Consider the following 72089-nt stretch of genomic DNA (forward strand, 5'->3'; position numbering starts at 1 on the left):
ATACACTGAATTATGTCAATGTAAAGCCTCGATAAAACATGGACATTTGACATGTCCGGGACATGTCGGTGGCCCCCCGAATAGCCCTTATTGTTTGGCCTGTTAAAATCTATATTTTTTCCCGTTCCTGGTAAAATGTACAACATTTTTATATTTTTAGTGATGACAAAAACTAGCGTAAATATTTTTGCTTTGATTTATATCATGTGCGATAACATAATGTAATTATTTATTTTCATTTAAAATAAGAGATTAAGACTCAGGGCGACTAAATGTGCATGCATGCATGAAAGAGACAGAGAGAGAGAGAGGGTGAGAGAGGGAGGAGAAAGAGAGCGTTTCCAACTTAAACATTTCATTTGAAGAATCATCCTACCTGTGTTGGTCAGGATCCTGCCCTACCAGTCTTGTTTGTACTGTCTTTGTTCAATGTGTCTTTTGTTTTGTGCCTGAGCACATGGTTGTGTCTCTTGTGTCTGCCACGTGCTCCTCTTGTCCCACCTCCTTGTTTCCTCGGGTCACGCCCCCTTGTTTAGTCCTCATTAGTCAGAGTGTTGTCACCTGTTCCTCATGTCGCTGTACCCTTCTTTTTGTGCTCTCTTTTCCTCTTGTAGTGTCAGTTCGTTTTGGCTGTGTGTTTGCCTAAACGTGTGTTTTGCAGTTTCGAGTTTTTCTAGTCGAGTCTAGTTTTTTGCTTTTTCCTTTTGGATTTTGCTGTTGAGTCAAGCTACTTGTTTCTTTGATTGTTGTTGTTTTTTTTCTAGGTATTCCCTTTTAGTTTCGTTTTAGTTTTATTTTTTTTTCTCCTATTATCCAAGAGTTGTTGTTTTTTTTCTCTAGTCTTTTGCTAGGTTCAAACCTCTAGTCAAGTTTAGTTTTTTCCCTTTAGCATTTACCCGTATGGGTCTAGCTCTTTATTTCTTTGATAGTTTTTTTCTCTTAGTTTTTTTTCTTGGTTTCAATTTATTTTTTTTCTGGTTTTATTTTTCTCCAGTTCCGGGAGTTTGTTTTTTCGCTGTTCTCCAAACAGAACTAGGACTGGTTCTACTTCTGTTTTTTTTTTTTTTTTTACCTCTCTCTTATTTGCTTAGATTTTATATTTCTTGATTTTCTTTTCTGTTTTTTGGGGAAGGGTTTTTCTTGTTCCCCTGTCTTGTTTGTGTTGTCTAGAGTGCTAGTTGTATTGTCCTGTCTTGTCCTGTCCCCCACCAGCCCTGCCCGGCCATCTGTGGTTCCCTTCCCGTTGGTTCCCTCACCCTTGCAGCTGTATTGGTTCTGGGCAGGTGATCTTCAAGCTGCAGTCCTCTGCATCTTTGTGCCTTGCCTGGTCATCTGCATTCTACCTGGTCCTGCCATCTCCTCAACAGAAGTCCAAGCTGCTGTCACCCCATGCTGGTTCCAGTGGTCAACCCCTGCTATCCCATCATAACCTTAGTATCCCCTCCTGTTTTGGACTTTCACTGCATGTGTGCCCTTCTGTTCCCTGTCTGTGTCAACAAACCCTTGTACTTTGTCATTCTGCAATTGGGTCTTTACTTCCAGTGACTGACAGTGTTTATGTGTATGAAAATGTAAGGGTAATTTTATTTATTTATTTTTTATCCCCGATTTATTATTAGTCAAGTTACATATTTTATTTAAATTCTTTTATACAGCCAACAAATTATATATGCGAGCGCACACACATATTATGATCTCATGATCTGATAGAATTGTCTACTTATTATCAACCTTTAAAACCAATATCTTTCTCACATCACCATAGAGTGAGAGAGTGAGAGTGATCAAAAATGCAACCGGACAACCAATATCTTTATGACATAACCATAGGGTTGTTGGAACAGACCATAAAATCTTCAAAAACATTCCTCAGCAATTCATTCGTCTCCTGTCACTGCTTGGACATGGACAAACATGGTATGTCATCCCAGGAGGTCAAAGGTTGACGTCGGAATTTCACATATGCAGGTTTTCACATCTGGATATCATTAACAGGTCACAGGGTCACATCTGGATAGGTCATGGGGTCAACACTACATAGGGGGGAGGGGAAAGGTCACAAAGGTCAAAGCCATAAATCAAGGGTCATAAATCATTTTTGTCATAAGTTGCATCATATAGACTACTCACAACCCAACTGATGTGTGTGTTTATGGTGTGTGTCAGCTATGCTGTCTCTGGCCAAGGCGGGTGTGGTAGGGGCGGGGCGGGGTGGACTTGAATAGACGATATTATCGGATATCACAATATTTATTAAGGCGATTATCGATAAAATATTTTTTACACATCGCCAAGCCCTAGTGTACAAACTAAGAACTCACTAAATTGTTGCTTCATAAAATGTAGGTTAATTTTTATTTTCTCAAGAAAAAAAAAAAAAAAAAAATATATATATATATATATATATATATATATATATATATATATATATATATATATATATATATATATATATATATAATAGTAATAATAAAATAAATAAAACAACAACTAGACCACGACCTAGGGCCCTATTGAGTCCATTACTGCATCCCGGGATATTGGGAAATTTGGAGCTTGTTGACATGTTTTACATTCTCTGCAATCTGAGAGTCCAAAAGGACAGTTCCTCAAAATCTGCTTCTCAGCTTTATCAGTGTGTTAACTTGTTCTGATTATAGAGCTTTTCTCAGTATGTTTTAAAATGCATTCAGCAAAATTTGGAAATCACATTACTATACTTGTTATACTTGAACTCCATTTCAGAGTACTGCTTATCTGAGCACTTTCTATTCTCCTGGGAAATTCTCTCAGTTAAACCATTTGTTTTCACTTCTGTTGCAGAGATCATTTGAGGTTTTTCATATGGGGTAGTTCCATTTTTCTTTATTTTGCATATTTTAAACATACATAAACACTAACATTTTATAGGAATCATTTGGTTTATATCAATTTGCTGTCAATTAAGAAATCATTTTACCACCATAACATTGGTGTTACAGCACCAGCAGAGGGTTGATAAGACAATTCAAACAGACAATTCCTGACCCCAGATGAAAACTTTGAGGATAAGGCACTCTTTCAAAAAGCCACAATTTTGGGCTATTCTTTTAGAAACCGATACAGACTGTTTACTGTACAAGGGCAGCATGAACGTTCTTCCACAGCTCAGGAAGACTATCAACAAATATGTACCCGCAAAAATATTATCAATTAAAACAAACAAAAAACATAATGATTATTTGTTTTAATCAAACGCCACAAACACAATAACACAATTCGTGTGGTAAAGTGCCTTGTTTAATTTTTCATAAAGCACCATTTTCTGAAACAGATATATCCTGAAATGTTTGTGCCATCCTTATTTTTCTATTCATTCTTTTGTGTGTGTGTGTGTGTGCGTGTGTGTGTGTGTGTACTACTCTTTGTTTTGAAATCAGATCTGATTAACATCTTATTTTATATTTTTTATAAAACTGTTATTATTATTATTTGATATAAATACAAATAAATAAGACAGTGAGTGATGTGTGAGTTCTTAAACTTTCTTGGACAGCTGAATGTCTGACAAATTTCAAGAAACAGCAGAAAACGTCTAAGGTTACGTATGTAACCCTGGTTCCTCGAAGGAACGAGACGCTGCGTCGGTGACGCTTTGGGGAAACGCCCTCATCGTGAACCGCTCTGAATCACGTGTGTAATCAGTCCAATGGATGGGCGAGACGTCATAGGCGGGTGACGTCAGAGACCAGGAAGCTTAAAAGCAAAAAAAGTGGATGAAGCAAGCGCTGGCAGAGATGCCGGAAGTGTGGCACTGTGACGCAGCGTCTCGTTTCTTCGAGGAACCAGGGTTACATACGTAACCTTAGATTGCTTCGAGGAGGAAGTGTAGCTGCGTCGGTGACGCTTTGGGGAACGAGAATGCCCACGACGACAGACAGGTCCCACGTACCCTAGTGTGGGAAATTGCACAGCTAAAGCAAGAGAAGGAGTCAGGACCCTGACAGTAATCGGGACCAACCCGTCCAATGGCCAAACTTCAGAGGAGTGAGACTTGACCCCCAAGAGAGGGGAGATCAGAGGACTCGAGGCTTCAGGATAACATCCTAATCTACCGCTAGCATAAGCTTCTTCTGGCCGGAGGCCTTAGCCTCAGCACACCGCAGAGGAAACGTGTAACCAGAGGGTGTCTGCCCACTGACTGGCCACCGAGAGGGGTGCGGTAGGCCGCAATGGCCGCCACGTAGACCTTCAGGGTGGAGTGGATCAACCCTGCGGAGAGAAGGGCCTGCAGGAACTCCAGCACTGTACCAACCGGGCAGTTAACTGGGTCGAGCTGGCGGTCTCCGCACCAAGAAGTAAAAAAAAACTTCCACTTCAAGACATACAGTTTCCTCACTGAGGGAGCTCTGGATTGGAGAATGGTCTCACCAACCTCAGTTGAGAGACCGGAAGCTATGAGTTGTGCCTCCTCAGAGACCACACCTCCAGCCTCTAAGCTCCATGCGGGGGCGCAAACAGATCCACCTGTTTGGCCAACCTCTCCAACTGTGCTTCATCACCTCAATGTGAAGCCGTCATTCCCCGGGCCTCAGCCCCTGCCTCGACAGGATGTCTGTTCCCAAGTTAGATGCCCAGGAATGTGGGACTGCTCTCAGCAAGAGGAGTTCGTCCTGAGACCACACAAGGATCTGGTACACTAGTTTGTACAAACGGGTGTGAGCGCAGACCTCCTTGGTGGTTGATGTAAGAGACCACCGCTGTGTTGTCAGTGCGCACCAACACATGATGATCTCTCAGGTCCAGGAGTTGGTAGTGCTGGTAGCATCTCCAGACAATTGATATGCCATGTCAGATGGTGACCACTCAACAGACCACGGGGAGGGTGGCCACTCATGACCGCACCCCAGCCGGTGAGGGATGCGTCCCGTCGCTAGCATCACGCGGCGACAAGGAGCTCCCAGCACCGGGCCCTGAGACCAGAACCAAGGCTTTCTCCACATGTCCAAGGCACGTAGGCACCGCCGCGTGACCTTTAGCATGCGAAGTGGGTTTTTCCCCTCGGGGAGAACCCCTTGGTCTTGAGCCACCTCTGTAGGGATCTCATGTACAGCAGGCCAATAGTATTCACGTTGGACGCAGCTGCCATCAGACCCAGCAATCTCCGAGACTGCTTGACAGAGAGTGACCGGCCTTCTCTCACTCACACGACTGGAGTGAGGATCGACTCGATCCGAGCAGGTGACATACGTGCCTGCATCGGGGTCCAATCCCACACCACGCCCAGATAAGTGGTTCTCTGTACTGGAGAATGCACACTTTTCTTGGCGTCAAGTCTTAACCCAGCTCTTTCATGTGAGCGAGAATGACATTTCGATGCTGAACCGCCAACCGCTCTGATCGAGCTAATATCAACCAATCTTCGATGTGGTTGAGTTGTGAAAGCGTAGGGTGAGAGTGCAAGGCCAGAGGAAGAAGCGTATTGGTAGGCTTTTGCCCCCCAAAAGCAAACCTCAGGAACTTCCAATGAGGAAGGATGGAGAAGTGCAACTTATGATAGATCGGTGACACACCAGTCCTCGGACTTGGTCTGTGCAAGCGTGCTGAACTTCAGTCCCCTGACTGAGCGGTTCCCAAAAATGCAGATCTAAAATAAGACGCAACACCTCATCCTTTCTCGGAACAGTGAAGTACCGGCTGTAGGACCTGGGACTCTGCAACGGGGAGGAGGGACCACCTCAATGGCCTCCGTCCTCGGAGAGTGTCTACTTCTGTTCCATTACCAGAGCCTGCTCGGGGCCCACCAAGGTGGAAAGGTCCCCATTGGAATGAGGCGGAAGAGAACCGAACTGGATTCTGTGGCCTCTCACTACAGTGTGCAGGACCCACTGAGACACATTTGGCAGTAGTTTTCACGCAGCCAAATAATCTACTAAGGGAATCAGCTTTCTCGAGACTGATCTCTGGTGTCATCAGAGCAGTTAGCTCGGTGCCCTGAAGCAGCGCACCGGCAGGAGACGGCCGAACTAGCTGCTCTGGAAACTTCCCAGGAGGACGCAAGCCTCTTAGCACCACTACATTTCCAGGCGGTAACTGAGAGAAGCGCTTGCTGGAGACCGCTGCACCCTGGAACACCGGCAGGGTTGGCAGATCGATCTCCTGAGGGCTCTGAGGAGAGACGGGCACCGTGTAATGCGGTGTATACCGCTCTTTCCCCAGAGGGGCCTGCCCTCTGAGGTCCTGAGCCACAGCATCAGGACTCTCTCATAGCTGAAGTTTTCTAAAACGACGGTCCTCAGACCCACGTCGTCTGCTAGGAAGACCTAGACCAGATCCTGCTCGGGGCAGGACCCCATGAAGTACACTTGGCAGGGACTCCCATACTGCCATGTGACCTCGTAGGAGAACCAGTCTCGCGAGACTGGCCTCTGGTGCTCCTAGAGCCACTAGCTCGGTGCCCTGAAGCGGCGGACCGGCAGGGGACGACCGTACTAGCTGCTCTAGGGACCTCCGCTCTTCCCCAGAGGGAGCTGGCCCTCAAAAAGTCCTAAGCCTTATGCGTCAGGACATTATGACGAAGGCTCTCCAGCGAAAATGACGGTCCGCAGAGCCGCTTTCCACTAGAAGCCTTCAGACTGAGAGCGCCACTCTGACTCTAGCATCAGCGGAGTACAAGAAGTGACACCCCCGGCGCGAGGGGGCTGGAAGACAGTAGGGTTGGGACTGCTCCGCCCAGCAGCCCCTGACCGCCTCAACCTCCTCAGAGGAAGAGAGGTAAACACGTGTTCTCACTCGAGAAATTACAACCCCAGGGGCCCCTGTACATCTAACTGTCATAGTCAGATAAATATTTCAATTTATTCCTCAGAATTAAATGTAGTCAATAAACAGACGAGAAAACACGGTCTGGAAAGATTCACATCAAACGAAACCAAGAAATATACACGTTGCCTCGGCAGCGCGCTCCTGGTTTTTAATTATTAAAATTGTTTTTTTTTTTTTTTTGCACTCAGTCACACAAACAACATCAATCTCCTCAGAGAAAGATGAATGCTGCAGCGAGCTCCGCATCAGAGGGGGAAGAAACCGCAGCACGGGTTTCCAAACCTCGAGAACGAGGTCTAGATCTAGTGAACATGGGTGGAGATAGGACACAAGCCGTCTCCAACCCGTTCGCCAGATCATGTGCGATTCCCGTGATCTCGGTCCCGCCGCCGTGCCTCAGCAGCAGCGGGACCGCAACCGCGAGATCGCACGCACGGACACACTCCTCGGAGCATGCCCGGCGAGAGCAGCGAGAAAAGCATGGAGCAGCGAGCTCTGCCTCAGAGGGGGGGAAGAAACCACAGCGCGGGCTTCCAAACCTCGAGAACGAGCTCTAGATCTAGTGAACACGGGTGGAGATAGGACGAGCCGTCTCCAACCCGTTCGCAAGATCATGTGCAATTCCCGCGAACTCGGTCGCAGCCGTGCCTCAGCAGCAGCGGGACCGCAAACCGCGAGATCGCACGCACGGACACACTCCTCGGAGCGTGCCCGGCGAAAGCGGAGCACTTAAACAGCGAGAAAACCACAATCAGCCCCCCGAGAGCCGACTGCGCGAGCTCCACTCCTCATTAAAGCTGCTCATTATAATATCAGAATAATATGCTGCTTGTGTAACTCATGCTTGTGCAACTGGTGAGCTCATCGACGCCTTCCACATCAATCTTCTCAGAGAAAGACAGGAAGAGCGTTGCGCCCTCTCACCGGGGAGAAGTACTGCAAACGCGGGCTTCCTAAACTCTGAGAGCGGGCGCCGGATCTGGTGGTTAAGGAAGAAGATAGGGACTTGCCCGTCTACATTCCTTCCAGCGGATCCGAAAGCGAAACCCGCGAGCGCAACCACTGCTCCGCCTTGGCGAAAGCTGGGCTGGCACCGCGAGAAACGCCAGTGAAGGCTCCCTCCTCAAAGAGAGCCTTCTGAGAGTGAAGCAAAATGCTCGCATCGCAGCCGTCAACTCCCTCGAGAGCTGATTCTGCGCGCTTCACTCTCAAGCAGACAACACACAAACTGCGTGTGTCCCTACCCCTTTTTCTTTGCGGGCAGGGAAAACACACAGCCTGAACACTGCCTGCTCTCGCCCAAGACTTCTCTTGAGTGAATCTTTGACAAATGGAGCGTATCAGTGGACAAACAACACTAAATAAGACTCACAAACAGATAGCAACTGACACACACAGAGAGCGCTTGCTGAAAGACATAAGGCTGATGCCGGCTTCGCCGCACGTGCTTTTAAGCTTCCTGGTCTCTGACGTCACCTGCCTATGACGTCTCGCTCTTCCATTCGACTGATTACACATGCGATTCAGAGCGGGTTTACGCTGAGGGCGTTTCCCCAAAGACGTCACCGACGCAGCTCGAGTTCCTGAAGAGGAACCTCATCTCTTCCATGAGCGCTTAACTGCATTCTGCTAATTATTTAAAAATAAATAAAAATAATAATAGGTTTCGATTTTTAATGTTCCTTTTTTGGAAATTCATTAACATTAATTAATTACTTAATTTATTATTTTAGACCAGGGCTATTCAATTGGCGCTGCCCGCGTGCCAAAATTTGGCCCGCCATTCATTTTTATCCGGCCCAAGGGGAAGAGTATGCAGGTCACACATTATACCTTAAATTGTTTTTGAACTCAGTAGTTTGTCCACAAGGGTGGCAACACTGGCCACAAAAGAAAAGGATGAGAGACACAACAACAACAATCGCAAATCAAACATCAATAAATGGCAGCACTGACAAGCACTTGTGTGAGGGGGTTATGACATATCCACAACTCTAGTTTAAAGGAGTAGAAAAGCAGTTGTGTTGTCAGTCATAACTTCTGTCGAGGTATAGTGCAGACACTGGACGAAGATGATTATCGAATGGAGTCTGAAAGGCTGCGCATTCGGCTGATTAATTCATGCATATACATATTCTGGTCCACTTAAAAGTTAAAAATTATATTTTTCAAAACCTACTAAATATTAAAAAATAATGGCTTTTCAATCATACTGTAATGTTGAATTGCTATAATTAATGGCTAAACTTGAGGGAAAAATGCATTTAATAGTGACATAAGTAGCAGTATTGCATTGTTATCAAAAATACAGGCCATTGTTAACAATAGGCTACTTAGTTAAAAGATGCCATTAAACACACATTTAAAATATACCATCTTTATATTGTTTCTACATGAATTTGGAAGTTCAATGTGAAATTATGACAATACAAATATATTAATATGCAGTTAATTACAATTTTTTATATATATAATTAGTTTTCGATTCACAGACAGCATTCATTTTAACCTTTTATAGATGTTGGTGTGATAATATTAGTTAATTTTACTGCTGAATATGCATTTCAGTTTATTTTCTAATTTTAAAGGCCCCTCGAAAGAGATCGGGTAATGCCCCCCAGCCAGCCCCTTGCCCCCCTTCAAATTTCAATTCGATAATTCGTCCTCAAATGAAACTAATTGAATAGCCTGTTTTAGACAGTATTTGAAACTTTTATTTGTTAGCACTTCTTTATTGCCTCCTTAAGATAAATGTTCTTTGTTGTATTCCTCATCATACTGCTGTGAATAAATGTATCTGGTAAATGTATGTAAATATAAGAAGTTTAAGTAATCTTAAGTAAAAGAATTAGATACTGCTTTAGATTATATCATTGTGGAATATAAAATTATTGTCTTACAAGAAAATGTGTTTGTGAAGACATTTTCATGGAGAACAAAGGAAATAAATAAGCTGGGTTAAAAAAAAGAGAGAAAAAAAGGATGTTGCAATTTATTGTCTCAATGCATTTTTTTTTTTATTGGTTTAAAAGAGGAAGTGAATGAGTATGTTCTGCAGTTTTGGTTGTATATGTCTAGAAAAGAACAAGATATATACATCTTAAGTGCGATACTGAAACAACACACAGATCACAATGCCAAGACCTCTTCTCACTTTGATATTGGGTAAAGTTCACTTTTTAATACTTTTTAAATTCACTTTTTTTTCACTTGCTATTTTAAACACAGACAGAAATGAAAGGGTATATCTTCTTAAATGATTAGGAACTGTAGTTGTTTGGTTTTGCCATCTTACTATACTCTTACATACTATTTGAATTATGTCTCCGGTATTTAGTGAGCTGAAACTAGTGGCTTATATTTTCTGGTAACTTTAAACTGAGACACATTAATCATTGGGATGTTTGAGTGGGCATGATTGATTTTTGAAAAAAGACATTCTATATAATTTGAATATTATATAACATTTGACATTTAACAATAATTTGACTTTTGACTGTTCTAAATAACTTTTAGCTGCTTTATAAATGTCCTCATCAGTATGCATTTTTTGTTAAGTTAGCCATGTATATATACACTCTTGAGATGAAGGTGTCATGTTTATTTTCTTTTTATTTTATTAATATAATAAGATAATGATAAACTGTCCATAATGTTAACCACTGGGAGAAAAAACAGACGGGTTGACAAAATAAGATGACTCTAGTCTTGAAGCCTCATTTTAGCACTTTTTTTTTTTTTGCACTTAATTGCTTTGTGTTTTTTTTTTGGATTATATGAATGACTATAAAAAGTAACCTATTATGTCCTGGCAGAAAATGACTCCCTTTGTTTGTTTATTTATTTATTTATTTATACAGTGTAGGTTTAGCTAGTGACTTTTGTCATGGGTGTTTAGAAATATGAAAAAAAAAAATATATATACTACATATATATTTCATATAAAAATACATGAAATCAGTCCTGGAGCAATCCAGAAAAGTAATGGGGTAGAAAGTCACATGTCTTATGAGTTTCTATTTCAAATCTGAAGATTTTGATCTGAGACTATGTCTACCGTCTCTAGCATATATTTAGGCCGAACAATTAGGACCCCCCCCCATACAACCTGAAAGAAAGATAATTGGAATAAGGTTGGCTGAAAGGATGAGAAAGGGATGGACGAGGGTGGGTTCGAGAGAACGAGACTAGCAGTACAGTATAAGGTGACCCGATATATATGGAGGTTTCAGGAAGTCAGGTGATTGTTTGGGGCATGCCCCTGCTCCTGAACATCTGTTAACCAATTAACTCCATTTTCACTATCTAGGGACCACGCCACAAACAAGCTATGAAAACTGTTAGTTGAACAGGGAGTTGGGGGGAGAGTAGAAAGAGGATGAAGGGGTCGAGGGAATGGGATGATGGTCAGGTTGATCAGGGCATCTAGAATTGATGGCTCAGGGAGACTCAGGGTGGGCGGTAGGGGGGGGTACCGTCTCTAGCATATATTTAGGCCAGACAATTAGGACCACCAAAGTTGGGAAGAGCTGATTTAAGCGTGACCTCGGAATGCCTGATCATACAGAGAGGATGCGGAGGCTAAATAGTTCAGGCGTTCGATGGTTAATGCAGGTTCTTGTTTTCGTAAGCGTTTGTTAGTACGAATGTGTGAGAATGAGAGAAAGCTGGGGCAATCGTAGCCAGTGGTTATTCATAGGAGTATTTGATTCCCTGACAAGTAGGTTTAGAAACACACGTGTTGGGATATATTTTCATAATGCTGTGGAGACTGCTCTTGACTTCGGAATCAACCCAGCAGCCACCATATTAACTGGTGAAGTCATTTGAAATTTCTATTTAGGGTGATGCATCAGTGTGTAGTTGGATGCAGCCGGGATGAGAGGTATAGATATTATGTAACAAAATGTTGTTCCATGATGAGAGGTGTTGTTGCGTGGAGGCACATTTCCATTGCGACGGCTGCTGCTTTTGACAGAATGTCTGACGCGAAGGATTTCCTTGAGGTATTATCTGGATGGCATTGTTAAGGTGGCCTAGAAGTCCTGGTAGCTGACGCTTAATACATCTGTTGAGGTTGTTGCGTGCCATTCTGCCTCTCGGTTGCAGGATTGGCCGGCCTCTATGTCAATGATTTAAGGAAAGGTAAATGTTTATTGAGGGGCATTTCTATCAGCATTGGAATAACTGGAGGGGATGGAGCTGCAGCAGAATTGCATGGAGAAGTGCTGAGGTTTAAGGGGGGGGGGGGCTGTAATTGAGCATGCTGAAGCTGTATTTGAGGGGGCTCCACAAGTTCACGTAAAAGAAAATGTTTTTTAAAATGTGAATATACAGCAGTAGAGCAGTAGGGCTCCTGAATGACCTTGGTTGGAATGCTGTAGACGACCTGCTGCTGAATTATTTGTGAGCATAGAGCTACTGAGACAGAAGGTGATGGACTGCTGAAGCGGCCGAGTAGGTGGGGTCGCTATGGCCAAGTATGTACCTGTTGCTAGATGCAGGATGTGCAGGTATTGATGGAGGGATGAAAGGGGAAATGGAATTGGAGGTTGGAGGAGTCCTGGCTGGCCCACGTGAGGTAGGGTCCCTTGGGCACTGGATGAGGCACCTGGAGCTGTTTGAATCATTAGAAAACTGGGAGCCGTATGCTGTAAGCGGCTGAAGGAAGGGTGGAAGAATGATGATGTTGCGATGAAAGGGTGTTTGTGAGTGGGTTTTAAGCCAACTTGTTGATAGATGGCAGGATGAGAGGGTATTGATGAGGGAGAAATGGGACAGACCATTTGGAATAGAATTGTAGGTTGAAAGAGTCCAGACTGCACCTCGTGAGGTAGTGGCGCTGGACGAGGCTTCTGGACTGTAAGGGGTAGCTATTGAGAATTATTAGGATGCATGAGAGTCGTATTGCTGAAAAAAAACGGCTGAAGGAAGGGTGGAAGAATGGATGCTAGGATGAAAGGATGTTTTTGAGTGGGGGAGTTTTGAGGATGAGAGGGTGTTGGTGGAGGGAGGAGGTAAAGTTAGGGAGGGAAAGAGGGAGGGAGAGAGAGTGAGATTGGGAGGTATAGAGAGGGGGAAGAATAAGAAGCTAATAATAGTAGTATATTTTAATTTAATGCCAGGTCAGCATCTTACGCTATTTTCATGGCAAACAATTAAAATATGTATAAGTATAATAAGTATAACAAATACAATAAAACTTCATAAAATTCTAAAACTTTCTAAGTAGAGGTTAGAGATTATTAGAGACACAGGGCCATATTCCTGTAAACAGCTGAAGTCAGGGTGGAAAAAAATGAATGTTGGGATCAAAGGATGTTTGTGACTGGGGTGTGTTGCAAGATGCAGGGAGGGAGGGCAGGAGGGGGAGAATGAATAGAAGATTTGGAAATAGAATTGGAGGTTGAAGGAGACCGACTGGTCTGCATGAGCAAAGACTGTAGAATACCCAAGACGTGTCACTCCTTTAGTTTTTGAATGGGGAAAAAATGCAAGGCTCAATATGGCCGCTCAATTGCAGGAAGCCCCACCTTCTGAATGAAGGAGCTAATCGCTAATCTGAAAGTGAGCATGTCACTTCAGCTGCTGTTAGAAGCGCCCCGCTTGCTATAGAAAACAGTCAGTGGTCTGAGACGTGCGCTTAGGACTGCGCATACGCATTGACAGATCCAGCCTGAATAATTGCGCTTTTAATAAGACTATTTGAGCAAAAAGTAACAACATTTATGACACAGTTGTTGTCAGATTTTTTTTTTTTGTTTTTTTTTTTGGTGATTTCAAATATGAAATTTCTGGCATGAGGGACAGTGAATGGGCATCTGGAATTTAAAAGTAGCTATAGATAATTATTAGAAAACGTGGAGCCATATTGCTGATTGTTTGTTTATTTACTTATTAAGCCATGCCAGCATATGTGGCTATATTTCATGGTGAAAATCAGTTAATACATAAACCAATCCGTACACAAGTCAAGGGGGAACAATTTAGAATGTTCAATTTAACCAGCCTGCGTGTCTTTGGGCTGTGAGCCGTATTGAGTAACCAGCTGAAGGAAAGGGTATAGGAATGGATGTTGGGATGAAAGGATGTTTGTGAGTGGAGTTTTATGAGCAAACTGTGAGCATAGAGAAGAAGAAGAATTTTGGGAGAGCTCAGATTGAGCAAGTCCAGGTGTAATTACTTCTTGCCTGCAGCTAGAGGGAGCTGCTGTCTGATGCTTTGGAGGAGAATTTTCGTGAAGTCACATGTGACGAAAAGTGACTCCCTAGTAGTTGCCGGAAGTGCTGAGGGCTCAAAGTTTGTCATGACAGAAGTTTTATTGATACTGAATATAGTTGAAATAACTATTTATTATCTGTACGATTGAATTGGATACCTTGGATTTAAGTGTGTGTTGAAGGCGACCCATGGTTCAGTTGTCCTCGGCTCTGAACCCTAAAAGATGTGCATTGGGAACGCTGAGGAAGCGTCAGAGAAGCGGCTCACAAGGGGAGCGAGAATTCCATTTCTGCGTCCACCACGCAAACGATGATGGCGATCTCAGCCCGCGGATCCCACTGACAGAGAGGATGGAGACCGGGGAACAGCTCAGAGTCCTTGCGAGATGAGCCTGGGGAGTAGACACTCGTGGTCCGGAATGTGCGCAAACCGAACGCGCGATCTCGCGCTCGGGAAAGGAGAGACTGCAATCGGGGACGATGAGAGGTGATCCTCAAAGTGTCGCCAATGACATTGAATCGAACAGAGCGCACCATCCAGGCCAGGCGAGTCCATCTGTCCTTCGAGAGAACGACACTAGCAGTACGGTATAAGGTGACCCGATATATATGGAGGTGTTAGGAAGTCAGGTGATTGTTGGGGCATGCCCCTGCTCCTGAACATCTGTTAACCAATTAACTCCATATGTATTAAATTGTTCTACAAACTATTTTAGACATTAAACATACCACTGCATAGTTTTTCAAACGATTAGAAAACAATAGAATCTTAGACATCGTATAAGTGATTTATTTGAGCACTAGAAAAATAAAATAATAATAATTTGAGTAATTAAAGACATCGTATAAGTGATTTATTTGATCCATGCCCAATTACAGCACATCCTGAGATTGCTAGAAATACAGCATTCACACCTGATAGATGCTCATATAGTCAATAATTACATGCTGAGTGGCCGGTTATACAGATGGTTATCATACAGATCTATTCATACAGACCGCATTCACACTGATAGCTGAGATGGTAATGGGGGACATGCAGATACAGCCAACATTCCCCACAAAACACACCCACACATATATGAAAAACAGTTTGAATATGAAGAGAAAAAAAAAAGAAAGAATTATTTGTGCCAAAAGCCGTTTCGAAATCCGATAAGTTATATGCCCCCACGCAGATGAACAGCACGCGTCCACGAGCCATCACGAGAGACAGTCAGAATTCAAAATAAACAATCTTCCATGTATCTTTGACTTTTTTTTTAGTGGATGGATGGACTCATTCTGTTTGCTACAAAAACCATGCTGTTTCAGACCTGCCAACCTCTGAACATTTTTTTTGAAGTACCATCAGCATGGCAGGCGGGGGGGTTAGAGTGGGGGGTAAACAGTTTTCTGTTTTACTGTTATTAGCGTTTTACCAGTCCCTCCAGGATTTTTGTGATATTTTGCAAATCGCTGGATTTTATCCCAAAATCAAAGCAGAACTCCGCAAAAATTTTGCAAGATCTCGTATTTTTTTCAGAAATGCCACTGATTTTTCTGCAAAAATTTGGGGCCCTAGAAACTTTATATGATGTCATTCAGAAGAACATTCACCCAAAGAAAAGCCTGCGTCGAAGCAGACCTCGCGTGCTGTGACATGAGTAAAATTAAAAAAGTCGCATTTACCTACAAACAATTAATCCGAAAGACCGTGTAAAACAATATCCGAATGTTTTACATGAAAGTGGAGGCAAGTTGGTTTGCACACCATGTAAACCAATTGTCTTGGAACAACAAAAGAAATAATCTGTGCTCAGTCATTTCTCTTCAGCAAAAACAGAGAAAAATGACTGCTGTGCCTCCAAATACCAAGAAAAATCACCATGACTGAAGCTACTGCATCGAGATCTGTGGTGACTTCTGAAAGAATTGAGGTGAGTAAATTAGTTAAATGTAGACTTGTTGCGGGGCAACCCGATTGAGCCGCACAGCATAGACACGGTGTTATGGTACGTGTCCTAACAAGATTGTGAGTAAATTCCACTCAGTGCTGTTAGCTGTTTGGGTTGTCGGCTTACTGTGCTGGGAAACGAGTGTTGCATGTGATGTTTTTAAATGCTGTAATCATCATGCATACACACCATTACAGTTAGAACCATGTGATCTGTATTGTATTTTATTTATGTTTACTTTACCCATAATGGTGTCAGTTAAAAAAACTTTGTAAACCCAACCCTTAGTCATAATGAAAGCATTCAAACTGAATTTAAAACACATGAATAAAAGAGTAATATTATATAAACTATATGATTTGACCACTTAGATATTATTAAACACCAAAATGGGGGGGGTTGTTAAGTAATTGCATGATTTAAATTTGAAAACTACATGATTTTTATTGACACAAATGAATTTATTTTATTTATTTTGTTTGTTTTCAAAATAACAGATTTGTGTAGAAGACTGGGTCGCCACCATGCACGGCACTTAACATTCACTCAAGCAAAAGTGACCATCCTATAACGAGGAAATCGATAACAAATGGATCAATGGAGGAGCCGTTCCAGGTTTTCACCAGCTCCAGAGAGAGGTATGGTTGGAGCATTATATCACAAGGAGAAAGAAGAACTTGAAGCTGCCTCTTGCTGGAAAACCTGTTTTGATGAGACGCCAGATATAGAGGGAGATGCGTGCTGAACATTCTATTGGCATACATTGGAAAAGGATGAATTTGGTAGAATTTTGTTCTACCTTGCAGACACTGTACTTTCTTGAGAAGTGTGATCATTACACTGTATCCATGGCTGTCGTGAAACTGCCTTCAAGAATACAGCATTTCCAATCAAGACGTCATTGTGTTTGACCATGTGATAATGCTGCCTACATGAAGAAGGCTTTTGTTGCTGCACTTCAGTCCACGATTCCTGAACCTTGCACATAGCGTGGCATGGAGTCTACATCATGAACCTCATAGGGAAAGATTGCTTTTTCGTAAACCATTTCAACAGCAAGCTGAACAATATTCATGTTTAGTTGGTCCCAGATGTTTTAACCAGGCTGGAGCACGTAAACGAGAGATATCTTTCATTCCTCTCCAAAAAAGCTGCGCAGCAGGAAAGAAAGCCACCATGACTACAAATCCAGGTGGGACACTCTTGAAACGCATGCTTTTTAAGCAGTACAGTATTCATCAGAGCACTTTGGGTCTTTACAAGGGTTCATAGAGTTGGAACTGGAGGTAGGTCTAAATCAAATAAAAGTTATTGTACAAGATAAAATTACAAGTAAAATTATTCCTTTATTGACCCACATTAATAGATGTATATAATTAATATATAATTTACATAGATAAAACACCTACTTTTTATCTACACTCAACTAAAGGGATTATTAGGAACACCTGTTCAATTTCTCATTAATGCAATTATCTATTCAACCAATCACATGGCAGTTGCTTCAATGCATTTATAGAGGTGTGGTCCTGGTTAAGACAATCTCTGGGAACTCCAAACTGAACCAAAACGAATGTCAGAAATGGGGGGAAAGAAAGGTGATTTAAGCAATTTTGAGCGGGGCATGGTTGTTGCGTGCCAGACGGGCTGGTCTGAGTATTTCACAATCTGCTCAGTTACTGGAATTTTCATGCACAACCATTTCTAGGGTTTACAAAGAATGGTCTTGAAAAGGGAAACAACCATCCAGTATGCGGCAGGTCCTATGGAAATCATGGACGGACTGGTTTAACCATAACTGTTTAGTTAATTTTTGCTATTTAGTTAATTTTTTTAAAATTTTTATGCTATTTAAAAAAGAAAAAAAATCCAGTACACTTTAATTAAAATTCCAGTACACTTCTGTATAGGGCTGGGCGATATGAGCAAAATTATTCATTACAGTCATGGCCAAAAATTCGGGGGGCACGGGCCATCGTTTGGTAAATATGATCAAAGAAAGGCTGTGAAAATTATTCTGCATTAATCCTTTTGATCTTTTTTTTTTTTTAAATCACAAACAATCTAACCTTTCATTGGATAATAAAATTTAAAATGGGGGGAAAATCTCATTATGTTTTTCTCAAAATACAGGTTGGACGCAATTATGGCAACCCCTAGAAATTCTTATGAATATTAAATATATCTCAGAAGTATATTCCCATTCATATTCACAATTATGAGGCACTCCAGGGTGATTATGAACATGAAATTATCCATCCAGGCTTTCCTGTTTCACAGAAATATAAAACTGAGGGAAGGGAAAACAAAGCCCAGTTCCCTTAATCATCCAATCACAATGAGAAAAAACAAAGAATTATTCTTGATGTGCAGCAAAAAGAAAATTGAGCTTCACAAATTAGTGAAGTGGCTTTAAGAAAAGAGCTAGAGCAGTGAAAATCCCATTTCCACCATCAGGGCAATAATTAAGAATTTCCAATTAACAGAAAAAGTTATAAAATCTGCGTGGAAGAGGATAGTGTCTCTATATCGTGTCTAATGCACAGTGCGAAGGAGAGTTTGAGTGACTTAAGACTCTCCAAGTACCACAGCTGGAGAATTGCAGAAAAAAGTTGAGTCTCGGGGGTCAGAAAAACCTAAAAAAAAATGTCAAACAGAACCTACATCAACACATGTTGTTTTGTGGGAGGGTTTCAAGAAAAAACTCTCCTAGCTCATCCAAAAACAAAATCCATCAGCATTCAGGTATTCAGATACGGGACTGGAACTTCAAATGGGACTGGCTTCTATGGTCAAAAAAAACCCCTCTCATTCAAAACCAAACTCCAGCATATTCATTTGCTAGACATGACTGGGACTTCATATGGCACTGGCACTTACAAATGAAATATATGCTGTATTTTTGATGTTGTGTGGTCCTACATTTCTAATGGAGGTCCTGGACATCTTGTTTCAGACCACATGGCAATCATGGATTCTATTAAATACCATGTAAGGAAATATTAGCTCATTATTTTTGAGAAATCTTAAAGATCTTCGAATCGCTTTAATTGAACTGATTCCAAATTGAATTAGTTTATACTTCATCAACGGTCGTCCAGCGAACGTAAAATTCAGGTAAATCCTTTAAATTCTGTGTTTATATTACTTCATGGCTTAATGAGAATACAAACAGAATGCTTAATTTATAAACTACGAGCTAGGTAGCATAGGATCTGGGCAAAGTTTAATCTTAAAATACACCACACAAGACAATACTTCTTTATAAATGAAACAAGAATTTATTGAGCTACTCTATTACATGGATCTAAAACCTAATGAAACACACACATACATACACACATACATACAAACACAGTTACGTGAAGAGGATTGATAACGGAATTTGAATGAAGTCCCAGGAGTAAGTTATTCGTTGGATCGGCACCAAGAAAAATCAAAAGCAGAGATGTGTCTTATCTTTACTGCTCAAGATCAATCTGCACTTATTTTCAGCAAGGAATGAAATTTGTTTGTTTTACCTTGCATGGTTTGCGCTGAAAAGCGGAGTTGGAGATTTCACTTGTTGCCTCGTCTCAGGGGAATCCCCGCGCCGTTGGATTGGTTGCAGATCTGTCGATTGGATGAGACGTCTTTTGGGGAAAACCCTCCTGGTGATTGGTTGGTTGCCTGGTTACGTAGAAGCTTCGATTTCTTTTGAGAGTTTCGCTGCTTGCAAGACTTCGAAGATTCTTGGCACGTCACGAAGTTTTCAACAGAGTGGTGTTTTTGAGCTCTGGATGACCAAAACGCTAGCAGCGTTGGAGTAGGTAGTTCAAGGCCATGGCGAAGAAGGAAGTGTGCGCTGAATTAGTTCAGGCATTGGGGTTTTTATCCAAGAGGATTTGGTCCATCCCACGTCGCGATCTTTCATTGGGATTTTTTCAATTGGATCTGTTGCAGAACTTAGACATGCCCCGTACTGTTCTCTTTGTGCATTGATTAATAGCATCCTGTGACATTGTCATGTGAGATGAACTCTGGTTTAAATACCTTATAAAGTGTCATAATATGCACCCAATACAGAATTTGGGACATTTCTTTAGCTCTCCAAGTTTAAGCAAACTATAAAAACGTGAGCTTTCGTTCAACACTAAACTTTCTCATGTATCTTACAGACATTTAATAGCACTATCTGCACTAAAACCAGCAAAACATTGATTAATTTGCACCGATTATTACATTATGAACAGCATCAAACATATATAAGACATAAAACATTTATTGTGAATATACTTAAACCTTCAGATTTTCGTCAATGGTGTCCTTTTGAGATCATTTAGTTGAAAAGATCAGTTTGTTGAGGGTCCATTAATTATTTAATGATTCCTGTGGGGCCGCAGCGGTTTCCATTTTACGTTGTGATCATGAGATGCTTCTTGATACACAGGGTCCTTGTCTCTTGTGACAAGAGTTTAATAGTCGTCAACTCTGTTTTAATTGGAAAACAACAAGGCTGACAGGAAGCTTACACGGGATGTCGACGTCACATGATTAGCTCCTGATTAGTTTTCTGATGAGCGGGGTATTTTGGAACAAAAGTCCTCTCTGTGCGGTAATCACGTTGTCACTACTTCTATTAAATGCAGACATACAACGGAGCATTGTTACTCTTAGTTAATAATTAATGGAGTTCTAGATGTGGCAGATGGGAGGAAATAAGGCTCTTTTAAATACTTTGGCAGAAGTAGCCGATTCTGTCAGTTATTGGTGTGACTGTTCACGTTCGATGTCCTACAACCACCCGACGATAAAAAATCCCTAAGTGACTTGACTCTTATAATGGGCCATGTTTGGATCTTCCAACCAACCGTACAATTAATTCAAACACAAACTCTCAAAAACACACACAAAATGGGTTATAGCTGAGCACAAACCAACCGCTTCTGCTAATCTGCCATTCACAGTCCTCTGACCTGAAACCCTATAAGAAAATGAGAAGGAGTGAACTGAGTAAAGGAGAATGCACCATAATTGGAGCTGGGTAAATTCTAAAGGGTCTGAAGTGATTCTGGCATATAACGGAGTATGGTCTCTGATCTCTTGTCAGTGGTTCTCTAACCTCGTCAGGCATTATAGAAGAAAGTTTAGAGCTGTTAAACTGGCAAATGGAGGTTTCAAAAAGTATGGAATAAAAGGGTGGCCATTAATTGTCTGGCCAATGTGTATTAGAGAAAAACATATATTTCATAATGGATTTTCCTTCCCCCATTTTAAATGTCTTATTATCCGAAATGAAAGGTTAGATTTTTGGTGAATTTTTTAAAATCAAAAGATGCAAAAGGATTAAAACAATTGCAGATTAAATTTCACCGCCTTCTTTGATCATGTTTTACCAAGGGTTGCCGATATTTTTGGCCATCACTGAATCTGTATTTTTTGGCTGATTTGCTGTATACGGTGGCCTCCTATATATCAGATTTTGTATTTGCATTAAACAATAAAGTGATGTAAAGCATGTAGGCATATATTATGTGCAAAAAAGGATTAAAAATCACATTACACCTGGTTACATTTGTAACATGGTGCCAATCTACAAACAAAAAATATATATTTTTTTTAAAGCAGGAAGTTCTACTAAACCTAGAAAATGAAAATAATAAAAAGTACAGACTAATTGAGTAAAAAAGGTATTTGATACCCCATTACACTTTACAGTTAGGCTATCATTACAAATACACGTCACTATTGTAGGTTTAAAATTGCTACATATGCCACATTTATTGTCCAACTACAAATGTTCAATAAAATGTATATTTTTAGTCAGTTATTGCGCTCCCCCCATTTTATGCGACTCTGTCTGTTTTGGTGTTGCATGTGTGTGGCAGTGCCCATTCTAAAAATTTAGCGTAGATATCTCTTAAGCAGAAGCTCAGCACTTCTGACAGCAAAATGGAAAATATTTCCATGGGTTTTTAACATTTACAGATGGAGAATACACCTGTGAAAATGTTAGTTATGGCAATAAGGAAAAACAGCACATCTCAAACACATTAAAAGAGCGTGTCTCTGTCAGCCTCAACATTCAGACGCTTTCTGTTAGAGCATTGACGGGGTGAGCATGAAAGCCGCTTTTAAACTGAAAACTCATATAAACTATAGGGATACTAGGAGAAAAATAAAACACAGAACTTATTTACAAGCAAAAAAAAACAACAACAAAAAAAATGCTCTGATTGGTTTTGAAACTACTTCATGTCTTTTCCGGTTTGGCCTTTTGGGAATTGACTGCGCTTGGGACAGGGGCGTCACTCGATTTTTGCGTAGTTTAGAGCACAAATGTACCAGTGTACTTAAATGGGTCAGAATGTGTGAGTCGCTATGCAAACAGCCGTACAGGTTGGAAGTGTCTGCTGTTTTTTATACCAAGATGCAGTTTTTGAGCGTGTACGTTATTCCATAAGGCTAAAACATATTGTCCATGAAGAAAATGAAAAGTAAACAAAGGATATCATCCATATAATCATTATTGCTTCGTGGACTAAAGTGCTCGATGAGGATGTCGTTCAGTGGGACCCTACCTTCTAACTAAATGGGATTTACAGCTGTGGATGTGTTTGTTGCCTCGTTATTACAAGGCAATTGATACTACTGCGTTTTGTTTTGCTGTTTTGTGTGTACTCTTTCCAAATTTAAAAATACATTTTATAAGTTCCTTGAAAAACAGCGATTTCTTTGATTTTGAGGTTTAGACTTATAATGAATATTTTTTGTAAAGTTTAAATTTTTGTCCCTTTTCATTAATTATTTGAAAAACATTGACACGTCAAAAAAAGAAGTTCGTATGCGGGCGCCCATGGGGGTTAAAATAAAGACTTTTTTTAAATTTTAATATAATTTTAAGCTTGCACTGAGTGAGTCTTTCATCTGTAAAAAAGGGACATGTTTCTCAGTTTCAGGAAAAAGCAGAAGCCAAAGAAAAATAAATTGTTTTTTGGGGGGGAGACGGGATTAATCTCGCCAAAAGTTTATGAAAAAATTTCTTTAATCGGCAAAAGTCAGGCCGGGTTCCCCAACTACAGAAAAAGCACCATGCTGTCAAGGGTGAGAAAACAAAAAAAACCCTCTTTTCGTTTTATAAAAAGGAATTTCTAGTCGTGATGGGCTACAAAGTCCCGTATTTAAAATTTATTTTTTGAATAAGGAAAAAAGAAGCTCTGAGAAAAAGAAGCCTTTAAAAAAAAAAAAGGTACAAACCCAAAGAAGTGCAACCAATTTTTCCTTAGAAGAAGTACCGGAGTACTGCACTAGAGCAAAATTTTGGCTTTGTGTATTCCAGGGGAAAGGGAATTTGAGGAAATTTTAAAATGAAAATATTGAAATTTCCAGTTCGATATCTTTAAAAGGAACTATTTGCAAAATTCACTTTACATGTTATTTGGACTAAATGGAAAGTAAAGTCGGTCACTTTTTTTATAAGCGCTTTAAAAAAAAGATTGGAAAAGCAACGAAAAACTTTAAATTAAAAAAACAGTGTGTCAATATGCAAAATGAATTTAAAGGCAGTTCTTTTAAATTCGTGATGTAATATTCAGCTCATTTCATTTTAAAGGGTATTGTGCAATAATTTTGAAATAAGTCAACGAATCACTGAAATAAGTGTCCCCAAAAAGCGCCAGAGGCGACAGGGGGAAAGGGAAAACCAAAACCCATCATGACAGAATGGGAAAAAACCTGGGGTTTTGGCTGGGGTTCCCAAAACCCCACCCTATAATAAAAAAAATCCCCTTGTTTTTTTTGTTTTTTCCCTAATTAAAGCAGTGTCCCCCAAACATTTTTTTCAGCTCTGGTAATGTTACGTCACATTACCACGCCCCGCCCCAAATTGACAGCCCACTCCCTTTTAACTTAGAACCGCACGAGGGGTTTCACAGCGAGGAACAGTCGCAATTGCTGCACTGTGGAAGTTCCCAACGCTTTGGGTTCTGTGTGGATTTTTGAATCCAATGCTCTCCCCTTACCCAAAAATCTAAACGCTAAAGACAAGGGAAAATTTTGTTTTGAAAAAATGCATCCCCCCTATACCGAAACTTTTTGTCTCCCGGGGACATTCCCCTTTTTTTGCTTTAGCAAAATTGCTCCTGAGGAGGAGCAAGCCCCAACTTGTAATCCAGACTCTCCAAAAAAGTAAATATCCTGCGTTGTTTTCCAATTTGCCTTTCTAAAAGAGCTTTTTGGCACCTGTAGGCTAATTTTGTTAAAAGCTACCATCTTTTTTTTCCTGATCTCCTTTCCGTGCTATAAAATGATCTTGAAAGGAATGGGGGTTAAAATAATTAAAAAGAAATGTAAGTGCCCCGGGTCAGTCGAGCCATTTCACAAGTGGGGAAAAATTTTGTATGGCCCCAGAGTTATTTTTTATTGCCCAGCCCCCGTCTTTTTTCATAAAGTGCATTTTTTGCCCATTTGAAATCGTGATACTTTTAAGCAGGCATTTTCTGAAAAGAAAACGGGCTTTACTTATAGTGGGTGTTTATTTGAAAAAAGGCAACCCAATTGCCAAGGTTTGATTTGAAGCTCCACCCCTTCCCTGGCCCCTTTTAAAGGGAAGACGAAAAGGGCCATTTGGCTCATACCCAAAATGGAAATTTTTAACAAGAAATAAAAAATTATCTTAAGGTTTTGATTTAAATTTCCTACCCCTCGGGGACATCGAGATTTTTTTTAATTGTGAAAGGGGTATGGCCCCTTTTTAAAAGGAACACTCCACCGTTTTTTGAAATAGGGCTTTTTCACTTATTTCCTATTAGATAGGTGGGCAAATGCATTTTTGTGTCATGAGCTTTTGTTTTAGTTGAGGGGTCGGCTTAGCTTGTTAGCACAAAAGGGAACCCTTTTGTTGCCAGCTAGCATGGCCGAGTAAAAGTGAAAAAAAAAATTTAAAAAACCCACCAAATTTTATTTCTTGTGGCCTGCGATTCACACGAGTAAAAATAGCGATCCAGATTAACCAGGCATTTCCCTAGGCAGATTTTGACTTGGGACATATTAGGGGGAAGAAAAAGGGCGAACCCCTGCCTTAGGCAAAAGCACTGCACCCTTTTTCGCGCAGAGAAAAAATCACGAAAAACCACATAAAAATCCCAGATTTCCGTAAAAACATTAAACCGGGGGGAATAGTAGCTGCCGGGCTATTTTCCTTACGTACACGAAGGTTCAGGGCTGATTTTGAAAAACGGGGGTTTTTTTCCAAGTAAGAAAACCCACCAGAACCAGAGTTACAAAAGAGGGGTTTTAAAAAACAAAGGGGGAGATTTCGACCCAAACCAAAACCTGAGGGAGGCCAAAACAGAATTGGGGTGGGGGGGAAACTTTCCGGGGAAAAAGGGGCCTGAAGGGGGCATGGCAGAGACCAACCACGCAGTAAAGTGGTGGAATTGGGTAAAAAAATTTCCCCCATCATTCTGGATACTAATTTTTTTTCGGGGGCAAATAAAGGGAAAAAACGAGGAAGGGAAAATGAAGCTTCCAATTGTATTTTTTTACGATTTATAACCCTAATTCCTTACAAAAAGTTTTTCCCCTATGGGTTTCATCGGTTGTGGGGGGCCCTAAAGGGAAACAGGGGCAAAAAAGAAAACCTTTTGTAGGTTTGGGGTCTTTTATTTAAAAATTTTCCAAAGTCCAAAATATTGTTTGGGAAGGGAGGAAAAAAAAATTTCTTAAAAAATAAGTTTTGAACCCTGTTTTGTTTTTTGTTTAAAAACCAATTTTTCCCATCTTTTAATAAAGAATATTTGCGCAGCAAAACGGAAAAAACGAAGGAGAAATAGTTTTTTTTTATTTAAATTGATAAAAAAAATTTTAAAAAATTTTTTAAAAATTTTTTTTTTTTTTTTTTTTTTTTTTTTTATAAAAAATTTTAGGAATTTTAATAATTATCTTTTTTTTTTTGGGTTAGTTTTTTTAACACATCTCCATAAGGTATCTCGGAAATTTTGGGTTTCTTTGTGAAAAAGGGGTTTGAAAATCCACTGTTTTATGTTTTTGGAACAATTTTGGGTTTTGGGAGGCCTAAAATTAAAGCGGTCGGGGAAAGGTTATAATAATTTGGTAAGTCGGATATCTTACCAAAAAAGTTTTTTTAAATTTTAAAACATTTTTTGGGAGATAAAAGTAAAGGCCCAGATTTTAGGTATTTTAAAATCAATAGACATTTTTTGCTAAAATGAAAATGGTTTAGGTTTAGTTTTCAGAGGGGAACAAATTATTCTCCATTTTAGATTAAAAAATAAACATTTTAAATTGGTCATAGGAAAATTTATAAGGGGTATTTTGGTATTCCCCTTTGTTTCTTGGGTTTGTGGTGGTCATGTTTTTCATTGGGGTCCTAAATGGCCAAAAGTGCGTGGCTGCGGGATTGGGTTAAAAATGCAGGGTTCGGCGTACTTAAAACAGGGCGTTGGGAAAACCTGAGTTTTTCCTGTAAAAAAAATTAAAAAATTTCATAGAGTTGAAATGTATACAAGTTACTGAAATGTTCTTGATTGTACAAAAATGGAAAATCAAATTTTGACTATGTAAATGTAGGCCTGGGAAAAAACAGGGCATGGCCCCTCACGTTAGACATACCGTGGGCTTGAAAAGCGCATTTTCTCCCGATCTTTCGAGACGGTGTTTAACACACTTCATAGAGAGCTTTGTAGGCAGGGGATCCCGAGGAAAACCCTTTTTTTCGTTTTTATCTGTGAAGGTCAGCGGGTAGACTTGTATTCATTCCGTTTTCCCCCCATCGATGGCACCAATATGGATGGGGATGGGCCCTGTCTAAGCAAATCCGTAATTACATTAAACAAAAGAATTTTTTTAGACTTAATTAATTCCTTTCAAAAAGAATCTGAAAAAAGCATGCTAAAGTTTTTTTTGCAACTGTCTGTGTAAAAGCAGTTGTACTGTGGGATTTAATTTTCAATAACTTTTACCTTTCATCTCCTTTGAGGAGCGCAGCCCCCACAATGGTTTCTCCGCTTTACCCAGGAGCAAGGTCCTTGCAATGTTTTCGGGGAGAGGCCTAAAAAATTTTTTTTTATTCCTGAATTTTAAAAGAAAAAAGTAGAAGAAATGGCCCTCAGACAATCCCAATAGATTTTTTTTCTCCAAGGACCCGTCAAACACGGTGTCACAGAGAACAAAAAGAAAAAGTATTAGGGGTTTTGCTGTCATTAAAATTTGACTTTCCTTTTTCACTGCTGGGTAAACTGGTGTGCGTGCCCGGGTAGTCCTCTCGCATACTTCCCGATGGAGGGGGTCTGTCGGGTCACCACTTTCACATTAAACCCTTCCTAAAAGTTTCCCCAAATTTTTTTAAAACCCATTGGGTTCCCTGGGGAAGAATTTTTTCTTGGGCACCTAAGGGGGGCAGGGTTTCACATGATACTTTTAGCCCAAAATTTAAAAGGGTTTGGTCCTTATTTATATTTTTTTTTGTTTGTTTAGAATCAAAACAAAAAAAACAATTTGGTTGGTGATCATCCCTGAATGAAATGGGGGTTTTTGCAGAAAGGCCTGGGCTGTCGCTCCCCCCTCCCCCAAAACATGCCACTTACCAAACCAGGCTGGAGATGATCTGGCTTTGTGATGTTTCCGTTTTTGTAGGCTTCGTGATGAAAAGGGGTGGTAGCTTTTATTATGGGTAAAATGGGATTTTGTGGTAGCTGAAGTTCAATAGCCCAGCCCAGTCGCCTGCTGGTTAGTTGCACCTGTGAAAGTGTGGCTGCTCGAAAAGGGGTTATTTTAGCCATTCCCCGGTATTGGGGGCAGACTCCCCTTTCCCCCGTGTTCCTTTTTGCTTCCAGTGATTTTGATTTGCTGGCAAAAGTTTTATGTTTTTGGTTGAGGGGCACATTATACTCCGCAATTGTACATTTTTAAAGAGTTCCCTTTGTTTGGACTCGTTTTTAAAATTCCTTCTTTCCCCTCGTTGGTCCCGACAGGGAGGGTTTTCCGTGGTGGGGTGGGGGGGCGATAAGGGGAAAAAATGAGTCCGCTGGGTCAGTAGCGGCTCGGAGGTCAGTGACATCAAAGGCAGTTTGAGCGGCCCTTTCACCCGACAATTGGGTCTTCCTTTTGTTTACAAATCCCCATTTAATTTTTTTATTTCTAATTTGCTTCTGTTTTTTAGTACAAGTGTTGGGCAACCTAAAAAAACTTTTGATTAAACTGGCAATCATTTTATGCTCTACCCGCATTTTAAACCCCTTTTACGTAAATGCCCGCGAATGAAATAAACAATAACTGAACCTTTTTATAATTCCATCATGAAACAAAGATAAACGCAAATTGGCCACCACACAAAGGTAACTATTCTTGGACCGCACACAGCCGCATGGTGGACAAAGACGCAATGTCCTGCAAAAAAAATATTTTCATGTTATTTATTTGTTTTTGCTTATAAGTATATTTTAAATAAACCTTAAAAATTTTTAACCTACCGATTTTTGTGTCCATGTGGGGCAAGGGCAATCCATGGCTTAGACATGTGCATTTGCGAAGTGCACTGCAAGGCAATGGAACCTTTAAATGGCAGTTTGTGATTTCTGGGGTTGATTGTGGTAAACCCCAAATGGTGAAAGGATTTTCCTTTAGGGTTTTGATAGCTTTGCAGTACACACTCGCTCACCTGATGGATGATTGCACAATAAATGAAAAGTGTTATCCCCAAATTTAAAAAATACAGGAACTGATTTAAAATCACATAAGCAAGTCTATTTGGTTTCTTGCCAAATTTATTGGCAAAGGGGAAGGAATCAAGGATGATTGGCATAATGAAAATTTGAGACTGGGCATACATGTTTCAGTGGAAGAAAAGGCTCCCGCCTAATTCTCAGATACTACCCGGCTTATGTATACTAGTAAACTCACTTTTTGACAGACAGGATCTAATAATAAAAATTTATTAATTTTAATTTTTATAATAATTTTATTGTGTGTGTGTGGGGTGGTGTGTTGTGTGGTGTTACAAAACAATAAAATTTGCTCCTCCTTTTGGTCAAAAAAGCTATACCTTCCCTCTCTGTTTTCTAAAAACCCCCAGTTTAAATCGGGGAGAGAAATATATAGAACTTTCCCCTCAGTCATTTTTTTTTACCCCCGGTCTAGAATAGTCTAGTCAGTAGCTGGCGCATCATTTTTAATCGAATAAAAACACGATAAATAAAGGGGAAAAGGGAAAAAAGACAACTTACATTGCATTTGGGTCTTTCCCGTGCTTTTAGGAGGGACTGCCGTATCTTTCGCGTAGTACCGTCTTTCTGGACCCTATTTCCCTTTTTTCAAAATAGTCCCCTGGGGCAAATGTTCTTCGCAAACACGAACTGCTTTTTTTGTTGAAGGGGGTTTTAACACAGATTCCAGGTGCTAGCCATTTATTTTCCCCTTCCACATTGAGGAATTCTGTGAAAAAATTCATTGTGTATGTCCTTTTCTTTTTCTCAAACCTTTGCTATGCGGTAAAACCATGGGCTGAACTTTCAAATAAATCACCCCAAAACGAAACACTCGGTGCAGGTACGCCGGTATTTTTCTTTTCTGTTTTTTTTTAGCGTTGCACGCCCGGAGTTTACGGAAGTGGGGATTTTTGTTTTCGTGATATTCTGCGCCCAAGGCGTGCTTCGCCTAACAGCAGTGCTTTGCCTGTGCTTCCCCAAATAGTCCCCAAATAAATTGCCCAGGAAACGCCCCGTGTTAAATTTGGTGCTATTTTTTATCGTTGGAATCCCGGCCCCAAGAATAATTTGGTGGGTTTTTTTTTTTTTTGATCCTTTACTCGGGCCCTGCACTGGAACAAAGGATTCCATATTGCTAAGCTAAACTAACGCCGACCCCGCAAAAAAAACAATCTGCCGACACAAAAAAGCTTTTTCCCCCCCTACTAAAGGGGGAAATAATGTGAATAAGCCCTATTTTAAAAAACGGGGAGTGTTTCCTTTTTGGACCAAAATTACAGAAGAGTCTGCCAATGTGCTTCTGTTATACCCATTTGGGTTTGCAGTGCTCTTTACCTTTTTGTAAAAAAATCTGCAAAGATGTGTCAACAAATTGGGTCGAGAAGCTGAAGGATGACATGCACCTTGGGGAAAATTTGTTTAGTCTACAAAAACATGCAAAGATTTAGCAAGTTTTTTCCATTAACTTTAAGGAGTTTAGCGTTACAAACTCCATCATTTTTTCGAACTAGTGCATTTCATAATTTTGGCCAATGTAATTTACGGATTAAAGAAATACAGGCCAAACAAAGCCCTGTGACCCCTGAGAGAACCCCCCCATCACCAAGGCCCCCAGCAGAAGAGCTCATATCCCTATGTTTACAGGATCAGCCAAAACATTTTAAGGCAGGGGAGGCGGAGTCAAACTTCAAAAGACAGGTTCATATACCCAAACAAAAGGGAAAAAAAAATATTATTGATTTGGGTCAGGATTTTGATGGACAAGAGAATGAAAGGCAAGTCTTAAACGAATGTTAAGGAAATCAGGTCTCAATAAAAAGGGCAAGAAGCCTCTAGATTTAAAAAAAAGGGGGCAGATCTCACTATTTTAAAAAAGGTTAACAATACACTTTGCAGTGTGAAAAACTTAAACATCATTTAAAACCACAAAAATTGCACGTATATATTTTCTGTTATCAGGGTGGGGGGTTGGTTTTTCACATGTGCATTACTCCCGTTGAGAAAAATTTTGCGTTCTCCCAAAGGGAATGACCTTGCCTATTATGGATTTTTTACTTGTATGGTTTGAGCTGGCTGAAAAATGTCAGACGATTTACTATGATGCCTATTAAAGCTTTAAAGCTGTCTTGCCTCTGGCCTTTCATACCTGTCCAACCAAGGATAATTGTATTGGGGGCAAGAAAGAATTCTGTCACTAAAAAAAAATGATCAAGAATGTCTTTAAAGGGTGGAATTTTTTAGAACACCCCTTTCCAGTCATATGGGTGGCATTTATATTGGTGAGGACCTTTTCTAACAGTTTTATTACGCAGGCGGCGTTAGAGATCATATAAACAAAGGCGGGACGGAAGCGCGGAGGTCTAAGAGATAATGCTAAAGCCTAACACCGCTCTGGCTCTCTTACCCAGCATTTTTTCCTCACTAATGGGGCGGTCACTGGTGAACAAAATGAACGAGTTACGACTTTGCATCACCCACAGTAGAGAGACTTTTGGATTGCAATGTCATGGTTTTCACAGAAACATGGCTACACAGCGACATACCCAATAATGCTATTGAGCTAGCCGGACGCTACATGCTCCGGGCAGATAGAACAGCAGATGACTACGGCAAAACAAGAGGTGGTGGATGGTGTATTTATGTTAACAAAGCTTAGTGTACAAACACTGTCAATGTTGGGAGACACTGCTCACACTTTCCTAGAGATTCTCATGGATAAATGTAGACCTTTTTATCTGCCGCGGGAGTTTACTTCCACCATTATAACTGCAGTCGTATATTCCATCAGATGCTAATGTCAAGCTTGCTTTGAACGAACTTCACGTGGCCATTAGTAAACAACAGACTGCTCACCCGGAGGATGCTTTTATTGTTGCGGGTGATTTTAATCTCTCCAAATTAAAGACAGTGCTCCCCAAATTCCATCAGCATGTTTCCTGCCACACCAGAGGAGACAAAACTTTGGATCATGTTTACACAAACATTGATGGAGACTACATTGCGACCCCCCTCCCCCACCTCGGACAGTCTGATCACCTTTCTTTGTTTCTCACCCCTAAGTATCCACCCCTCATCAACCGTGTGAAGGCATCAGTGAGGACCCATCAAAGTATGGCCAAACTGGAGCAGACTCTTTACTTTAGGACAGATTTCAATACACAGACTGGAGTATGTTTGCCTCTCAGGCTGCCTGTGGCTCTCACACAGACATTGATATCTATACCTCCTCTGTACTGGATTACATCAACACCATGATTGACAGTGTTACAACAGAAAAACAGATCACAACGTACCCTAATCAGAAGCCATGGATGAACAAGGAAGGGGGGACTCCTGCTGAAAGCCCACAAAACTGCCTTCTGATCAGATGACGCTCAGGCCTACAGCAAATCCAGGGCTAACCTGAGGAGAGGCATTAAAAAGGCCAAGTACTGCTACAAGCTGAAGGTAGAGGAACACTTTTCCAACTCTGACCACCTACGCATGTTGCAGGGGATCCAGGTCATCAGCAACTACAAGTCATGCAACTCCACTCCAATGGTCACAGACGTCTCCTTCCTTAACGAGCTAAATGACTTTTATGCTCACTTCAACAGTGACAGCAAGGGAGACGGCCACCAAGATCACACACTTAGCAGACCACCAAACCCTCAAACCTCACCTCCACAGATGTCCACACTGCATTGAGCCGGATCAAGTAATAACAGCCAGTTTGAAGGTTTTGGGGACATACCCTAATAACAATGAGGAATTAATAATAGTCAAGAGGATCTATGACTTCTGGAAGCACCTCTTTTAGGAGCTTAGATGGAATAGGGTCTAACATACATGTTGTTGGTTTAGATGATTTAACAAGTTTATACAATTCTTCCTCTCCTATAGTAGAGAATGAGTGGAAACTGTTCCTCAGGGGATCTATAGTGCACTGTCTGATGTGATACTGTAGCTGATGGCTGCATGGTTACAATTTTATCTCTAATAGTATCGACTTTAGAAGTAAAGTAGTTCATAAAGTCATTACTGCTGTGATGTTGAGAAATGTCAACACTTGTTGATGCTTTATTTTTCATTAATTTTGCCACTGTTTTGAATAAATACCTGGGGTTATGTTTGTTTTCTTCTAAAAGGGACGAAAAGTAATCAGATTTAGCAGTTTTTAATGCTTTTCTGTAAGATAGGTTACTTTACCTCCAAGCAATACGAAATACCTCTAGTTTTGTTTTTCCTCCAGCTGCGCTCCATTTTCCGGGCTGCTCTCTTTAGGGTGTGAGTGTGCTCATTATACCACGGTGTCAGACTGTTTTCCTTAACCTTCCTTAAGCGTAAAGGACCAACTGTATTTAAAATGCTAGAAAAGTGAGAGTCCATAGTTTCTGTTACATCAAGTTGTTCTGAGGTTTTGGATATGCTAAGGAATTGGGATAAATCAGGAAGATTACTTACAAAGCAGTCTTTTGTGGTAGAAGTGATGGTTTCTACTATACTTGTAACAAGAAGTAGAATTTACAGTTTTAGCTATGTGAAGTTTGCACAAAACTAAATAATGATCTGAGATATCATCGCTTGGCTGCATAATTTCAACACCATCAACATCAATTCCATGTGACAGTATTAAATCTAGAGTATGATTTCGACAATGAGTAGGTCCTGAGACGTGTTGTCTAACCCCAATAGAGTTCAGAATGTCTATAAATGCTGATCCCAATGCATCTTTTTCATTATCAACATGGATATTAAAATCACCAACAATTAAAACTTTATCTGCAGCCAGCACTAACTCGGATGTAAAATCAGCAAACTCTTTAATAAAGTCTGTATGGTGCCCTGGTGGCCTGTATACATTAGCCAGTACAAACATCACATAGGATTTATCATTAACACTTGTTTCTCTGGATAATGTTATATTAAGCACCAATACTTCCAAATGAGTTATACTTGAAGCCTGCCCTCTGAGAAATCCTGAAAACATTGTTATAAATTGAAGCAACACCTCCCCCTTTAGCTTTTGGACGTGGCTCATGTTTATAACAGTAATCTTGGGGTGTAGACTCATTTAAAATAATGTAATCGTCAGGTTTTAGCCAGGTTTCTGTCAAAAAGAGTGCATCTAGATTATGATCAGTGATCATATTATTTACAAAAAGTGCTTTCGTAGAAAGGGACCTGATATTCAATAAGCCAAGCTTTATCATTTGTTTATCCGTATTGCATCTGTTTTTTATTTGTTTAACCTCAATTAAATTGTTGCTCTTAAATTGGTTTGGACGTTTTTTGTATTTTCTAGCCCGGGGAACAGACACAGTCTCTATAGTGTGATATCTAGGTGAAAGAGTCTCTATGTGCTGAGAATTAACTGACTTCTGTGACTGGAGGCAGCTAGCAGACGGTCGGTTTAGCCAGTCTGTCTGCTTCCTGACCTGGACCCCAGTTAGTCAAGTACAAACTCTAAGACTATGTGCCATATTTCTAGAAAGAAGAGTGGCACCACCCCAGGAGGGATGGAGACCATCTCTTTTCAAACAGGTCAGGTCTGCCCCAAAAGCTTGTCCAATTGTCTATGAAACCTATGTTATTCTGCGGGAACCACTTAGACATCCAGCTATTGAGTGATGACAATCTGCTATGTATCTCATCACCACAGTAAGCAGGGAGGGGACCAGAGCATATTACAGTGTCTGACATCATGCTTGCAAGTTCACACACCTGCATCTGTCTGTTCATAGACGGATACTTTTCTGATGTCTGGACTCTGTTTGGGATTAGAAAAACATAAAGAGATGGTTCAATATATTGGTAATGAATACATTCTGTGGGAATTCAGGTTTTGATTGGATGTCATGTCAATAATGCTGGAATTGCCCAATAATGAAACTAAAAATGATTAGGCCTAATGTCTCGAGACGTTTCATATTACTGCAATATATTTTTACATTTGTATTGCCAAAACAACTGCAGCGTTGCCGCGTACAATTAAAACAGTACAAAACTGAAAATAGTACAAAGCAGCACATTAAGAATGTATATGTCTCTTTCGCTAGAGGCGCCTCATATCTCTCCTGAGAATAAACAAACCATATTATATTGTATGTAATACTCTGTATGCTATTGCAAAAATTGCAAAAGCCAAACCAAATGATCCGTTTGTCCTAAAACTTTGCCTAAACCTACTCTGCAAGTTTAAAAAGATGATCAGACACTCCATATGAAAGAGCAAGAGATTCACACCTTTATTTCAACCCCCACAAGCTATACAGAACTAACCCCAAACCCCAACCTCCTCCAGCTGAACTGGATTCAGTCACACTACTAGATGCTGAGTGTAAAATGGAAACGCTCTATCTAAATAAAAAACACAACAAACAAAAAAAAAACATTAAACTCCACTGTATTAATCTGTATTAATCATTTTATATATTATCTTATTATTATAAAAAAAATTCTAAAGTCACTTCTACCACTGGACCATGGATTAACTTTATAAACCAAACTTCCCTTTTCCATTGTGTGTTTGCGCAAGACAGATGCCCTCTTCTTTCATCTCACTTCACAATAATAAAAATAACAGTATCATTAAGCAGATGTACTAATGCTGATCTTATAGGCCTAATATATAGTGTATATATATAATATATATATATATGTATTTTTTTATGAACTGGAATGCCAGTGAGCAAGCTGCTTTTTTGATGCTGCTTTTGATGAATAGCCCCGATGGTAATAGCACCGTTTATTTTTCAATGTCACATAAAAATTCTTAATGGAACAAAAATACATTTTTTGCTGTAATAATAATTAATTATTTATCTATGTTCTCTCTGCAATATCTAATGATATCATCCTGGTTTCAGCCTGTTCAAAGCGCAATAATATTAACGTTTTACTGTCATTATTAGCCCTTCATGGATTCAGTCTTTTATGTATTATATGTAGCTTATTGTGAATATAAAACCATCAGTTTCTGACACGGAAAGCTGCACCTTCTTTTAGAGCTTTGCATTTCAGCCCGAGCTCGACATGTTCACGCAGACTGAGATGGCAGAAAGTGCATCCGGTTTATTTTTTTCTATTTTACAGAATTTTGTTGATATTCATGTGGGTGTACACAAAAATAAGGGTACACCATTTACAGTTCCGAATGAAATATTAGTCTTATCTGTATGAGCAAAAATGACGCCGTACTTCAAGTTGTTTCCACTGTTATGAAGAACAGAATGAAGGGATCACACTGGTGCCTCCGCACATTAACTTCCACACTCTCCGCACGAACGCTTAGATATACGCCTAAGTGCACATTTTAAATGTTTAAACTAACATTGAAATATGCTTTAAGTGTTTCTATATCTACAGATTGTATTTTAAGCAAGTTGTGATGATTTGAGAAGGCTAAATTGATCAAAGTGATCAACTCAGAATTTAAAAAAAAAAGTTCCAAACATTTTTCTAAATTAATTAATAATGAACCAATAAGAAATATAACTTTTCAATTAAAAACAAAACTGAACTATTTTAATGGCAAGAGAGAAAAGAGACACAGGCTCCAGTTGGACTGGCCGAGGATACTGGTAAGCTGTCGGCCAAGTTCTGCTATAGGGTTTAGGCTTGAGGCTCGTGCAGGGCTCTCCCTGATTTCTGTGTTTGGAAACAAATGTTGTGAATCAGGGGTTGTTTACTAATTAAATGAAAAAAATTCTTAAGTTGTATTGTGTTGCTTAATCATTCATTCATTTATTTATTATTATTATTTACTTATTTATTATTGTTCTGTTTTTTTACATTTTATGGATTCCCCCAATCTCCCGCAATGCCAAATTTCGTATACAAACTGTATTATTGATTTATTTATTTATTTTAAATTGATTAATTATTATTTAAACATGTTTTAATTTATACAAAGAAGTGATAAATTTCTTAATTCATGGAGGTATTTTTAGGAGTGTTATGGGCTCTGTAAATGGGAATAAAATGTGTTTAAAAAGGCCAGATAACGAATAAATATGTGACCTGCTGAAATAAATAAGCAAATATTAAGTGTAAGTTTCAAGCCTTTCATAATTTGTGACATTAATGTGACTATAGTGCCAAAATATGTGTTAGAACTAGGCCTAGCCTATAACACGGAACAATAAGCCACCTTTTCAATCATTTTATTTTTTATGGCATAATGCACTTATCCTTAAATGTAATCTATATATTCCAAGTTAATATCCCATTTTTTTTGTACGATTTCTAGTTTTTCATGTCACAGGTTTAGCCTATTATTCTTGATTTAAACTTATTTTGTTCAAGGTTCTTTTTTTATTTATTTATTTATTTTTATGGTGTGAGTCAGAGAAAATTTCGACGCAAATAAAGTCTCATGAACGTGCAGCCTTGGATTGTACAGAGGACCAACGGCCAAGGTCAGGATTTTTCGTTCAAAAACGTTTATTATTCTGTAGATCGAAATGAAAGCCCCTTAATACAACATAAGGAAATTGTGTAGGTTTAATGGTTTTCATAATGAATGTTTAATAACCATAACATGCAGTAAGAGCCTATGTGTAAATTACTTTTACTTATTTAGTTACCCAAAAATGAACATTTAATGTTTATCTGCTTACCCCCAGGGCATCCCGAGATGTAGGTGACTTTGTTTTCTTCAGTAGAACACAAATTATGATTTTTAACTTCGGCCGTTGCAGTCTCTCAGTTGTACAATGCATGGCAATGGTAGCAAAACCTATGAGAGTAAAAAAAAAAACATGCACAGACAAATCCAAATTAAACCCTGCGGCTTGTGATGATACATTGATGTGTAAAGACACAAAACGTTTGGTCTGTGCAAGAAACTGAACAGTATTTATATCTGTTTTTTTCACCTTTGATTCACGCAATGTCCAAACTGTTAGAACTCTTGTGAACGCGCTTCACAGCAGCAGGTGCCTGTGGCATCATCTTCTTCTTGCTTTATGGTGGTTCACAGACTTATAAGTGCATTACCGCCACCTATCTCTCAAGTGGACCATTGGCACTCTATCTACAGTCTCATTTAGGAGTGTCAATGGTCCACTTGAAAGATAGGTGGCGGTAATGCACTTATAAGTCTGCAATCAAGCAAGAAGAAGAAGAAGATGATGCTGCTGTGAATGCATGTTCACAAGAGTTCTAATAAGTTCGGACGTTGCGTGAATCAGAGGTAAAAAAAAAAAAAAACTATAAAAAATACTGTTCAGTGTCTTGCACAGACCGATCGTTTTGTGTCTTTACATATCAATGTATCGTCACGAGCCGCAGGGTTTAATTTGGATGTGTCTGTGGATAATAATTTGTCTAAGCAGATAAACATTAAATTTTCTTTTTTTGTTGAGCTATCCCTTTAATTTTTCATTTTTGGGTGAGCTTTTGATTTGATTATTGTTTTAGTTATTGTTTAAATTAAATTTTAATTAGATTAATAAATTTTGTAGAAGTAATGTTATTCTATAAACAACTCAGTCTAAAGTAGTTAACAAACATTAACTAATGGAACCTTAATCTGAAGTGTTACCCAATTTTTGGTAATATTTACAAAAATTATGTAATTTATATAAATACTTACCAAGATGGACATTTTAATATTTTGTGTGCAAGATTCAAGAAATTATCTGTTCATGTATTGGAGGAAAGCACAGTGCATGTAGGGGGTGTGGCCTCAATAGCCCTTCAAGAGTCAATGATGGAAGAAGATTAGTCTCAAATATAATTCACGCAAAAAAACACGATTCACACATGCGTAGACAATTTCACATGCATGAAACCTAATTCACGTACACACAAAAAAAATTCACGTGCGTGAAAAAAAATTCACAAAATATTCACAAAAAGCAATTCACATGAGCAAAATAAAATTATATATTCATAAAATGCATTTCACAAATGCAAAACACAATTCGTAGATATACAACTGTGCACAAAAACCTTTGAATGTTTAAAATGTACGAGTGTCTGAATGTACAAATCGTCATTTACTACGAATCCACTCGGATTTGTGTGTGTGAGTGTTTTTGAGACTTTCCTGGCAGAGCTCTCTTCCCACGTGGGTCTGTGGTACTCTTTAGCCAATCAGATGCGAGCTTACCATTCAACCAATCATATCATAAGCCACTGAGAGTGCATTCAAGGAGCACGATTCTGTTATCATAAGCCACTGAGTGTGTTTTTTAGGACGGAAATTAAGCCTTTAAATCAGTAATCACATAGACAGTAAACGAAATGGACACAGCGACACAAGCGAACTGGAACTCAATTGAGACAAGTGAAGCCCATTTTTAGCGATTTTTAGCACTTCCGTTTCTGACGCGCAGACTCAAACTAAGCTTGATGACGTCAGCAACCTGTCTGACAGATGTAAATCTTCTAGTAGCTGTGCGTGCAAACTGCCATCGTTAATCTTGCAGACACGGCGATCTTGAGCGGGGAGTTCTTTGGCGTGAGTGAGCAGGAGTAAGTATTCTGATTAATTATTTTGTATAATATTTTTAAAATGTAATGCCAGGGCTTCTATGGGCTTCTCTCTTGACGTCTCCCCGATTGCCTGTGAGCTTCTGAATGCACTCTCGGTGGCTTATGATATGATTGGTTGAATGTTAAGCTCACATCTGATTGGCTAAAGATTACGACAGACCCACGTGGGAAGAGAGCTCTGCCAGGAAAGTCTCAAAAACACACACACACAAATCCGAGTGGATTCGTAATAAATGACGATTTGTACATTCAGACACTCGTACATTTTTAAACATTCAAAGGTTTTTGTGCACAGTTTGTATATCTACGAATTGTGTTTTGCATTTGTGAAATGTATTTTATGAATATATAATTTTATTTTGCGCATGTGAATTGCTTTTTGTGAATATATTTTTTTTTCACGCACGTGATTTTTTTTTGTGTGTACGTGAATTAGGTTTCATGCATGTGAAATTGTCTACGCATGTGTGAATCGTGTTTGTTGCGTGAATTATATTTGAGACTAATCTGTCTCCATAGTCAAGAGGCATTTATTTATCATTTGCATAGTTAACACTGGGGAAAACTGGGCATTGAAATGCTTGTGATGAGGCTCAGACATACAGTGACGATAACAGGACTATACATAAACAGATATAGACGTACGTGGAGGGCACTGAGATTTTGAGTGACTTCAGTGACCATAGGCAGAACAGACACGGACAGAGCATTACATACAAAATAAGTGGCAGAATCAGATCAGAATTAGAATCAGAAAGAGCTTTATTGCCAAGTATGCTTACGCATACATGGAATTTGTTTTAGTGACATAAGCTTCCAACACACTGAGACAACAACAACACACAGAGAAAAAAAATGCTAATAAATAAATTGTATGAACAGTTTGTGCTATAGATGATAATAGAATAGAATAAGATGCAGAGATGTACTTGGATGGAGGGGTAACAAAATAAAATATAAGGATATTGCACATTTTTAATGCATAAGTGGGGAACATTTAACTGTTCATGAGGTAGATTCCCTGGGGGAAGAAACTGTTCTTGTACCTGACTGTCCTGGTATTTGCGGCTCTGAAACGCTGGCCAGATGGCAAAAGTTCACACAACTCCAGAGATCTGTTGAAGATCTGTGAAAAGATGGGGGCCAGCTGGTCAGCACAGTTTTTCAGACAGGCTGGGGTAACGCCATCTGGGCCTGGTGCTTTTCTTCTTTTTGTTCTTCCTGAATACCTGGCGCACATTGTTTTCACTGATTTGAAGTGCAGGAGCGGGGGAGTGGGGATTGCAGGAGGTGTTAACGGTTGTGTAGGGAGCTGGTCAGAATGGGTGTGGGGTGTTTCAAATCTACAATAAAACTCATTCAGGTCATTAGCAAGTCGTTGATTTGCCTCAGTGCAGGGGGATGGTGTCTTGTAGTCAGTGATGGCTCTCAGCCCTTTCCACACTGAAGTTGAGTCGTTGGAAGTAAACTGGTCTTCCAACTTTTTAGCGTAGGTCCTTTTAGCCGCTCTAATCTCTTGTTCAGTGTGTTCCTGGCCTGATTGTACAAGACTCTGTCCCCATTTCTGTAGGCATCCTCTTTGGCCTGACGAAGATGTCTGAGTTTTGCTGTAAACCATGGCTTATCATTGTCGAATGTTAAATAAGTCCTGGTAGGAATACATATATCCTCACAAAAAACAAATATGGGATGTTACGGTCTCTGTGAGTTCGTCCAGATCGGTGGTAGCAGCTCTCAAAAACACTCCAATCAGTGAGGCCACATACAAGCTTGTAAATCCTGCTCTGCTTCATTGGTTCATCTCTTTACAGTCTTTACTACAGGTTTAGCAGATTTAAGTTTTTGCCTGTAGGTTGGTATAAGATGAACCAGGCAGTGATCAGACAGCCCTCGTGGAACAGAGTGATATGCATCCTTTATTGTGGTGTAACAGTGATCTAGAATGTTACTGTCTCTGGTGGGACATGTAACATGCTGTCTGTATTTTGGCAGTTCACGGGAGAGATTGGCTTTATTAAAGTCCCTAAGAATGATTAAAATAGAGTCCGGGTGTTATTGTTTTTCTCCATGATCTGATCAGCGAGTTTCTGTAAAGCCAGGCTTACGTGTGCTTGCGGAGGGATGTAAACATTCACCAGAATGAATGAGTGAAACTCCTGCGGCGAATAGAATGGCTTGCAGTTAACAAAAAGCACTTCTAGATCTGAACAGCACATCTTCTTTAACACAGTTACATCTGTGCACCACCGTTCATTGATGTAAAAGCATGAAAAGCACTTCTAGATCTTCCCCGTTGATTCTGCGTCGCGATCTGCTCTAAACAACTGAAAGTCCGGCAGATGGAGCGTGCTGTCTGGGATGGTGTCATTCAGCCAGGTTTCCGTGAAGCACAGAGCAGCAGAGTGTGAGAAATCCTTATTTGTCCGGGAGAGCAGAAGGATTTCATCCGTTTGTTGGGTAGAGAGCGGAGATTTGCCAGATGGATGCTAGGCAACGGCGTTCGAAAATCCATGCTTCCTGAGTCTAACGAGCGCACCTGCTCACTTCCCCTGTCTGCGCTTCTTGAAGCATTTGATCAGTGCCGCTGCTCCACTGACAACAACGTTTCAGTAAAACGTCCGAATAATTGAAATCCAGTAAAAGATTTTGTGGTGTGTTCTGCCCGAATGTTCAGCAGTTCATCCCTGGTGAAACTGATCATGTTTGACAAACAAAAAACAGGAAAATTGAACAAAAACAGTACAAACACTGGAGAGACAAGCACTGAAGCAGCCGTGTGATTATGCACAGCTGCTTTTAAATTACTTTACATAGTGCAAATAGCGCACCTTGTTGGCAAAGGCTAAGTGCTTTAGATGAAGGATAGCTGGTTGTTAAGCAGTCTGATGGCTTGAAGATAGAAGCTGTTCTTCAGTCTGGTTGTCCGTGATCGGATGGATTGTAAGCGTCTGCCAGATGGCAGTGTGGCAAACAGGTGATGAGCAGGGTGGGTGTGGTCCTTAATGATGCTGCGAGCCTTTCTCAAGCAGCGTGTTTGATAGATGTCATGTAAAGCTGGGAATTTATATCCAATGATGAGCTCTGCTGTTCTCACCACTCGCTGAAGTGCTTTGCGGTCAGAAGAAGAGCAGTTGCCGTACCATACAGTGATGCAGCCGGTCAGAATGCTCTCTATAGTGCAGCGGTAGAAATTTGACATGATGTTAGAGGAGATGCCAAACCTCTTCAGCCTCCGCAGGAAGTAGAGACGCTGACGGGCTGTTCTCACTATGGTCTCTGAGTGTAGGCTCCAGGAAAGATCCTCAGAGATGTGAATGCCAAGGAACTTGTAGCTCTTAACTGTCTCTATCTCTCCATTGATGTGAATGGGAACGTGACCCTCTCTCTGAGACTTCCTGTAGTCCATGATCATCTCCTTGGTCTTGCTGACGTTTAGAGAGAGATTGTTATCAGCACACCATGCTGTGAGTGCATTAACCTCATCTCTGTAGGATGTCTCATCGCCATTAGTGATGAGTCCTAGGATAGTTGTATCATCAGCAGATTTGAGGATGATGTTAGAGCTATGCTTGGCAGAGCAGTCGTAAGTGAACAGGGAGTACAAGAGAGGACTGAGTACACATCCCTGTGGGGCACCAGTGCTGAGTGTGAGTGAGGAGGATGTGTGATTGCCTAGAATGAAATTATGCATCATTTTACACAGTTTTTAGAATTTTTAGGCTTTCTTTTAGGATTTATAGGCTTTTGGGTACACTATGTAAAGGAAATATCTTAAAATGACTGACTTATAGTTGTCCAAATGCAAATGTTCAACATTTTTTATAATTGTTGACCAAGAGAGTCTAGAGAATAGTACTGCACTGATTTTTACTGTTTTTTGTGTTTAAAAAACACAACTAGTTCACTAGTTCAAGTAGTTTTTTATTATTATTATTTCAACTATTTAATGAACAGTTTGATTGACAGCATTGGTCCCAAAGATTGTTCAGAATGATGAGATCTATCACATGATATGAAAATGTTGTGTTTTTGTGAATATATGAGCATTTTTTTAGCAATTTGAGGCTATTTACCATAGAAAGACTGTGTTTCTGAAGCCCTTTTAACTGTTTATAGCGCCACCTATGGTCCAATCACCATGAAACTGTGCATGCTTGTTAAGAGTCATCGTTCACATGATTTAACCAAGTTTCATAATATTTTGAGATTTTGTTTACGTTTTATAGGCTTTTGGGTATATTGGCCACACCCCTTTTCTAAATGATTTATAGGCTTTTGGGTATATTGGCCACACCCCTTGTTTTTTGATAATTATTGGTCTAGAGAGTCAAGAGAATATTACTGCAGTGGTTTGATTGAGATTAAGCAAAAAACCTAGAGCTAGTTCGCGAAAGAAGGTTTTTTTACATATTTGTAAATATTTAATGAACTATTTGATTGACAGCATCAGTCCCAGAGGCAAAAGTTGTTCAGAATGAGGAGATCTGTCATATGATATGAAGATATAGTGTTTGTGTGAATATATCAATATGTTCTACAATTTCAGGTAATTTTCCATAGAAATCTTGTCTTTTTAGGCCTTTTTAACTGTTATAGCGCCATCTATGGTACGATCTCCATGAAACTTTACATACTTCTTAAGGGTCATCTGCTATATGTTTTCGTTTTTTAGGCCATTTTAACTGTTATAGCACCAGCTATTGTCATCTTTCACGTTATGTTTTTTAGGCCATTTTAACTGTTATAGCACCAGCTATTGTCATCTTTACAAATTTCAAGATTTTTTTTGATAATTATTGATCTAGAGAGTCCAGAGAATATTACTGCAGTGGTTTGGTTCCGATCGGGTGAAAACCTAGGACTAGTTTTGCAAAAGTAGGTTTTTAACATATTTGTGAATAATTATTGAATAATTTGATTGACAGCAATGGTTCTTGAGGCAAAGTTGTGCATTGATGAGATCTATCAAATGATATGCATATTGTGGTGGATATGTGAAACACCACGTGATTACTGAGCCAAAAAAACTCATTAGCGCCAACTAGTGGCTGATTTTTTTTCAAAACTCTTACAGACCTTTAGGGCCATGAGTTGAACATGCCCACCAAGTTTCATTCCGATCGACTTTCGTTAACCCCGTCAAATAGGTGCTTAAATTTGTTTGGCCAATGGCGGCCATGTTTTTTGAGATATGCCAATGTCCTCACAGACTATTGTGCCCCTTCAGACAAAGAAACTGCATACCAATTTTCAAGTCGATCGGATAAATGGTTGCGTAGTTATAGCCATTTATGTGTTTTTTTTTCTATTTTATAGCACCCCCAAGTGGCAGAGGTGCGCAATTTTTTTTTATTTGACCACAGAATGAGCTTATAAACGTGTGTACCAAGTTTGGTGAAGATATCTCATTCCATTCAAGAGTTATAGCTAAAATAACATTTGGCTAACGTTAGCATAGACGCTTTTTGGCGTACTGTTTCGTGTGAAAATTTAAATTTCTACTTTTTTTGATAATTATTGATATTCAGTGTACAGAGAATATTTCTGCAGTTGTTTGGTTTGGATCAGGTGAAAAACCTAGGACTAGTTCGCAAAAGTAGGTTTCGCATATAACACAATTTTGAGGAAAAACCGTGCGTCGTAGAGCAAAAATTTCCTCCTATAGTTTGGACTGACCCAAGGATCACAACGATGTAAAGTTTTTGAGTCTACGTCAAACGGTTTACGAGTTAGGGCCAAAAATGTCTGAAAAATTTTTGTTTTTTTTGTGCTGTAGCGCCCCCATTAGGCCAATTGGGGTGAGACTTTGATAGGTTCTCCCCCAAATTGAGCTCTACGATCTGGCCAAGTTTCAAGTCTCTAGGCCTTACGGTTTGGTCTGCACGATCAGTTTTACGGCGGAAAAAATAATAATAATAATAAAAATCTTAACAGATACAAGAGGGTTTCAGCACTGCGTGCTTGAACCCCTAAAAATCTTAACAATTTCAATAGGGTTTCAGCACTTCGTGCTTGAACCCCTAATAAAAGAAAAATAAATAAAAGGAAAAATAAGAATAGGAAAAAATTATACATATAAGGTCGGTCCGTGAAATGAAATATGGAAAATGCTGTTTCTTCTTTAATGGTTCAAACACTGATGAATAGAATAAGCAGAGACAAACTAATTTATATTATTTTCATTATTCAAAATTCATGTTTTGAAAAAAAAACATTATATATATATATATATATATATATATATATATATATATATATATATATATATATATATATATATATATATATATATATATATATATATTTATTTGCCATTTTGCCATTCTTATTTATTTTTTGAGTGTACATAATTCTGAGTGTCTGGAAAACACTCAACATTACGGGCTGTTCTGACTACAAATCACCCTGAACCTTCTGAAATGTTAAACCAAGATAAACATCCTCCAAATGGAGGCATGACCAAACAATGGGAATTTGTATTAACTATGATCATAGACCTGGGGAGTTTGCACCTTGTTGAGGAACAGTAGGTCATTTGGATGGAAAAGGGCACACCATATGCACCAGGCAAAGCCTCTCTAAGCTCTTCAAAATTTTATTAAATTTTAGTTTATTTCTGTAGAAATGAGACCATTGTACCAGTGCACTGAAAATTTTCAAATGATATCAAACATAACTGTTAATTATCTTGTACTTGATTTTCATATAACCATTCTGAGTGAATTGAGTGGAGGGAAGAATTGGTAAAGGGACTTAAGTGGGGGAAAAAAGGAACAAATGTGAAGGAAGGACAGGAAGGAAAGAAGCTTTCCTGCATCTCCACTCTGTGGGCTGTAAAAATAGATGCCTTTGTGTGGGTTTGTATTGTCTGTGTCTCAGGAGATCAAAGTATCTGAGGTTCTTTCAGCTTTACAGTCCCGGAAGTGCTGCATGATGTTATGGATGGGTATATTCATATCTCTGTTTCACTACTTGTTGCAGACATTGATATCATTAAGTTGTTTTGTGCTATGACTGTTCCACTGTGCACTGTGATAAACTGAAGACAAAATATTAAGGTATTTCTGTTCAGAGCTCCTTTCTTCTCTTGCTCTCACTCAGTCTTGTACAAGCACTGCTTATAGGTTTTCTTTAGAGCCACCAGTGCCTGGTTGTCACTGCCATGTGAAGCTGTTGTCATAGCCGCCACTATCACTCTTTAAAAAGCTACCTCTGTGCTCACAGTTGTGCTGCCAAGTTGCATATGCATTTTGTTTAGCTATGTCCGCTACCAAGCAATGCTATGACGAAGGTGTAAAATCACCTCCACAAGAGTTATTTAGCAAGGTCTGCTTACAGTGGCTGTGTGTGCTTAGCCTGAGAACGCCGGTCTATCTGCCATTTTATAGTGAATGTGTTCAAACACTGAATGCTTTTTGGAACTTGCTCTTATGGGCACTATGTCACTGAGAGCTTTCTTAGTTTTCTGTCATGAGAAGCATCTTTTGCATGATCAACGGCTTTGTTTGCAGCCGTAAAGCCATAAGTGTATCGTAAGAAGACCTATGTGGTCACCTGCAGGACAATCAGCAGATTACACCTTTAACTTTATTCAAGTGCTTTATTCATGTGATTATAGTTACATTTGAATTTATAAATGAAATCATTAAAAAGGGCAGAAAAAATACAAATACACATCTAAATTAAATAAATAAATAAAAATGAATAAAATAAGTAATGTAGGAAACATGCTTCAAAGACTGGGAAAAATAGGATAAACTAAAAGAAAAAAAAGTCAATGACTACTGACATGTTATTGTATTGTATTATATTATATTCAAGCTGTCTGGAACGCAGAATTAGGTTAACATTTCAATAAACGAGCGTGTTATGAGCCATTCTATAAGGTGACATTTCAGCACTTGAAAAACAGATAGCAACTCCTAAGTAGCACTTAAAGCACGGCTATGTGCGACTGTGTTAAGAGCATTTTTGGGAAACGCACGTGAAACAATAACGGCTATGTGCAAAATTACTCATAGAAAACACTCTTAAGTGCTAAGATCAATCGTTATTGGGGAAACCGTCATTGGCCAGTGTAAGACAAAGCCGCCATTCAATAGGGCTTCAGCATTTCAGGAAAAAGAAGTTTCTACATAATTGTCAGCTACTAATGCAATGTCTCGTACCCTCCTCTCATGGAACCAAAATTATGTTCAGTAACCTAAGATGTTTTAAAATGCCAATAAATGTTGTAGGACTTTTTTTCCCCCCCCAAAAGGACAATAGGTCTATGTTTGATGCCCAGAATATACAGGTATTGAGGAAAATCATATTTAAAAAATAAAATTGTTATCCTGTTAATTAGGGTGGACAAAATATTGGTATTGGCGATAACCTGTCACACTATGCTGCCGGAAGAAACACGGAGCCGAGAATAATCGAAATAGTCTTTATTAATCCAACACAGGGGGTAAATCTGACATGGAGAACAGGAGGAATACACATGCATGGAACTGGTAGACCTGACAAAACTGAACTGAATAGCCTTGGGCTATTAAACTCAGGATAATGAGGGAACTAAGGAGACACACCGGGGATTGAATCAGCAATCAAGGAGAGAGAGAAACTGGGTTACAGGGAGAAAAAAAAAAAAGAACACACACGACAAGTCCATAGTTTCTGGCATAATGCCCTCCCTCCGAAAGGTGCATCCTCGCACCGTAGTTACAACAGAGGGAGGCGTGGGTGGGAACTTTGGAGGAGGTTCCAGTGGAGGACGGACCCCTGGGAGGGGGCCGGCAGACAAAGACCACGGAGGGAGGAGCCAGGAGAAAGCTTGGAGCAGGAGGAGTCCAGCTGGACCCAGGCCACCGCCATAATGATGGCCCAAGGTGGATCCGACGGTGGAAGGAGCCATGGAGTAGGAATGGCCGCCGACTCCAGGGGACCAACCAACGACGGCAGAGCAGGTGGTGGAGGAGCCCAAGGCGGAGACAGAGAGCCAACGAGCCAGGGGGATGGCGAGCATCCAGGGGGTCAGGGTGGAGCTGAGGGCTCTGGCGACCGAGGCGGAGATCCAGATATCCATGGCGGAGCCAGAGCGACTGAGGACCAAGGTGGATCTGGCGGGTGGAAGGAGCCCAACGGAGCTGGTGGGATGGAGCGACTAGGCACAGCTAGTGGAGAGGAGTCCAGAGGCGATGGCGGGTCAACGCCCAACCAAGGTGGAGCCGGAGGGACAAGGGAGCCTGGTGGAGCTGATGAATGACGGTGGAGGCGAGCGAGCTAGGAGCCAAGGTGGAGCCGCTGGGTCTACGGGCTGAGGCGGAATCCAGGCCTCGGAGGCTGGAGGCGAGGGAGACTCCGACCATGGTGACGCTGGAGGATGGCAGTCCAGCGGAGCTCGCACCGCATAGATGGTGGGCTGAGGGTGAGCAGAGAGGCTGCCAGACGACAGCGGTGGAGACGGCAGGAGTGGGTGGGGGAGGGTGGACATTTTTGAGGAGCAGGCACTGGAGGACACTTTCTAGGAGCAGGCACTGGAGGACACTTTCTAGGAGCGGAGAGAGGAGAGGGGGCAGTTCAATCTCCGGAGAGAGGAGAGGGGGCAGTTCATCCACCTCCACATTTTGGCCCTTTTGGCACTCCATAGTCCGCTCACCCTCAGCCGCGATGCAGGGGGGGGAGCTTCACTCCGTGCTCACACCATCCGCGGCTCTCTCCCTTGCGGTGGGCACTGTAGCCGGTTTTCGCACCTGGGGCCTCATTTATAAAACTGTGCGTAGGATCCTTACTAAAACTCTACGTACGCACAAAAGCCAAAAATAGCGTATGCAAAAAAATATTCAGATTTATAAAACCATGCGTACGCACACCTGCACGCAATTTTCACTTTATAAATCACAGCCTACCTGATAATTTGCGCACGCAAAAAAAAAATCATTTACCGCCCTTTATCCGCCCACATTCAACCATATATAGACAATGCAAATTACCTCAATGGCCATGCATATTAAAAGGAGCAAGGAAATTTGTCTTTTTTAAAAACAAAATCATGGCAGCAATGGAGAGCAAGGGCAAGAAGCGAAATTTCTCTGAGGCAGAAATAGAGGTTCTTGTGAGTGAGGTGGATGAAAGGAAGGCTATTTTTGTTTGGTGGCCACAGCAGTGGAATTACCAATAAAAAAAAATATTTAGAATGGCAACACATCACTGCTGCGGTAAACGCAGTTGCTTCGGCAAACAGGACGGTTCCAGATGTAAAAAAGAAGTGGTCCGATCTCAAGGTGGGAGCAAAGAAACGGCTTGCCTCTCACCGACAGAGTGTGTGTGCGACTGGTGGGGGCAAAGGCGCCCCCGATTTGTCCCCAATGGAGACCCGAATGGCCTCGATTCTCGGCCAAACCAGTGTGTGTGGCATTGTGTCTGAGAGGGAGGGAGACACAGATGTGCTGGATACAGGGGAACCAGGTAAATAACTTTATTGCTTGTGTGCTCAATTAAACAAAATAAATTATACACTCAAAAAAAGTCAACTAGCCACTTGTTTGATTTGCAAAATACAAATATGTCTGATTGATAAAAATATAACACGTTTAGTTATGTTAAAATGATTAATTCTTGTTATTTGTAACTAAATTATTATTCGAAGCAGTGCAAGTTTACTTGATTTGATTAGATGCATAATGGGTGCTACGAATAAATCATGTTCATTCAACAATTTATTTTTTTGAGTGTACAATTGGTTTAGTCCTTATTCTTGCAGAGTCTGCGGGAGACCAGTGTGAGGAAACTCCCAGCGCAGAGTCTGCAGGGGCTATGGAGTTTCCCGAGGTCCCCAGCACAAGTGCGTCCCGACCTTATGGCACGGCGGGAAGTGGCCGGGTGCTGACTGAGGCTGTTCTGCAGACACAGAGAGACACCATTAATGCAATTACTGTAATCACAGATGAGCTTAAGCAAATAAGGGTTGTGCTAGGTGACATTGCATCTACATTAAAAGATCTTGTTAAAAAATGAACCTTTGCACTGTTGTTCTTCACAAATGGCGCAATACTTCCTGACGGAGCCTTGCTCCCTGATGATGTCCTTCTTGTTGGGGAGGGGGGTGTGGGTCAGGCTCTTCATGCTGGTGTTGTGGTAGGTCGGGGGGAACAGGGATACCATTCAGTTGTTGTCGTCACATATAATTTGCACATTTATTGAATGCACATGTTTGCGATTCACAAATGAATTCATCTACATATGGAGCTCTTATAGCAATATGAGTGCAGTCAATTGCGCCGATTACATTTGGGAAACCGGACATTGCTGCAAATTGCCTTTTGATATTGGCCTGTTCTCCAACAGTGTAAGGAAACTTTATGTATCGATTGGTCATTTGAATAATCCCTTTCAAAACTGCAGGCATTATTGAGCTTAGGGATGGCTGTGAAATCCCAGACCTATGACAAATTAATAGGAATGTTAAAATCAATAAGGTTTTGCATAAAAAAAAAGTACACTTAGTTACCTGTCGCCTATTTCCCGCTGATATGTCCCGGTTGCCAAAAATCCTAAAACTGAAAGTACTTGGGTTGGTACCGGGATGGTGCGGTTCCGTGTTGTTGGTCTTTGTAATGCTGGCCCAAGTTCAAACATGCATGTATGTATCTTTAGGACCCATAATGGTGATTTAATGTTATTTGTATTTTTTGTTGTAACCGGGACCTATGAGCAACTTGTAAATATTGTAATATGTCAAAGTAAATTTTGCCATTTTGCAAAGGGTTAATTCCCTTTATCCGCAGTCAATTCCTCAACTCACCATCAGTGTCGCCAAACTGCTTTGTCTTAAAAATGTGCGTATGCATGGGTAAGAGTTTGCGTGTAGGTGCGCATATTTTCACGTCAAGTTTTTCTTTATAAATCCCACCTTTTGCGCAGGAACTGGCGTACGCATGTTTTCAGCCCCGTTTTGTGCGTACGCAAGCTTTATATAAATGAGGCCCCTGGTATCACCTTTTGCGCAGGAACTGGCGTACGCATGTTTTCAGCCCCGTTTTGTGCGTATTGTGCTTATGCTCCATACCACGGGGAGATGGTGGGCTGGGCTCTGGGTCGGGATTGGCACTGGCGATCAATCCCTGGGAACCGGCGGGGAACGAAGATACATTTCTCACCAAAAAGGCAGTGAATTCCACTCGAGGGCCATCTTCGGACAACGGCACTCTGCACGAGGTGTTGAGGCTGGCGTCATAGAATGTACAGAGCGCGTCATCCGGGTAGGTGGTGAGATGGGCGATAGCCAGAAACAGTCTGGTATGACGCTCCAGCTAATTTGCAGCAGGAGGAGGATGAATTCAGGGCGAAGGAGAGGATCCATGGGGGACACAACGGAAATAAAAAGACTGAGGAAAGCCGGAAAACAAACGGAGGATAGACACGCAATTTAAACTGTTAATTTCGAGTCTTCTGTCACACTATGCTGCCGGAAGGAACTCGGAGCCGAGAATAATCGAAATAGTCTTTATTAATCCAACACAGGGGTAAATCTGACATGGAGAACAGGAGGAAGACACACACAGGGAACTGGTAGACTCGACAAAACTGAACTGAATAGACTGGGGCTTTTTAAACTAAGGAGACACACCTGGGAACTACGGAGACACACCTGGGAACAAATCAACAATCAAGGAAAGACAGAAACTGTGTCACAGGGGAAAAAACACACAGACAAGTCCATAGTTCTGACAAACGTATGATAATATCATAAATAACCCAGCTCTAGTAACTATCTGGTTAAGATCGCAATGAAGGTGAAACTATTGCACTTTAAAACTGGTTGCCATCCAGTATTACCAAGTCTGCTGTTTTCCTTCAGAATTGGGTGACACTTACACTGTTTTTTGTGGGTTGATTTTTTTTTTAGTCTGGAGGTTTAAGCAACACCAACATGAAGCTGAATAAAATGCAGATAGAGACGTTTTAACGGATTAAACAAGAAGACAATAAACACGACTGTAAAAATATATGTCTGTGTTCTTCAAGCCATCTAGGGTATTTTCAAAGGGATAATGAATATTTATAATGCAAAGCCAATCAATGTAACATTTATCACTGTATAGAATATAAAATATATAAAAATATATATAAATATAAAAATAATATAATTTATGTGGTAAGTGTCAAAGATGTGCCAGGCACCTTCAGCACATCCACTCACCAATCAGCCACAGTATTTAACCACACATCTTATTTGCACTCAATGTCTGGAAATGCAGACTATGGACTATTAAATTATTACCTGTGCTACTAACCTACAGCATCCCTGTCTCCAGTGCTGTCCCAGACTCACTTGCTCTCCTGGAACCAGTAGTCAACTGCTGGAATATCCAACGGTTCCCTGGAGCACGGGAACAATGAGGCTGGCAACCAAAAATGTACTAGAAAGGCCAGTGGTTGGTTGCTTGAGGGACTTTTGGAAGTACACTGCCCAGGTGAAGAAGTTCCTGAAGAAGAAAGTTCAGAGGAATATTCCAATCTCTAAGATCTTCCTCTCCATTTGCCAGTTAGTCCGTGGGAGGTATCCAGAGGAGAGGCTCATGGCCAGACTTAGGAGGGCAAAGAAAGATTTCCAGAAATCTGTGGTGCATGGTCTAAACAATATCTTTGGGGAAACCAAAGTTATGAAATACATGGCTAAACAATAACTCTGCCATTTCCATAGCAGTGGGAAGACTCTTGAGTGGTAATAAGTGGCAGGCTTTAGAGAATCTGGCTTCTATAATGAGAATGCAGGTATTACTGACAGAGGAAGGTAGGTCAGTGACAAAGTGCATTTTGACCATGGACAGTGTGGAATGGGCAGTGAGAGGATAATGCTGGCTGGTAAGAGGTGTGGAATCTTTGAGATGGCACAGTCTTGGCGTCCTTGAAAGAAACTTCTGACATCCTATCCCATACCTGGCCACCAGAAGCAATCTTGAAGTAGTGAGAAAGTTTGATTGGCCAGTGCCCACTGAGGAATGAACAGAGGAGATCAACTGAGTTATTTGGGTTCTGGGAATCATAAGTTTGAAACTGCTTTGGTGGCATTAGTCATTCGTGAGCTGTTCAGTTCCACTGGATTGGGCTTTTAATGAGGCTAGAGGGAATCACTGGCTCTGGGGACTCGAGAGCATCTTCGGGAGCATGAAGAGGTGAAAGAGCATCTGCCTTGGTGTTCTCTGATCCTGGACAATAGGAGATGGAGAAGTTGAACCTGGTAAAGTACAGCGCCCACCTGTCTTGCCGTGGGTTGAGCGTCTTAGCATCCCAAAGATGCTTGTGGTTCTTATGGTCTGTCAGATGGTGAGCTAGTGCCTCCATTCTTCCAGGGCTAATTTAATGGCAAGCATTTCACATTTACGTATTTCATGGTTCCTTCATAGTTTCTTGGAGAAGGTGCATGGATTGAGCTTGGGAGGCTTCCCCTGCTACTGTGAGAGCACCACTCCTACCCCGGTCATAGATGCATTAACCTTGACGACAAATGGGTATGTTGGAGTCTGAATGGATGAGGAGTGATGCACTGCTGAATGCCTTCTTCAGATCTTTCATGGCTTGGGTGGTTTCAGGGGTCAAAGAGAGAGACTTGGGCTTACCCTTCAGGAAGTTAATAAGTGGATGGCTTATGGAACTGAAGTTGTGAATAAACCGGTGATTAAAGCATGCAGATCCTAGACAACATTGGAGCGTTTCAGTGTAGCATTATGGCAGGATCACAGTGGCCTTTTGGGGTTACAAGTGCAGTCTTCCATTCATCTCCCCAAAATATCTGGATGAGGTTATATGCACTCTGGAGGTCCAGCTTGGTGAATCATATAACCACATCCAGTAAGAAGCCATACCACTGAGTGTAATTGTTCTTTTTGTATGCAATGATGTGATAAAAAAAAAGAAATAATTCTGAAAAAGATTAATTCAACATATCTATACATACATCACAGTGTATTGTTATTATGACTTCTTTTGACTATGACAATAGTTTAGTGGGGAAAAAAAATGATATTGTGATAGCCCCAGTAGATATAAAATGTAATTGTATGGGAGTTTTTTTTTTTTGTTTGTTTGTTTTTTTTTAAAGTGTTTTTTTTTTGTTTGTTGACGCTGTAGTTTGACACATATTTTTTCCATATAAGCCAAAAGTAAGAAGGTTATGAACTTGATAAGGGCCATTCCGGGATGCAGTTTGGGAGTAGATTAGAAGTCATTGGTTACAGTTGGTGGATTCAGGGAAATTAGACTTTAGTCTGAAAAAAAAAAAAAAATCATACTGGAAAAATATATAGTTTTTTTGTTTTGCTGTTTATGCAAAGGTACATGTGAGATGATTGTTCTATTTTTTTTCTTTTTTTATTATTATTATTATTATTATTATTCAAAAAACACATGGAGGAGTAGTACATTAGGGAGTGGTGCTCATGTTATTTTGAGCTTATGTTGCCCTATCATTCTGAAGTCATCTGTTTGAAGAATCATATCTGTCTGCCTGTTATTGCATTAAGTCAACATGTTTTTTGCTCCATAAGTGTAAATCTACAAGGTTGCTAAATTACACGCTTTTTTTTTTTTTTTGGTCTCTATAGCCAGTGCTCTAACTACTGTAACTGGTAAGTAACAGATTGATTTAAAGGTCAGTTCTCATTCTAGTTACATTACATATGAACAATGCCAAGTTTGTTTAGTTTGCAAGTCTGCATGTTGTATCATAATGGAATTTATTTATTTATTTAAATAGGAGATTATAATATTAGACTGGTAAATGGTGACAACAAACTGTTCAGGAAGAGTTGAGATCTTTTATGATGGCATGTGGGGGACAGTGTGCGATGATGGCTGGGACATTAATGATGCTACAGTGGTGTGCAGACAGTTGAGATGTGGAAAAGCTGATAGTGCACATGAAAGTGCTCATTTTGGCCAGGGAAGTGGTCAGATCTGGTTGGATGACGTGGGATGTACAGGACATGAAACATCCCTCACACAGTGCTCACACTCTTCTGTTGGAACACATAACTGCGGTCATTCTGAAGATGCAGGTGTTGTCTGTATACAAGGTAAAATCATATTTTACATACAACACACAGATAAGCCAAAAACTATATTTTTTAATCACTTTGTACTTTTAATTTTTAATGCCATCAATCAGACACAAGGTTGGTCAATGGGGTGGATTCATGCTGTGGGAGAGTGGAGATCTATCATAATGGCCAGTGGGGAACCGTGTGCGATGATAACTGGGACATGACAAATGCTGCTGTGGTGTGCAGACAGTTAGAGTGTGGATCAGCCATCAGTGCACTTCATAATGCCGCCTTTGGTCAAGGCAGTGGATCAGTCTGGCTTGATGATGTCAAATGCTTGGGAAGTGAGGGAAGCCTCACACAGTGTTCACACAGTGAACTAGGAACACATGACTGTAATCATGGTGAAGATGCTGGTGTTGTTTGTTCAGGTAAGCCAAATCTTTAGAAACATTATTTTGGAGCAAATTTCATTAAACGGTTAGAGTTGATGGATTTCATTCTTTATATAACATTGTCTGATTTGTTTTGCAGGTGAACTGCAGATACCCACACTTTCCCTGACCTCCACATATTTATTTGTTTCTCGAGGAGAAAATATCCAGTTCAGATGCACAACACCTAATCCAAGGTGCAGTGTTAATGCTGAATTCCAGCTCTTCATAAACGGGCCATCTATATCCTCCCAGAAACATGTCTCTAGTGTGACTTTCAACATTGTTAATGTGGACGTCTCACATCAGGGCAACTACAGCTGTCATTACTCATACCAAAACAACACTATCAAGTCACCTTGGAGCAACAGTGTTAACATCACTGTGGGTAAGTGCGTTCAATCTTGTCCCATCACCATCCTCATGGAAGTCGTGGCCAAGTGGTTAGAGAGTTTGACTCCTAACCCTTGTGGGTTCGAGTCTCTGGCTGGCAATACAACGACTAAGGTGCCCTTGAGCAAGGCACCGAACGCCCAACTGCTCCCCGGGTGCCGCAGCATAAATTATGCCCACTACTTCGGGTGTGTGTACTTTGGATGGGTTAAATGCAGAGCACGAATTCTGAGTATGGGTCACCATACTTGGCTGTATGTCACTTCAGTGGTTAAATGCAGTTGACTGGAAGTGAATTTATTCATGAATTGATGATTTTTTTTTGCTTTTTTTAATACCTCAGGCTCCTGTACTTCTGATTCTAACTGTAACCATCTAAATGTATTCTTATTGTTTTCTAGTGGATTTGCAGCAGCCCAGCATTTCCCACAGTGCTCCTGATGGGTGGGTTTGACGTGGGGCCTCAGGGGCCAGTGATCACCAGGGGCCACAGTTTCACTATTATCTGTTCCACTGAATCTCGTTATCCTGGAGGCTTCTTCTACTTGTTTAGGGAATCAAGTATCACCAGCAGTCAATCAGCTGTCAATCACTCCGCCTCCTTCTTCTTTCCTGAGGCAGATTATTTGCATGAGGGAAACTACAGTTGTGTTTATGAAGTCAGTGTGTCGTCACGTACCTTCCGTTCATCTGCCTCTCAAATGCTGGTCATCAGTTTCACAGGTATTGATGTAAAATGCTTAAAATCAAACTGGACTGCTGGTAATGAAAGTTTAACTCAAACATGCCTGTGTCATTATTGCTGTGGTTTCAGCTATACTGCTTTCATTTTTTTCTGCCATAATAATCATCCTCTTTGTAAAAAGAAAGATATTACATATTTACATTATAAAGTATGTAAACATTAGAATAATGCAGATTCATCTTTACTAGGGCTGCAACAACTAATCGATAAAATCTATTAATATTGATAATGAAAATCATCGACAACGATTCTCATTATCGATTAGTCGGGTCTGCCCACAGTGCACGTCCAACTTCAGCCGATTACAGCACTGAATAACGCATTTCTATGCATCTAAAAATATATGAGGAAACAGAATGAGCTCCTGCAGGAAAAGTACGTGATCCAGGCTGCCCAAAACATGAGAAATCTTTATTTTAAGCTTCAAGCTGATGCATTAGCGTAATGCCTTGCCTGTCAGTCACTTTGACAGATACGTGTGTGTCCTCAGTGCAAAAAACCTTTAGTTAAAGGTCCCATAGAATGCAAAAATCACTTTTATAAGGTGTATGAACACAGTTGTGTGGCCGCAGTGTGCGAAAACAACCAGCCTGTAATGGTAAAAATCCACCCACTCATTGTTTTATAATTTGAAAAAATCATAAACACTCTCTCCACACGAGCAGTTCCAGGTTTCTCACTATTATTGTGGCCGCAGTGTGTGAAAACAGCATATACACAGCCCTGAGTAAGCAGCAGCAGTCCATCATTACTGTTCTCTTGTTGTAGCTGCTGGAGATACAATGTCTACGCCAAAGAGGCATTAAAAGTGTTGTGTGTTGGGATGCAGTAACGAACATAGAAGTCTCCATAGACTGCTAAAGACACAGTGGTTAAATTTAAATTTCGAAGGAAATGTCCCGAAAAAAAAATGGAAAAGTCCTATACTTTCTGCTAACATTTTACACCGGACTGCCTAACAAATGAGGGTCAGTTCAGCACTGGAGTTGTGCAAAGATTGCTTCTGAAAGAGGGATTGATACCAACATTTCGTGCGCAAACACCCAGACTACAAACAAAGTAAGCATCAAACCTCATATTTTGTTTTCCAAAGAGCTTTGGCTCTCTGTAAGGCTAATGTTGCTAAAGCTACCATTGTCTCTGCCTGCTTTCAGTAATGCTGCCTTCACGTGCTACCAGAATGATCGTAAATATGAATGTGGTAGTTAAAAAATTGCGTTTGTCAGCAATGAAAGTAACACAGTCACCATAACACCGGTATGCCCGCAAGCATGAGCTCTTCTGAGAAGGGAGCAGGGTTGCCAGGTTTTCGCAACAAAACCCTCCCGCAGACATGAAAAGCAACTCGCAGCAACAGTGATAAGTAGCTCAATTCCGTGGGAAAACCGCAGACTTGGCAACACTGGAAGGGAGGTGGGTATGGAAGCAGATTAGTCTCAAATATAATTCACGCATAACACACGATTCACACATGCGTAGACAATTTCACATGCATGAAACCTAATTCACGTACACACAAAAAAAATTCACGTGCGTGAAAAAAAATATATATTCACAAAAAGCAATTCACATGCGCAAAATAAAATTATATATTCATAAAATACATTTCACAAATGCAAAACACAATTCGTAGATATACAACTGTGCACAAAAACCTTTGAATGTTTAAAATGTAGGACTGCCTGAATGTACAAATCGTCATTTACTACGAATCCACTCGGATTTGTGTGTGTGTGTTTTTGAGACTTTCCTGGCAGAGCTCTCTTCCCACGTGGATCTGTCGTACTCTTTAGCCAATCAGATGCGAGCTTACCATTCAACCAATCATATCAGTAGCCACTGAGAGTGAGAGTGCATTCAAGGAGCACGATTCTGCGCACCTTTTGCGCAATGTTGATCAATTAGAACGGAAATTAAGCCTTTACATCCGTAATCCCATAGACAGTAAAAGAAATGGGCACAGCGACCCAATTGGAACTCAATTGAGACAAGTGAAGCCCATTTTTTAGCGATTTTTAGCACTCCCGTTTCTGTCGCGCAGAACTCAAACAAAGGAAGCTTATGCCATTATTGTGACTTCATCTGAACATGTGCAAAACTACTCTCCTTGAATGCACTCTCAGTGGCTTATGATATGATTGGTTGAATGGTAAGCTCACATCTGATTGGCTAAAGAGTATGACAGACCCACGTGAGAAGAGAGCTCTGCCAGGAAAGTCTCAAAAACACACACACACAAATCCGAGTGGATTCGTAGTAAATGACGATTTGTACATTCAGACACTCCTACATTTTAAACATTCAAAGGTTTTTGTGCACAGTTGTATATCTACGAATTGAGTTTTGCATTTGTGAAATGTATTTTATGAATATATAATTTTATTTTGCGCATGTGAATTGCTTTTTGTGAATATATTTTTTTTTTTCACGCACGTGAATTTTTTTTGTGTGTACGTGAATTAGGTTTCATGCATGTGAAATTGTTTACGCATGTGTGAATCGTGTTTTTTTGCGTGAATTATATTTGAGACTAATCTGCTTCCATAGGTGGGAGCACCAGCTCATTCTTATTTATTTGAAAGAATGAAAGTGACGTGACATACAGCCAAGTATGATGACACATACTCAGCTATAAAAAATATCTGTGGGGTATTTTTGAGATAAAACTTAGCATACACACTCTGGGGACATCAGAGAACAATTTAAAATATTGTATCAGTGCATTCTATGGTACCTTTAACGGTCATATCCTTATCTGTAAATGTCACAAATTCGCGCGAGCCTTTCAATTTTTGCATAAAGGCCCATCCTGACAGTCTGCGTTAAGTTGTCATCTTTACTGAAAGAGTGCCGGCGCGGCAGGCACACGTGTTTAAACAGACGGAGCACAGTAGAGGGAGACACTATTCAATGCTAAAACATTCACTGTGCAGAAATATCTGTTGTTGAACATTACATTTATGCTTAAAAGTCAACATGCGTTTGCGAGTAATTTATGAGAGTACTAGAAACTGAAGGGACAGCAGCGTGTAATTGTCTGAATATAAATGTCAGACGCTTTTACAGGATAAAGAAGTGACAGTAAGAGGAGACTGACTGTGATAAAAGTGTTCCTGCAGAACTTTACTGTGATTTTATTTGTTTAATTTAATTATCTTTATTATTAAAATTTTTGATCTAGAGATTTAAACTATATTGCCTACAGTGATTAATAAATTTATTAAAACAAATTTATGTGAGGTTTTTAACCAATTTTGTAATGTTTGTGCCACTGCTGCTCTTAACTAACAGTATTGGTAATTACCAAAATCATTTTTTAGCTTTCTGTATTGGTTAGTTCTCCAATATGCATAAGCTCTTTAGTTATAGTAGTAGGTTACTTCTAATGCTGTAAGATAATTATTGTATAGTTTTAATTAATTATATAGTTTTTTTTAATTCAGATACACAATTAGACAAAAAGTACATTCACAATGCCAGCAAGCATGCAAACTGTTATCAAAGGCAAAGGAGGCCATTTTTGTTATTATGTGAATAAATACTATTTAGTTGTTTCGGTTTGTTATTTGCCCAATAAATGACAATAACATTTTTAGATTTACATTTTTTGACAGATTCCTAAATATATAATAATAATAAGCCAACTAATCGATTATATCGATTAAAATAATTGTTAGTTGCAGCCCTAATCTTTACCCATACTTGTTTTGTGACATTCCTAGATAATTTTGAATTAATTTCATATAGATTAACTGCAGAAATTAATTACTAATGTAACATATGTAGGTATTTTAAATACAAGTAAAATATAAAAACATGTATGAGCACAATAATTGCTTTGTCTGAAATGATTCATTTAAAGGGGTCATGAAAGGGAGAATCAAATTATTCTTGCTACTTACACATAATTGTTTACTCTACAATAAAAATATACTGCAAGTTTCATAACTCAAAACTAAGTCCCCAGTTTCATATATGAATTATTCTTTTCTACTCTTCTGAAATGCCCGAATCTGCATCAGATTCAGAAAGATGATCAAACATAGATGGAGCATAGACTGTAAAAAAAAGATACATGACACGTCTCCACTTCCTTCCCCTATAGAAAAGTGAAGCCAAAGCATCTCAGTATGGCCGCTGCCATCTTGAGTACATGACATAATTTGGAGCCAGAGTCTGCACAGTAGAGATTCGTTTGGAGCCAGAGTTAATGCAGTAGTGTCGGGAGTTGTAGCCGCGGTATCAAACTCCTGAATCTTCTGAGACTTTAAAAGGCTCACAGTTCCGCTCCGCCTTGGAGTTTTACTACCTCTGCTAAGTCTTCTGTGTCCGTGTGGAGAGCCTGAGCTGATGCAGGCATTCCCCGGTGGGCCCCAACACATAACTCTGGCAGTCTGTTTTGGTTTGGTTAGAATCTGAGAAGTGAGAATGTGAGCTAGAACGCTTCATCAACCCACTAAGTCTGCGCCAGGCCTCGTGCCTTGACTTTACATTTACCAAAGGTCCTAGGATCTCAGCTGATGTCGCTTTTTTTCTCTTTCCACTGGGAAGAAACTCCCAATCACTATCGAGTCAGGACATCTTTGGAATTAATCACTCTTCAAAACCGGAAGAACGTGATCGCGACTCCAACACCACACCGAACCTCCAAACCATCAAGACTTTGCATCCAGACGCTCGTTCCAGGCCAAAGGCAATGCAAGTACTGTACATTTAACTAAACTAAACAGAGGTTTAGTATAAGCTATAGACCCCGTTATAAACTGCTGATGGTTTTACTCAGGTGGTTAACTGACTCTTTTCATAGCTTCATTCTCTGGTTTTTCTAATGGTATCATCCATCAAATCTCATTTGCCCTTTCCCCTGTATGAGTGACTGTATGTATGTTTGTTTGTTAGACTAGTTTGTGTTAGTGTTTAGTTAATAAAGCTCTTGTGCACAAATTACACAAATTTCTGATGCTGCCTTGCAAATTAATGGCCTTTTTACAATTTTGATCCTCACTTCATGCTCTAATGCATTAATACTGTATGAAAGTATTTTTTGTGGTCACGAAAATATCCTCTCTTAGAGTTGATATGAAATTACGCTAAATGTTAGCTGGACGAACAGATTAGTTGATGGATCGCTGGATGAACAGATTAGCTGATTAGCTGATCATATAAATAATTTTAATCAATCATAAGTAATTGTAATTATTTATACACATTTCCCTTTTGATCTTAATTTATTAGACAGAGAAGTGTAGTACTTCAGGAAGCAACCCCTTGAACGTTTCGGTGGAACCAGGATGACCTTTGAACTTTGCATCACCTGTGCGGAACCCATAGAGCAAACAACACACCACAAGATGTGCATTATCTGCCTGGATCGCACACATGCAGAGAAGCGGCCATTAAGGAGTCCAGCTGCCCTCATAATGATGCTATAAGTGTGAGGACTCTCCAGAAATGGATACCCCTCCTGCTCAGTGAGAAATCAGCCTCCAGCCAGCTGTTGCTAACACCTGCTGTTTCATCCAAGCTGTATAGGAAGAAGCAGCACACCTTATGAAATGAAACTGCAAACCAGAGGAGGAGAATGACAATGCTTGAGGACTTGTCAGCCAGCAATATTGAGGACTCCATTTCCCACCGCAGTGATTGGTTTATCTAGCCTGGTCAATATCAGAGGGCTGGCATCAGAGGGCCTGCCACATTTTTTTTCCGGCTCATGCCCATATCTCTGGTTCACGGCTTCTCACAACTGTGGATGGTGCCAATCTCTGAGGGTACTCCCATTCGAGAAAACTATGGTTGCTAGCTTTTGTCCCTCTGCATAACTTAAGGTGAATTCATCAGTCATGCACATGTTGTTGCACAACTAGCATCACTGGAAAAGATGTTCCAAGCAATGAGGCTAAAACATCTGTACAAGGTTGCCCCTGACCTGGACATCTTTAAGGAGCTTCATAGGGCTAGTGACTTGGCCCTCCGAGCTGCCAAGATGACTGCACAGTCCATCGGTTGTACTATGGGCAGTCTCATTGAGCTCAACAAACACCTGTTTCTCACATTAACGGACATGAACGATGCTGAAAATGCTGTTTTTCCTGAATGTTCCGGTGAGCCTATAGGGACTGTTCAGTAACTCTGTTGAATCCCTCACTGAGCAATTTACAGAGGTGCAGAAGAAATCCAAGGCCATCAGACACTTCACTTCTTGCCATGCACTGGCACATTGCTCCATATGCTCATGATCATTACAAGATGGCGCCACTGAGTTTGGATGCCATCCAGGTCGCTCCACTTAGATTGTGTTTTTATTTACTTTTGTACTTTCTTTTGCTCTCTCTTTTTACACACATACCGTCTGCACTGATCACTTACGACAAAGGAACACTTTTAGACATTGGACACCGCTTCACTAACCTGTTTCAGGACACTTTATCCTCCAACCCATCGTGGCCATCTGAGATACTCTGGAACGCTGAGATGAACAATGGCCACTTGAGTAACCCATACGGGGCGATGGATCAAGAAACACAACGGAAAAACAGGCGGGGATTTGCAACAGACTGAGGAAAAGAGCACACAGCCCTCCTCTGCCGAGCATTCTGCTTGCCAATGTCCAATCTCTGGAGAATATGATGGACGATCTTAGAGCCAGGATAAGTTTCCAATGGGACATTAGAGACTGTAACATCCTTTGTTTGTCTGAAACATGGCTCATGACCTCGGCCCTGGACACTGCTGTAACGCCGTCTGATAACTTCTCTGTTTTACGGATGGACGGGACAGTAGAGGCTGGAAAATCCAAAGGTGGTGGAGTGTGTTTCATGATCAACAGGAAATGGTGTGACCCCAGGAATATATCCACTCTATATCCACTCTGTCACGCTCCTGCTCACCTCATCTGGAATATTTATCCATTATTTGCCACCCATTCTATCTGCCCCGTGAGTTTTCATCGATCATCGTTACTGCTGTCTACATTCCACCACAGGCAGACACAAGCTTGGCTTTGTGTCTGCCGGATTTCAGCTTCCGGCTTCGCTACCATTCGGACGCTCTAGCTTATTGCTCTGCGCTTTGCTTCTTATTTCTGTACTTTTCAAACAACAGATTTTTGGCACAAACACTAAAACTAAAAACTCTTTGGGACTGGAATAATACTACAAAAAGAAGACTTTGTCTGCCAGCAGCTTACATTGCGGAGACGGGCTAAAAAAAACTGCCTACATTCAAACAGAAGAGAGAGAAAATGCCTCCTGTTGGATCTACTTGTTGCATGAACTGCTGCAAACTTCTACAAAGGATTGTGGTTCTTGAAACAAAGTTATTTGCTGGACTTCCAAAACAGGCGGAAAACTTAGCAGACCGTCTTCATGGACCCCCTCAGCAAACAGCCGGTGAGTCCCATGAATCTCCTGAATCTCAACAGTTTATACCAAGTGTAGAGGAACAAGTCGAAACTGATCGCCACACTAATCGTTGGCACAAACAAGGAGCGAGACTCAAAGGAACACGAGACATCAGATTGTCACAAGTTTTCTCGTATTGCTGCCGTAGTATCCTCTACCCCAGATTCGACTATGACAAGGCTTGTGAATACTGGTATTCTTCCTCCCCCATACATCTTGAGAACAGATTTGAAGCATGAATGAATGTGCGTGAGGAATCCCCAAATAGTGAGGTCAAAATATAAATTTAATGTAGGATCTAGAAATTTTGTTTTTTTTCTCCTGATAACCCCGAAAAGAACTTAAATTACACTTTCAGTTTTGATCGTACAGATAAGAGCAATAAATCAATCGAATCTGTAAAGTGTCTACTTTTTTGTATACAGACATAATAACAACAAAACTTTGTGCACTTATAAAATAAAGATAACAAACAAGGAGTGCTGTCTGCAGCCTTTGTCTGCGCTGATCTTCATTTACAAATGCGTCATTAAAATGAACTGTAACTCAGTGAATACTCAACGCAGAGACATGTGAGAGATATCTATAGAAAGCCTGACATGTCTACTTTTAAACTTAAACTTAAAGTGGATTTTTAATATTCACATAGATAATGCAGAAAACAAAACTACAAAATAAATGCTAACGGTTCTAAACACTTTTGACCTGATTCAGCATGTGCATGGACCCACACACAAAGGTGGACACACTCTAGATTTAATCATCAGTAGGGGTCTAAACATTTCATCCATTGTTATTAAGGACGTAGCACTATCTGATCACTTCTGTATTTTCTTTGATATATTGATCTCTGCTACCACTGAATCTAGATCTGTCTCTGTCAGAAGGAGATGCATTAACGAGAAACACTAGTGTGCGGTTTATGGAGGCTATATCTTTAACACCAATCATTTCTGCAGACTCTGTTGATCTTCTCCTTGATTCCTTTAACTCAAAAGTTAAGAATGTTATTGATGATATTGTTCCAATAATAGTCAGTAAGAAAAAACAAACAGACAGAAATCAGTTTGGAGAAGATCAACAGCTGTTCAGACTATGAAAAGCCGAGCGGATGTGGTGGAAGATGAAACTTGAAATTCACTGAAGCATCTACAAAGACAGCGTTCATGCTTTTAATGTGAAACTAGCCACAGCTAGACAGACTGTCTTCTCAAACCTTATAAACAGTAACTTAAACAACACTCATACTCTTTTTGCCACTGTTGAAAGACTGACAAACCCCCCAAGTCAGATTCCCAGTGAAATGCTCTCAAACAGCAAATGCAATGAGTTTGCTTCCTTCTTTTCTGAGAAGATCATCAATATCAGGAAGGAGATTAGCACATCCTCAAGTAATGCAGAGGTCAGACAGATTCGGCTGCAATATCAAAAAGATACTATGTTTATTTTTAAAGCAACTGATAGCAAAATTTTGGAAGAAATAGTGCAGCACCTAAAATCGTCAACCTGCTATCTTGACACACTTCCCCACATCTTTTTTCAAAAGTGTGTTTAACTGTTTAGAAGCAGACCTCACTTCTTTCTGGGACTTTTCCAAACTCCTGAAAACTGCAGTTGTTAAGCCCCTCCTGAAAAAGAGCAATCTTGATAACACCATTTTGAGCAATTATAGACCAATATCTAATCTTCCTTCTAGGCAAAATTATAGAAAAGTTAGTCCTTAATCAGCTGGAACAAATACTTAAACTCAAATGGATACCTGGACAGTTTTCAATCTGGTTTCCGACTGCATCACAGCACAGAGACAGCACTCATCAAGATAATAAATGATATTCGCTTTAATTCTGATTCTGGCAAAAATATCAGTGCTGGTATTGCTAGATCTCAGTGCTGCGTTTGACACTGTTGATCATAACATACTACTAGAGAGACCGGAAAACTGGGTCGGGCTTTCTGGGATGGTACTCAAATGGTTCAGGTCATACTTAGAAGGGAGAGGCTATTATGTGAGTCTAGGAGAACATAAGTCTAAGTGGACTTCCATGACATGCGGGAGTCCCACAAGGCTCAATTCTTACACCGCTCTTGTTTAGCCTGGTATATGCTCCCACTAAGTCAGATAATGAGAAAGAACCAAATTGCCTTTCACAGCTATGCTGATGATACACAGATTTACCTAGCCTTATCGCCAAATGACTACAGCCCCATTGACTCCCTCTTCAAATGTATTGATGAAATTAATAGTTGGATGTGATATGCCAGAACTTTCTTCAGTTAAACAAGGAAAAAAAAACTGAAGTCATTGCATTTGGAAACAAAGATGAAGTTTTCAAGGTGAATGCATACCTTGACTCTAGGGGACAAACAACTAAAAATCAAGTCAGGAATCTTGGTGTGATTCTGGAGACAGACCTTAGTTTCAGTGGTCATGTCAAAGCAGTAACTAAATCAGCATAGTATCATCTAAAAAACATTGCAAGAATTAGATGTTTTGTTTCCAGTCAAGACTTAGAGAAACTTGTCCATGCCTTTATCACCAGCAGGGTGGACTACTGTAATGGTCTCCTCACCGGCCTTCACAAGAAGACCATTAGACAGCTGCGGCTCATTCATCCAGAACGCTGCTGCCAGGATTCTGACTAGAACCACCAGAAAATCTGAGCATATCACACCAGTCCTCAGGTCCTTACACTGGCTTCCAGTTACATTTAGGATTGATTTTAAAGTACTTTTACTCATTTATAAATCACTCAATGATCTAGGAACAAAATATATTGCAGATATGTTCACTGAATATAAACCCTAACAGACCACTCAGATCATTTGGATCGAGTCAGTTAGAAATACCAAGGTTTCACACAAAACCAGGGGAGTCCGCCTTTAGTTACTATGCCGCCCGCAGTTGGAATCAGCTTCCAGAAGAGATCAGATGTCCTAAAACATTATTCACATTTAAATCTAGACCTAAAAACTCATCTGTTTAGCTGTGCATTTATTGAATGAGCACTGTGCGATGTATAGTCACGACACGCACACAAACAGGTAGATCCAATTGCAGTATGGTTTTATTAGGATAATCCAAATCTCATGGTCAGCCAGGCAAAGGTCACAATCCAGGTAAGCAGTCCAGAAACAAGAAACATAAACAACATCCGAGAACCACGACAACCCAGGGTGACATTCAACAAGGACTCCGTGACAATGACCGAAACAACCAGGGTATTTATAGACAGGGAAATGACAATGCTAACGGGGAATTGGCTGAGTGCAATGATTGATAACCACGGACAGCTGAGTGCAATGAGCAGTGATGAAACAGACAAGACTATGGGAAATGCAGTTCTAAAGTGGGGTGACGATAAGGGGAAGTGAGACCTCTAGTGGCCACCCAGGGAGACACAGAACAGACACCGTGACACTACCCCCCCCTCTAAGGAGCAGCTACCAGATGCTCCTCAGAACAAAATAACCACAAAACAAAGAGACCAGGAGGGAGGTGGACTGGTGGAGGCAGAACAGGGGGAGGGATGGCGGGCCAGGCCCATGTAGGGGAACTGGGACCGGCAGTGATGGCTCCCCTGGTAGCCCAGGTGGCTCGGTCAGATCAGGGGGCCATGGTGGACCCGAAAGTTCAGGGGACCACGAGGGGCCAGGCAGTTCAGGTGGCCACGGTGGATCAGTCCATTCTCGTTGTGCAGACGGCCAGGGAGGAATTCGCCATTTGAGTGGGCCCGAACGGAACCTGCCAATCGGGGAGCCAGTAAGGAGCAGGCTGTGGCGATGGCCAGGTCACGGCATTGGGAAACGGCATCGGGAACGGCTTCAGACAAGGGCACCGCCTCGGGAACGGCCTTGGACACGGGTATCGCCTCCGGAACCATCTCGGGCCCCGCCTCGGCCTCCGGAACAGCATCGGGCACTGCCTCGGGAATGGCCTCAGGAACGGCATCGGACAAGGACACCGCCTCAGGAACGACCTCGGCATCGGGCACTGCCTCGGGAACGGTCTCAGGAACGGCCTCAGGAATGGCCTCAGGAACGGCGTTGGGGTAGGACCCCGCCTCGGGAACGACCCTCGGCATCGGGCACCGCCTCGGGAATGGCCTCAGGAACGGCATCGGACAAGGACACCACCTCGGGAACGGCCTCGGCATCGGGCACCGCCTCGGGAACGGTCTCAGGAACGGCCTCAGGAATGGCCTCAGGAACGGCATTGGACAAGGACACCGCCTCGGGAACGGCCTCGGGCACGACCTCGGGCTCCGCCTCGGGAACGGCCTCGGGCTCGGCATCGGGCACAGCCTCGGGAACGGCCTCCGCATCGGGCACAGCCTTGGGAACGGCCTCGGCATCGGGCACCGCCTCGGGAATGGCCTCAGGAACGGCATCGGACAAGGACACCGCCTCGGGAACGACCTCTGCATCGGGCACCGCCTCGGCATCGGGAACAACATCGGGCACCGCCTCGACCTCCGGAACAGCCTCGGTCTCGGGCATTACATCGGGAACCGTCTCTGGCACCGTCTCTGGCACCGCCTCGGGCACCGCCTCGGCAACGGGCACCGCCTCGGCAACGGGCACGGCCTCGGCAACGGGCACCGCCTCGGCATCGGGCACCGCCTCGGCATCGGACATTGCATCGGGAACCGCCTCGGGCACCGCCTCGGCATCGGGGGACCGCCTCGGTATCGGAAACAACATCGGGCACCGCCTCGGTATCGGGAACAACATCGGGCACCGCCTCGGGAACGGTCTCGGCATCGGGCACCGCCTCGGCATCGGACATTGCATCGGGCACCGCCTCGGCATCGGGCACCGCCTCGGGCAACGGGCACCGCCTCGGCAACGGGCACCGCCTCGGCATCGGACATTGCATCCGGGCACCGCCTCGGCATCGGGGACCGCCTCGGTATCGGAAACCACATCGGGCACCGCTTCGGCATCGGGAACCACATCGGGCACCGCCTCGGGAACGGTCTCGGCATCGGGCACCGCCTCGGCATCGGACATTGCATCGGGCACCGCCTCGGCATCGGGCACCGCCTCGGCATTGGGCACCGCCTCGGCATCGGGCACTGCCTCGGCATCGGGCACCGCCTCTGGCACCGCATCGGCATCGGGCACCGCCTCTGGCACTGCCTCGGCATCGGGGACCGTCTCTGGCACCGCATCGGGCACCGCCTCGGCATCGGGCACCGCCTCGGCATCGGGCACCGCCTCGGCAACGGGGCACCGCCTCGGCATCGGGAACCGCCTCGGCATCGGGCACCGCCTCGGCATCGGGCACCGCATCGGGAACCGCCTCGGCCTCGGGCACCGCCTCGGCATCGGACATTGCATCGGGCACCGCCTCGGCCTCGGACATTGCATCGGGAACCGCCTCGGCCTCGGACATTGCATCGGGCACCGCCTCGGCATCGGGCACCGCCTCGGCCTCGGACATTGCATCGGGAACCGCCTCGGGCACCGCCTCGGCATCGGGGACCGCCTCGGGCACCGCCTCGGCATCGGGCACAGCCTCGGTATCGGAAACAACATCGGGCACCGCCTCGGCATCGGGAACAACATCGGGCACCGCCTCGGGAACGGTCTCGGCATCGGGCACCGCCTCGGGAACGGTCCTCGGGATCGGGCACCGCCTCGGGAACCTTGGACACCTCCACCTGGACGACCGCGGCCTGCTCGGGAACGTCCTCCTGGACGGCAGCGGCCTGCTCGGGAACGTCCTCCTGGACGGCAGCGGCCTGCTCGGGGAACGTCCTCCTGGACGGCAGCGGCCTGCTCGGGAACGTCCTCACGGGCTTTGAGGAATGGCTGACGCCTGTCTCCTCCTCCTGCGGCCTCTATGATGACGTGCCGGTGGCTCCTTGACGGAAGACTCAGGCGTTGAGTCAACCATCTTGTCTGCCAACACAGGTGTAGATTCGACCCTCCTGTGCAGTGGTGCTGGGCTGGTGGTCATCTCGTGCTGTGGTGCTGGGCTGGCGGCCATCTTGTGCTGTGGCGCTGGGCTGGCGGCCATCTTGTGCTGTGGTGCTGAACTGGCGGCCATCTTGTGCTGTGGCGCCGGGCTGGCGGCCATCTTGTGCTGTGGCGCTGGGTTGGCGGCCATCTTGTGCTGTGGCGCTGGGCTGGCGGCCCTCTTCTCTGGAGACACAGGTGTGGTCGAAGTATCCCATTGAGCACGATGGCACAGGTAATGGGTAAACCCCCAAAAGTCTAGGATCTCCAGCCCCTTCATCTCCCATTGAGGTAAAGGGTCATCCAGACAGTTGTTAAAAAAGTCCTTCAGTGCTGCATCATTATAACCCATCCCGACCGCCATGGTCCAAAACAATTGCGCCAGGCCACCCACCTCACTCCCCCTTTGACGAAGGATGGTTAAGTTCCGGAATCTCCCCCTCCGTTCCTCCATGGTGGCTGGGGAACAGATTCGAAATCCCACACCGCTGGATCTAGGCATGACGGAGTCCTTCTGTCACGACACGCACACAAACAGGTAGATCCAATTGCAGTATGTTTTATTAGGATAATCCAAATCTCATGGTCAGCCAGGCAAAGGTCACAATCCAGGTAAGCAGTCCAAAACAAGAAACATAAAACAACATCCGAGAACCTCGACAAACCAGGGTGACATTCAACAAGGACTCCGTGACAATGACCGAAACAACCAGGGTATTTATAGACAGGGAAATGACAATGCTAACGGGGAATTGGCTGAGTGCAATGATTGATAACCACGGACAGCTGAGTGCAATGAGCAGTGATGAAACAGACAAGACTATGGGAAATGCAGTTCTAAAGTGGGGTGACGATAAGGGGAAGTGAGACCTCTAGTGGCCACCCAGGGAGACACAGAACAGACACCGTGACATGTGTGGGGTGATTGTAATGTGTATTGAGTATTCTATTTGTTTTATGTAAAATCATTTTCTATTTTAACTGTTTTAAATTCATTTTAAATATTTTAATTTTTCAATCATTTTGAAAGTTTTAAAATTGCTTGTTTTTTCTGTTTTTTCATTATATTTCTTCATGATTATTTTATTTTCTTTTATGTAAAGCACTTTGAATTACCATTGTGTACGAAATGTGCTATATTAAATAAACTTGCCTTGCCTTGCCTAAGCTTCACAATGTGCTCAGCGGTTACATTAACAAACATCCTGACGCTGCTTTAATCATCGCGGGGGATTTTAACAAAGCTAACCTCAGGCAGGTTATTCCTAACTTTTATCAACACATGTATCCTGTCCAACCAGATGACTGAATACACTGGTTCATTGCTACTCTCAGTTTAAGAATGCCTATAAAGCTCGCTCACTACTGGCTTTTGGCAAATCGGACCATTCCGCCATTTTCCTCTCACCGGAATATAAACATTCTGAAGCCATGCTACAGGTGGCTTTTGATGACGTAGACTGGGACATGTTCCAAGCTAGTTCCTCTGATGTCAGCGAGTTCACGGATGCAGTATTAAGCTTTGTAAACACGCTAACCAAACAAGCTAGGGATACAATATCTATAAGGACCTTCTCAAATCAGAAACCATGGGGTGGACAGAACAATCTGTGCTGCAGTAAACAAACGCACTGCTGCTTACAACGCCGGTGTCTCGTCTGAGAACATGAGCGAGTACAAAACATTGTGCTAAGATCTCCAACGGGCAGGAAAAGCCTCAAAAAACAGATACAGGGAACGCAGAGAATAGAGTCCCATTTCCAGCTAAATGACTCCTGATGCATGTGGCAAGGACTAAGAACCATCTGTGCCTTTGGAAATAAATCCTCTGCAGCTGTGAGAGCAGACCCGTCACTGGCTGATGAGTTAAACTCTTTCTACTGCCACTTTGAATGCAACTGAGGCAGCGCGCTCTGCAGCTGTGAGAAGAACAGTGATAGTCATCTAATCACCGTGTCGGAGGACGAGGTTCGGAGGG

At 41.5% G+C, this 72089-nt stretch overlaps 1 protein-coding gene across 1 annotated transcript; it reads left to right on the plus strand.

Annotated features, from left to right (window-relative positions):
- Positions 1–9878: 9878 nt before the first annotated feature.
- Positions 9879–56828, plus strand: LOC122144417 (deleted in malignant brain tumors 1 protein-like). The gene is made up of 6 exons (XM_042755311.1): positions 9879–9969; positions 54738–54761; positions 54890–55208; positions 55301–55606; positions 55710–55997; positions 56404–56828. The coding sequence occupies exons 3-6, from the start codon at positions 54914–54916 to the stop codon at positions 56454–56456; spliced, it is 942 nt and encodes a 313-aa protein (XP_042611245.1). The 5' UTR covers positions 9879–9969; positions 54738–54761; positions 54890–54913; the 3' UTR covers positions 56457–56828.
- Positions 56829–72089: the final 15261 nt, after the last annotated feature.

The sequence above is a fragment of the Cyprinus carpio genome, unplaced genomic scaffold (genome assembly GCF_018340385.1).
Source record: "Cyprinus carpio isolate SPL01 unplaced genomic scaffold, ASM1834038v1 S000006662, whole genome shotgun sequence".
In the NCBI taxonomy this organism is placed as follows: domain Eukaryota; kingdom Metazoa; phylum Chordata; class Actinopteri; order Cypriniformes; family Cyprinidae; genus Cyprinus; species Cyprinus carpio.

Bases quoted from the DNA above. Each gene is read 5' to 3' on its own strand.
- LOC122144417 (XM_042755311.1), top strand. From the start codon at position 54,914: ATGGTGACAACAAACTGTTCAGGAAGAGTTGAGATCTTTTATGATGGC. The intron at 55,209-55,300 runs GTAAAATCATAT...GCCATCAATCAG, and splicing joins AGGTGTTGTCTGTATACAAG to ACACAAGGTTGGTCAATGGG. The intron at 55,998-56,403 runs GTAAGTGCGTTC...ATTGTTTTCTAG, and splicing joins CAGTGTTAACATCACTGTGG to TGGATTTGCAGCAGCCCAGC.